Source organism: Sylvia atricapilla, chromosome 2, assembly GCF_009819655.1.
Source record: "Sylvia atricapilla isolate bSylAtr1 chromosome 2, bSylAtr1.pri, whole genome shotgun sequence".
NCBI classification, from domain to species: Eukaryota; Metazoa; Chordata; class Aves; order Passeriformes; family Sylviidae; genus Sylvia; species Sylvia atricapilla.
In genome coordinates this window covers 98,928,317-98,990,250 of record NC_089141.1, presented here as the reverse complement: position 1 = coordinate 98,990,250, position 61,934 = coordinate 98,928,317, and the positions used below count along the sequence as shown (strand labels likewise).

The 61,934-nt window shown below is 40.3% G+C and overlaps 2 protein-coding genes and 1 long non-coding RNA gene across 3 annotated transcripts; 1 reads left to right on the top strand and 2 right to left on the bottom strand.

Annotated features, from left to right (window-relative positions):
- Window positions 1-12,655: 12,655 nt before the first annotated feature.
- On the bottom strand, window positions 12,656-20,447 carry LOC136358084 (uncharacterized). The gene is made up of 3 exons (XR_010743002.1): window positions 20,104-20,447; window positions 14,387-14,570; window positions 12,656-12,782 (listed from the first exon to the last, which is right to left on the bottom strand). It is a non-coding gene; the product is annotated as an uncharacterized lncRNA (long non-coding RNA).
- A 20-nt stretch (window positions 20,448-20,467) lies between these two features.
- Window positions 20,468-29,735, top strand: RBBP7 (RB binding protein 7, chromatin remodeling factor). Its single transcript, XM_066313922.1, is given in 11 exon segments — window positions 20,468-20,658; window positions 21,640-22,609; window positions 23,049-23,227; window positions 23,529-24,333; window positions 25,176-25,302; window positions 25,392-25,469; window positions 26,045-26,118; window positions 27,019-27,076; window positions 27,587-27,620; window positions 27,623-27,687; window positions 29,202-29,735. Coding segments are annotated over 8 exon segments (690 nt in total). The 5' UTR covers window positions 20,468-20,658; window positions 21,640-22,609; window positions 23,049-23,227; window positions 23,529-24,148; the 3' UTR covers window positions 29,271-29,735.
- Window positions 29,736-35,973: 6,238 nt separating this feature from the next.
- On the bottom strand, window positions 35,974-60,755 carry TXLNG (taxilin gamma). Its single transcript, XM_066313921.1, is given in 11 exon segments — window positions 35,974-39,250; window positions 40,231-40,326; window positions 40,838-40,930; window positions 43,468-43,542; window positions 44,540-44,659; window positions 46,068-46,262; window positions 47,008-47,178; window positions 50,409-50,500; window positions 51,178-51,484; window positions 60,125-60,345; window positions 60,348-60,755. Coding segments are annotated over 11 exon segments (1,857 nt in total). The 5' UTR covers window positions 60,514-60,755; the 3' UTR covers window positions 35,974-38,929.
- Window positions 60,756-61,934: the final 1,179 nt, after the last annotated feature.

Here is a 61,934-nt window from a genome sequence, read left to right as displayed (position 1 = left end):
TCTGAGCATTAGCATGAAGAGCTCAGGTTTGCAAGCATAGATCTGCCTGGACGTATCCTGTGTCTCCCCTTGCCTGCATGGATCCTCCTGGACATATCCTGTGACTCCCCTTGTCACACAGCACTGCAGGACAAAGCAATAGATGCAGCCTTTCCTGTTTACTACTCTGGGTGTGGTACACCAACTGCTCCCAGCCCTAATATTAGAAAAACAATTGGAATGGGACCTCAGGATGTGTAGCTACTCTCTCGTGCCTGATCAGTTGATGTTTACAAATATTTCCTACAATACCATTCCAATTCTGCTTATAACTAACAGTTCAATCGCTTCTGTTCAGGTGCAGAACACTGCACTGAAACTCAGCATTAGCTCTGTCCTGAAAAAGCACAGCTAGAAACAAAAGGTTTTACAGAAGATTGCCATTCTACATTAAAACTTCCAGGGATGTCTGATGGTTTTTCTTTTGCATATCAAGCTATTAAACGTGTCCATGCCTTGTAGCCTTGTGGAAACCTCAAAGGGATCTATCTGCTGAAGCCACAGATGAAGCAATTCAAACTAGGAGGGCTCAAAAGCAAAGCCCTTGCTCCTGGAATCTGTGAGTTTGTAGTGAATGTGTACCCTCTTTCCCAGCAAGCAGGCAAGCATTTTTGAACAGCTGTATTTCTGAACACTGTTGTACTTTGCACTTAGTTTAAATCATAAACATTTGACAAGACTTGCCTTCTTTAAAACTGTGCATATTTTAAGGGAGAAATATTTCTAACATGTCAGTTATAATTTAATGAACATGCAGTGTAGTTAATTTGAAGGAGTAAGAATTGTTCACATATCCTGCTCTGGGTTTTCTTGATTTTGTTTTTTGTGGGGGTTGTTTTTTCAGTTGGTTGGTTTTTCAGTGGGAGGGTTGTTGGGCTTTTTTTTTTATAAGTTTTTGGCTTGTTTTTTTTCTTTCAAAGTAAATAAGATACAGTTTTATGAAACTGTGTGTTCTAATGTTTGTTCTAATATAGTTACAGAAGAGTTTAATGTATGTTCTAATATATGCTCTAATATAGTTATCTATATTCTAATACAGTTACAGAAGAATCTACTTATTTCTAGAAAAGAGTAGCTGTCAGTGTTGTATTTATGCTGTCAGTATTGTATTTATTAACTAGCAATATTGGAATAAATTAAAATGAATCATTTTATAAAGTATGAATATCTAGAGTCAAAACCAGAGTATGGGTTGGGGTCTTGCAGGGGTAGAGAAATTTTACTGTGCTTTGAGTGTTTCTTGTGCTAACTCTTGGTACTTAAACACAGCCAGGTAATCCTGTACCCTGAGGACAAGATCTTTAATACTAGCTTACCTTTAGAATCCATGAAAGAATACTGAATTTACACAGGGCTACACACAGCTGCTAAGTTAAGTGTGTACTGGTAAATGGTCTAAAAATTTACTATAAGATAGATAGCACTGTAATAGATTTGTAATAAATGACCATCCCAGATGAGGCCTGATCTCAGTATGATTTTCTATTTTAGTGAATTGTCATTGAGGCTTTCATGGAACAGTGCATCTTGAGCAGCCATCCAAATGAAATCTCATCATCTAAAAAGTCAAACAACTTTTCCAGTAATAAGAAACACCATGGAAAAACATTAAATACAAACAAAAGGGAAAGCTAAAAAGAATAGCTAAGCAGGATGACTGGGTATGAGTTCTGCAAAATCCTTCAATATTTAAAAAATGTGTAGGAATTAAGAAAACATATAGGCCATTATCAGCTTTCAGACAAGTATATTTCTTCTAAGATATCCACATTAAACACATTTCAGCAAGGAGAGAAAAGATGATGGTGTTGCAGGGTAACATCAGAGATGCTTAAAATTCGTAATAGAAAACCAGTCCTTCTGGGACATTCAGTGAACAGATGTTCAAAGAGTCTGCTGCTTGGAGTAGTTACAAATCAAAACCATGGGAGAAATATTATAGATGCTGAAATCTGCAAGAAGGACAGATTCTCCTTTCTGGATTTTTTTTAATTTCACCTCTAGTAATCTTTGATCATAGAGATTCAGAAAAATCAAATTATCTTATCCTGAGAAAACTCAGCAGAGATATGAAAATGGAAAGTAATTTAGTTATCAGCATTCCTAATGTAAAAAAAAAAAAAAAAAAAAATCAAACCAAACCTACCAACCCCCCAAAAATCCAAGAATTTTGAGAAGAAAAATTTCTCAACTGTGACTTTCCCACATTTCTCTCTTTCCCGGATACTTGGGTGCCCCCAGACTTTCCCTGGTAGGAGCACTAATTTTGGTCTGTCTCTCCCTTCACAACATTGACAGAAAGCTTTAGTCAAAAAGGTTCTTCTTTTCTGAAGGCTTGAAGATGTCAGCATTAGTTTTTATTTGCAATCTCATAACATAATTGAAATATTTTCTTCTTTGTAGAACTTTCAGGGTTTTTTTCCTTGCTTTCTACAGTTCAGTCATTACTGATAAAAAAAAAATCAACTTGTTGATCCCTCTTTCATTTCCTGAAGTTCTGTCCTGGGCAGATGTGTATTGCTCAAATTCAAAAAGCACTTGCTTGTAGCTTCTCTGGATCATCTGTGAAATTCAGCATTCTATGCTACAAGGAGACAAAGCACTATAGCTGCCACAGCAGCTATTAGCCAAACCCTCTATTATCAGTTAAATTAATGCTGAGAAAAATCTTCATGCTCAGGAGGAAGAGAATGGCATGCAGTTGGCAAGGCAGCTATATTAAACCAGATACCAATCTCAGCAGAACCAGAATTAATTAGGAGTAATTGAAATCTACTTCTGCACTGAAGAGAGTAATTTTTTTTATGAATATGTATTTTCTTATCTTTATGTTCAAACCTTTAAGATTATGATCACATTTTTAAATGTTACTTTGGTTTGATAACTGAAAATTATATCTGATGATTGATGTCATAGTATTAGGATTGTTCTAGATAACATCTTCCAAAAAAAGATTTTTGTGTTTAGTAAGTAAAGTGCCCCACAATTAGGAAGTATCACAAGCAAGAAGCCTACACAATGTTATTTCTAGCCTTTTATGGGCACAGAGACTGAAAAGTGAAAGGTGAAATAAGTTCCTTAATTTTCAGCCATATTTCCTAAATAGTGATGGCATTTACCAGATTATCTGCAATGTGGTAGATGTCGCCTTACCCTGTACAAATATGCATAGGCACAGACATATGCAGTCTGGTCTGACTTCATATTTCTCAATACAACTTGCTTCTACTTCCACAGTACTAAAATATCACCAAGAAAAAAAAAATCTTTTCTTTTGCAACACTTTTACACATCTGTGCAAACTTAAGTAACTCTGTAGCCAATGCGACAAGAATAAGGCCCCTGGTTGCTGGAGGGAATTGAACTCTGTAATTGAATCAGCCCATGTGGATCTCAGCTCTCTAATCAGATGAAATGCAGACTGTTGTGTTTACGTATGGCCGTGCTGACTGTAATGGTTTCCTCACGAGTAAAGATAGCTATCAACGTACACTAATGACAGGGCTGGTCTGTAACAAAACTCCTCACAGTAAGGAACAGTCATATGTTAAGGGCAAAGCGAATACAGACAGGAGAAAAAAGCTCAGCTGCTTTTTTTTTTTTTTTTTTTTTTCTTTTTCCCCCAATACTGCTCAAGATATTAATTGCAGAACATGAAGCACCTAAAAATATCTGAATATTGATTTCCTCAGAGTGCTGGTGTTATCAGTTGTGCTTGTTTCTCTCCAGCGTATCTATTTGCTCAATTCTGTTGGTCTTTTACTTCTGCTACTTAACAGCAAAAGCTGAGGATGTTACTGCCTCCCAGTAATAGTTGGTAAACAGATGCTTTTCAAAGCAACAGCTGCACTTTCACAAAAAACTTCAATTTTCTTTTACAATTTTACAATGAAATGAAGCAGCTGGAATGCTTTGGAGACAAAGGAGCTCATGAATAATTCACTTGACACGAATAGGTGAAGTATGAGTGTCTTCTGAAGTATGGGTGTCTTCACTAAATAAAGTTGCCTCCTGTCAAGGGCAGCAAGAGGGTTTTGGGAGGAAGGCAATGTCGTTTCCATTTGAGACCCCAGAGAATGATGACAAGGTGGAATTTACTGTCAGTATAATTTTTTTAACTGTTTGCTTATTATTCCCCTTTAAATAATTTCAATATAAAAATCACTTGAGTTCAGTATTCTGGAAAATAATGCAAAGGAAAAAATTCAGCAGGTATATAGATTACAAATGCTTGTGGCCAGTGAAAAAGAACATATGCCTGTTTACACATGTGGCCAAAATTGCATACTGCAGCAATAAAAAACAAGGTGTTTTATCCATATTTTAGTATGATGTGGTGCTGGACACCTTCCTGAGAGTTCCTGAGGGATGACTGGGATTCTCCCCAGAGCTAGCTCAGCAGTGCCAGTGTCCTGGGGTGGTTCTGTGGGTTATAAGCACCTGCTGAAGCACAGTTTTGTTGGGATCCAGTCAAATCCTTGGCATTCTTCCCCCCCATATACACACCCGAGGCAGAGCATAAACTGCAGGCACTTAACATCCTTGTGCTGTCTCACTGGCAGCATCATAAGAGATGCCACTTTGGTTAATTGCTGCAGAGCAGGAGTGCCAATTTGGCTCTAGCTAGTGAAGGATGTGGATGGAAGCATGGAGCCTTTCTCTGTTGATAGAGAAGGCTACAGGGATCTGAAGCAAGGTTAGAGCCTGCAGCTCTCCTCCAAAATACCTGTCTGCTCAGGTAACATCTCAGCTTTCAAGCAAGCCCCTAAAGCTCAGACAGCTTGTAAACGTTACTGTTGGTGGGTATAAGGGAGCAGGCGAATGTCTTAAGGTAGTAAACATTGCATTTAATAAATTGCATAGACAGAAAAACTGGGACAGGGCTTACAGAAAAGAAGATCCTGAATTACCAGCAGAAGAGGCACAGACCTTCAGTCAGGGTCTCTCAAGAGGGGACTGTGTGGAGGAAGCCATATCAAAGTATTCTAAACGTTTTGGGGAGCTGTTCTAGAAAAAACAGTGAACTACCTCCTTCTAACCAGGGAACCTGCAAGACTGGAATAAAACAGAGTGAGAATTTGCAGGCTAGCTCTTCAGAGGGATTCCTTGTGTGCACAACTACTACTTAGTGTGTTACTCACTAGAAAAGTTGAATATACTAATGCAGGAAAAGGCACTCTTACTCCACACATCATTTCAGAATAATCTTGTGTCAGTACAGTCCCCTGGGCAAAGGATGTAAAATCCATGTTAACAAATACTTTCTGTTTTCCAGTCACCCCTATATAGAGAGCCTGACCACTAAAAGTACTGAGGATGTGTCCATACTGCAATCAGTGTGTGACTGCAGCCTGCAGAGACACTCCAGAGGGAACTTATGGGCAGGTGGTTTGGAGAAAGATGTTGTAGCATCTTGGGGTGGCCAGCACACTGAATGTTTGTCTCAATTTTTATATGGGCTTTATTGACCCATGTGTATTATCTCCTATAGTCCTTTCAGCTAGTCTCAAGCTACTCTCAGTACATCTATTTAGGTTATACCTCTGTCTTTGCCTTAGGGAAGAGATGCCATAAGATCTGTGACCCGACCATGATCTCACAGCTGGTGAAGGAAAGGTGAATACTCTGACTATAGCATCACCAAAAATCTCCCACTAAGTATTTTTTAATATTTCCACCCTCATGTATTGTATGTATTTGTGAATATTGAAAATAGCTGCAGCCTTCTACACAAAACTACTGTATTAAAAAGATAAATTTACTGTCTAGCCCAGCTAGATACAAGAAGTAAAGCTGATCCCACTGGGAAGCTTTTGGCCAGCTTTAATGAGAGCTCTTCTACTTGCAGGTACTTTTTGATGACAGTGCATCACTGTTATTTTGAGTCAGCTTGAGTTTGGTGCACTGTGAAGAATTTTGCTCACAGTGATTCAGCTGCAGTGCTGTTAGCAGCATTAACATGGACAGTGCTGCCAGCAGAAACCTCAGGAGCAAGGATAACTGGCATGATACCGAGAGCAATACAAAGCTGTTGACAAATACAGCTCTTAGTACCACTGACTGTGCTAAGCAAGGATGGAAAGCCTCCTGCAGTTTGCTTGGTACAAGCACAAGTGCAAAGTCATTCCTTGGGCTTTCAGATTGTCTGGCTGAACCAAGGAACACTATGGGAGGCTGCTGAGTGATGCTGTCTGGCTATGATCCTGTGCTAAAAATACAGTGGGAGAGAACTGCTAGTCTTTTCAGAGTTTTCCTCCTCAGTTTTCTGTGGCTTTTATGCTGTGCATATACGGTGCTGAATAGGAAACAGAGCACCTCATTTTTTTTTCACTGAACCTCAAAGCTTCTTTGGTCTATTTGGTACCTATTTTGCTTCTAGCTGCATTTCTGTGAAGATGTTTCATGGCTGTAGAATGCCAGAAATTACAATTTATTACATCCTAGGAAGAACTTTACACATTCTTTTACCTCTCATTGAGACAACTGACAATTTATGGGACAAAAACGTAACACCTGTTAAATTGTAGAATCAGTGAACTTCCAGCCTTTCATTCTTCATGCAGATTCTCTAATTCAGTATTTTGAAAGCTGCATTTCAAGGCAAAAAATCAAATAGTATCTACTTTTTCAAATGGTGGAAAAGAGAAACTTTTCCCTACACTATCTCCTGAGTGACTAATGGCCATACTTCTGGAATGGATGTAAGTGAGTATCTTATCTATTCTGAACACTCTTATCACCATTTCCAAGGGGTTTGTAAAGGATGACAAAAAGCTGTGGTGCAGAAATTACTGTGATGGCAGATTAGAATTCCAAGGCTTGTGTGTTTTTTTATTTCAGAAACAGTTGCAGCTATTTAAGATGCTGCCAATCCTTACTCTCCTCACTGCCCAGATTTGGTTACATTTTCCAAATCACAAGTAACATTTATGTGATTCTAAGTCAATATCATATGAAATCTAGCATCTCAGGATCCACTGCATCTCACAGTAATTTGGGTTCTGTTACTAAACTAATAGATTTCACAGTAAAGTGGCTGAAGGACCATTTTGCTCTACTGATTCCAAAAGGGAGGACATTGAAAATGTGATTGTGTTCACCTTTGGCAGGAGGACAACAAAGAGTTGGTCAATAACAATTTACATTGTTGCAGCTACTGAATGTGTTTCCAAGACCTAAGCTACAATTTTGCAAAACCAAAGGGAATAAATGCAGAGTTAAACTCGGCAGCTGATCACCAAGTTAGTTACTGCACAAACATTTTTCAAGCGCTGTGTAATTTTAGTGACTACTAATTTCTTGCAAGCCACTTAAATAAATCTAATCAAATAAACTAAACCTTTCTAAGAATCATAAAGGAAAAACTATTCACTTTGGCTCCACAGTCCTCATTACTTGGCTAAATGCATCTGTTGAGACAGAGCTCCACTAGACTGATTCAAGCCAGGATAACAAATCCTATATTCCAGATGATAAAACATTTTCCATCAGGCTATCTTTCAGAGGTCAATCTCTTATATTGGAAATTCCTGTCTTGTGACAAAAAAATATTGCAATTTGAACTGAATACTCTTTATTTTCAGAGACAATAAATGACAGTTTGAAATGCAAAAACTGAAAAAGTGTCAAACCCTAGTGTGCCTAATCTTAGGAGAAAATAATGAAGCATAGATTTTAAAAGGTCTTTATCAAAATTTCTTCATGTGCACTAAAAATGGAGGACTTGGAAAAATGTATGAAAGGCTCCATTTTATTCTGCAGCTGACCTGACACAGCACATCTGCATCCCTGAATATATGCAGCAAGAAGAAATGCTTGAAATATGTATTTGCAAGGCTTACATTAGTTATCATTAAAATGTTTTTGTACCCTGAGTGGCCTGCTGAAAGAACTGAGTTTGAATGCTTGGTTTGAGGGGAGGAGTAGTTTCAGTTTTGACAATAAAAAGTGTTATTTCTTCATATGAGCTTTGTATTTTCATATAAGCTATGAGACATTCACTCACCTTCCTCTTTGGGATATTAGGGGGAATACTGGTTAGGAAACAGGAGCAGTAGCCTCGGGTCAAAGGCAGGTATCCAGGCATGTAAAAAGATGTTCAGCTGACTTCACTGCAGAGTGATAATTAATTACACTCAAATGATGTCCCTTGAAGTAATGCACTTGAAAGTAAATCTGGCATGCAGCTCAAAGTTTTCTGGGGCCATAGCCTCGGATCCTCAGGCAAGTGTGCTCAGAGGTATTGCAAGTTTCTTTACACCAAAAGGTGGGAAAACGTTTTTTTGCCATTACAGTGTTTAAAGCTAAGTAACAGAAATACTAGAATTGGTCTGGGGGTAAATACACAACAGCACTGGCAGAAACAACAGAGCAAAGCAGCAAAGCCATGGCACTGTGGAAGAGCCATTCCCCTCCCTGTTATCTCAGCACTGTGACAGACCACAGTCATAAAGATATGTGAAATGAAGAAACAAACAGAACAGGCAGCAATCTTATTGAATATTTATGGAGGATAAAATAAACAAGGTTGTTGTTCTGGGTTGAGCTGCCTCCTATCCCGTATATCCATCCCATATCTTGGATATGTTGTTATGTCTCGCAGCTGAACCCCGCCCTCTTGGGCAGGAGCCTGCAGTTCCTTCTCTCTTTTTTCTTGCTCGGCTGTTTTCAGCTCTTGCTTCAGCTAGCTCGGCTGCTTTTGCCTTCTTCGCTTCGCTTTGCTCTCCGGCTGCCCCTGCCGCCGTTTTTCTCCCCCCCCCCCCCCTCGCTGCTTCTGTTTGGGTTTTTTTTTTCTTTCCCTCCTTCCTCCCCCCCCCCCAAGGTTTGAACCGGCTCCAGACCTGACCTGACCTGAGAAGTTGGAGAAGTCCCGGGGCTCGCAACAGACGCGTCAGCACCCTCCTCATCACAGTAACCCGTCTTTTCCCACTATTCAGTGTTGGGGAGTGTTTTTTTGTCAATAAACCGGTTTTTCCACTTTCCTCCGAGGTATTTTCCTTCCCGAACCCAGGGCTGGGGGGAGGAAGGGATGGTGGAGGTTTGGTTTAGGGGACTCCTTTTGGAGGTTCTTCCCTAATTTACTCCAAACCAGGACAGTTGTTCAGCAAAAATATTGTCCCATAATAACAGTTGATGCCTAGAGAGTTTAAAAACCTGTCCAAACCCATTTGTTCCTCTCCCACAGAGAGGAGCCCCAGAGATGTAGCAAGGACCTGAAAGCTGTTTGCTGCTGCTTTCTGTGGCATACAAGTGATCTTGGCAAAACTGGTCAGGTGTGCATGTCAGTGCTTGCAAGTATGTGGGCATGAGAATGTGAATGGGTAAAATAACTTACTTAGGGAATTGTAAATTAAAATCATGTTCTGTCTGCCTATGGTTTTGTACTGTCTTTTGTTGCACTAACAACCTATGAGGACTCCAGTATCTCCAGTTGTGTAATACTTGGCTGTGGACTTGCTGTTGTCTTGAGCTGAATGGATGAGAAATTCTGATTCTGTTCTCACAATGCTTCCTTCAGAAATTTCAGGTTTGGTAATTGTGGACAAATAGAGTTTTCCAATATATACAGCAATGGTTTCCAATATATACAACAACCTAGTTGATGGTTTTGAAAGTGAAATTGGACAAGTTTGTGTGCAAATATATGGCATGATTGCTAATGCAGAGAAAGAGCTGGCTCTGGTAACTCAGTTAAACTCTTGCAAATCAATATCCTGAATTGCTGTGGTCAGTGCAGATGCTGTTACAATACAGCTGTGTAGAGCAAAATGGCCCAGAAATTATCTCACAGTTCACCCTTCAGCAAACAAACAGGACATCACAGGAAATAGCATGTGTCAGCTATAAGAGATGTCTTTTTCAGCATTCTTCTGCTTGTTCTTGCTATATCTACTTCATTTTGGGGAAAAAAAGGACAATTTTGGTGGAAAGCAATGTGCACATGCACAAAACCCCAGGTATTTCTTGTCTTAAAAAAAATCTAGAAATAGCCAATAGCCCACTTGCACAGAACTCCACAGCACATGCTGGTGTAAAGCTTAGACATGGCTTCACTCAGCTGATGGCACAGATATATAGTGCTTCTAGCCCTCAATTTCCCATGAGAAAATTAGTTCATAGAATGCTGTAAGTCCTCTGCGTATTTCAGCATTTCTCTATGCAATAAGCCAAATGTTAGTTGCTACACAGTATATTCATTAATTTTCATGGAATGTCTTATTTTGCTTTTCTCTTTGCTTGGCAGCAACACCTGTGGGGAAAAGAAAAAAAAAAAAAAAAGGGTTTGTTTTTTGTTCTCTTTTAACACAAGTTCTTTCTGCTTGTATGAATTTCTGAAGTGGGCAAACATGACCCTTTTAACAGAAAGGGTCAAAACCCATTGGTCATCTGTGTCTTATGCTGAAAGATCACCTAGTAGGCATTATCAAGGTCCTGATGCATTCTAAACACAAAGAAATGAGACTCCTGAATAAAACTGACCTCCTGTATGGTACCAACTCCCAAACCAGCTCTGTTGCTCAACACTTGCAAGATTTCAGTGGCAGCAGCTGATGCCTCACTTTCCTCTGAGACAGCAACTACTCTTGCACTTCTTCAGACTTCTGGTAAGCTGCTGTTATTCCAGAAAAAAGAGGGGCAAGCTAATGTCTGAAAAACACCCAGGCATTATGGCATATTATTACATGCTGCCTTACCCCACTCAGAACAGATCTTTACACAGACTTTTGTGAATTTTGCATTGTTATGTGAACAGCACATAAATACCATTATCAGTTACTTAGAAAAATGCTACTTAAATACAATGTATTTCAAGGATTCTATTATATTAAAATAGCATTATTGTCTTCATGGCACACTTTTGAGTCATAAGAATGAATTACAAGTGTGACCTGACTCCTTTAACATGGGGCTTAGTATTCTTTTATCCTTCTTAGGAGGTGGGTTCTGTGCTTTCAATTTTGGTACTATTTCCCCCCCTCCTTGCTACTAAATCTACTAAATGTCCATGTTGCTACTTATTTGTATTATATTACAAAAGCTTTGTTAAATAAATGTGCCTGGGATTTGTGGTGAAAGGGGGGGAAATTTATTATCCTTAATTCTTGTAGCAGTTCAGTCCCAATGAAACTGGGATTCCTCTGTGACCACCCTCTCTGACCACCATCTCTTACACACAGAAGCCTTAAGAGACATAAATGCCTCACTACAGGAGAGGCTGTGGGTAGCTCTACCAGTCCAAGGAAAAGTCTGAGGGAAGAACCAGGTTTCACTTCTCTGGGGCCCTCCTTTACCCTGTGGTTGATTGCGAGAATGTGTTACATTACTCCTTAATAACCTGTGGGAAATTCTTCTCTTCCCTTTCTCTAAGTGTATGGAGACTGGGGAGTGTTTCCACATTTCAGCCCACCTCAACTTCTTCTTATATTTCTCTTCTGAATATTTCTCTTCTGAACTCTTCTGTGGGATCTGAAAACATGCTAGGCCTTAATAAAACACATACAAGATCAACAGTATACTGCCCCTAGATATTTCCACTGCTGAGCCAAGTAAGTGGAGAGAAGAGACTGATGAATGACTCCATGGCCACACATGGGAAAGAGGGAAAAGTGTTTCCAAATGTTCTGTTAAAACCTGTAACTTTTTTTTTTTTTTTTTTTTTTAATCTCACATTTCAAGTCAAAATCCTCTGAGATAGAATTTCTGACCTTCATTATCTTTAACTGTGTGTCTCCATATGTGCCACTGCCAAAATGCTGAGTAGGTATTTGAGATTTACCTTTAGTACATCATTTTAGCTTAAAAGATGCTTACTGTGAATCCAGAAACTTTGTTCTGAAATTGCTGCAATTTCACTGCAAATACTAAGCAGAGCACATAATGCTACCTAAGCAAATGCCACTGAGGCATTACAGATAATCAGAAACCAGCACAATTAAGAAATATATGCAAAGAGCACTTGAAAGTCTACCAAAAAGCTATATGTCTTTCAACAAAAAATATCAAAGAAACAAGGTACTCTATGTCTAACACTAGCAAATAGTACCATGGAATAGAAGTAGATCTGTAGGGTAAAACAATTGTTTTTGAGGACCTTGACTTCATGCTAAATATATTTGAGGAGGGTGTTACTAATTTTAGATTCTCTTTTGTCTGGTTCTATATATCTGACACCCTCAGATGGATGGCAGGTGGAACATATTTTTGATTTCGTTTCTCTCACGAAGGATTCAGTGACCAGTCTGCAGGGTAAACCAAAGTGCACTAAATAGGGGCAAACATAAGGTTTGCTTCAAAGTTCACTCCTGGTCCAAACTGGGGTTAAGGTTAAACCCACAAGACTTGAAGTTAGGGTTCTGAAACAACTTCTTTGAAAGGCAACCAAATTAAAAACAACAACAAAAAAGCCAACTCAGACTTATCTTAAAAGTTAGCCATTCCTTTTTCTTACTTGCTTGTTTCATCCAGGCACAGCTCTCCCATATGAATTCACAAAGCAGAATACCGTGTCTCTTTCAAATTGAAATTTCAATTCTCTTTCTATATTTTCTTTGCTTCCAGGGAGGTTGCAGTCATGAGAGCTGCTTATTCAGCACGCCAATAATTGCCACCTTGCACTGCCCCATCTTCCTGTATCCAACTGTCTTGTTCTCAGAATCCAAGAGAAAGACAGACCTTCAGGTCAGTAACTGGCATCTCCTTTCAGTGTCTGCAGAGCGCTGACAGAATGAGGTGCTGCCCCATGCCTGTGGCACCGAGATGTTACAGCAACACATAACAATAACAGAGCCATTCTTACATCCAACCTACGGCATCTGCGTCACTCCTCCAAACGAGAAATGAGGTTATTCACGCCCTCCTTAACCTCCCATGTGCAATGGTTTTTAAAGTAAGAAAGAGCCAAAAATTACTTTTCACAGAGAAATATGTTATCATGTAGTCTATACTTGTCTCCCTAAGCTTCAGCAAAACACAGGTCCCTCCTAAGAAACAGGGCAGAGGTGTTATGTTAACAGTTATCACTGCTCTACTCTACCCCCAGCGCACCTCACAGCAGAGAATCATAGAAAAATAAAACCATAAAGCCAAATTTTAGCATTCTGGGCATGGGGCTAGAAACCTGAGCTAGTATTAGCAGTCAGCAGTTCTGATTTCCTATATTACTTTGGCCAAGTTGCTTAGGCCCTGTTTACATTAGATTTCCAGCTGTATGGAGAATATAGTTCAAATATGAAAGCTTAGATTTTTCTAAAGCCCCTAGTGCTAGGGATTTCCTCAGTTGATGGATGCTTAGTCTCAGATACCTTTTAAAGAGGGTCTCTGCAGTATCTCAAATCACAAGATGCTTTTAAAATTCAGGTTTTATTTAATTTGATCCAGTTGTGCTGCCTCTCAGCAAAGCAGCAATTTTGTTAGACCCTTTTCCTTTAAAAAACCTCTTTGAAGAATATTTTAAATGCATGTCAAATAAGGTCTCACCAGTGTCCCATGACAATGTGAGTTCCTGTACTTGTATTTAGCTCAGTTGTCTCCCACTAAAGTCTTAATTATATCCTGCTTCTACCAGTAACTAAGAAGGAATTTTAAAGCTTTCCTCCCATGTCAGCAAATGAAAGCATGTGAATGGATTTTTCACCTTCTTTCTCATGTTCTCTAACTGCAGAAGACAGACAAGTGCCAGAGAGACAATACTTCTGGCTGGGTGGTTCACAGAACTGAGCACTCCAGACCTGGCAGTGAACCAGCAGTAGAGGGTTACAACTATTGACTTGCATGGCCCATGGTGCAGTCTCACAACTGGTGCAAACTAATCTGAAACCAGAACCTGAATGAACCATCCCTGCTCTTGCCCATGGCCATGTCCTCCCCTTGGCGCTAGGTTTAGAACCAGGAAGACATGCAATGAGTATGCTCAGCCTGACCATCTGGCTGAGAATCAACTCTGCAAAAAAACCCAAAAGTCAGCTAACCCTGGGGATCTGCTTCAGCTCCCCACTGCCCTCGTGAATGTTAGCACTGGGCAGAGCAGAAGAGGGGTGAGCAAGAGGGGAGACCAGCTAATATTATTATGGTCTTAGACTAGCTTAAGCTGTTCAAAAAAATATCCTCTGAAATGTTGAGCAAAATGGCATTAGCAGCATTGAACTGGTGCACAGGGAATATAAGAATGTTAAGTACTGGCACGACAGGGCAATGCCACTATCCCTTTTTCTCCCATTCCTGAACATGTGGCTATACCACTTCAGCTGAGTCACCACTGGGAGTAACCAGCAGAAAAAGCAGCAAAATTTATTTGCTTGGGTACCCACCAATTCTAGAACTGACTGCAGAAATGTAAATGGGGACCAACCTGGTCTCAGCAGATCTGTCTGCCTGTTCCCTTCTTCCCTTACATGATGTCCACACTGTGAATCCATAGTTCCTCTGGCTCCATCCTCTGCCTCCCAAAATAAAAAGCTGCACAGATACCTGACATTACACCTGTCCATTAATGCACACTCTGTGCAGGACTGTGGTTCTTGGTATTTCAAACCCTTGGAAAGAAGACAATATAAAAATCAAGATCTCTAGAGCTTCCAAAGGCTGAATGTGAGTGTGTTCTGCCATAATGACGGAGTGAAGCAAACAGCATAAACAAAAATCTTCATTACAACAGAAACAGGATCAGTGAGCTGAAACAGTTTGGCATGGCTCCTGTCTCAGTGGATTCACCTCTGAGATATCCCGAACCTTGAAGATAATGCAGTTATTAATTGCTTCAAATCTCAAAACAGTAAGAGTGTATAATACAGACAGAAACCATCTGGTGACCTCAGAGAAGTCTCTGAAAAAGAAGGCCAGGGAGCTCAGGTGGGGAGAGAAATTCCCGAAGATTAGAAGGCAAGAGCAGAGATCACTTTCTTTCACTGAATACTTGCAGAGGCTTTTAAGCCCTAGAGTGGAAGTTGAAGAGGAAATGGATTATAATAAACAACTCCCTTTCACCTTCTTTGGCATGAAAGGCTGAGACTTTTCTGTGCTTCAGCACATCATTGAGAGCAGCAGTTTGCCTCGACTCCTTTCCATATAACTGAAAACAGCAGTGTCTGGATTACAGTCTCCTCTGATTCCTGTGACCCAGACACAGACTTGGAACTACCCAATTCATCCTTCCCAAGTTCCTCCAAGATCACAAAGAGGGAGGCCAAGGCAACAAGCAACAAGGAACTCCATAAAGCCAAGTGCCAGAAGCTTCAGAAGTCAGAATTCTCTTTCCATTTAATTGAAAATCTCCCTGTTGGCATTAATTTAAGCATTTGTATTTCTAGGAAAATAGATTGTTTGTTGCAAAAATTTGCATATCTGCTACATGTATCAAAAAGCCAAAGTATTTTCTGCTGAGTAAAAGATTCTCTGCCATTTCTTTTAATACCCTTACAGGTCTGCAAGTCCACATATCAGCAATAACCTATCCAGGCCAGAGGCTGCAGAGCTACAGCAGACTATACAATGAAAACACATATTGGAAATATATAGCATACAAAACAGCACATATTGCAGCACTATTTCATAAGATGACCTGTTAAAAACTACTCATGTATTCCCCTGCTCTTAGGTAATTTAACCAGTTTCAGTACTCTGTGCAAAATTAATAAAAGTGTACCAAGCCAGTTACATAAACATTGATACCTATTTCTCAAATAATCTACCTGCTATTCTACATGGAATTATTAAAAAAAAAAAGCATAGAAAGTGCTAAATAAATATGACAGAGCACAGAAATAGCCCAGCAAGACCAGTTGTTGAGGGAATATTGGCATGTTCATGCAAGCAACAAAAAAAAGCCTTCAAGAGGGTTGGATTAGTCTTAGCTAAGTGCAGTGCTACTTTGGGAGAAGGAGAGACTTGTTATAAGAGAACAAGCTTAGTTTGTACTTTATAGAATAAACATATTCCACTTCAAAGGTAAAACACTTTATATTCCTGAACACTGAAGGAATCCAAAAGGCCGTTATAGGATTTCCTTTCATTTGCAGCTTGAAATCCAATACAATCTGCAGCAGTTTGAAAGTGTGATAAACAGTGCCAGTTATCCAAACCCTGCAGCTCACGAATTCCCACTACAGCATCCCAATGGTGGGAACAATGCCACCTAGAAGGTGCAAGAGGAGTATTTGTCCACAACGTTGGATATAATCCATGTGAGTTGGATATAATCCAGTGAGTCATGCTTTCCTCTAAGTACTGGCATTCCCACAAATGCTCTTTATTCAATGCAAAGCACAAGCTGCCATTTGCACGTGGCTCTGCAGCACGTGGATGTTGCACATCAGGATAAAACACAGTCACAGCTATTCAGAAGTGAACTATCAGAGACGTGCTGTCATTAGACAAATTCCAACCTGCATGTTACCGAGAACATGTCCAAGACATGGCTGCAGCTCAAGATTTTTTGTGACAGCAGGATATTGGTTAGGTGTGATTGATACTGGGGAAGATGAAAATTGCTGGGTAAATAAAAAGAAATACTGGATGAGCAGTGGGGAAAATAAATATGGTCAAATTTCAAAAAATTCAGAGTGAATGTTTGCATCAATTAAAATGAAGTGTGATTTTCATATCTACATGTTTTAAGAAAATGATGCTGAGACTACGCAGTGACAGCAAATATATTAGAGTATAATAACTGTTGAGGCCGCTATTTTACTTTTCCAATGGGAAATTTTGAATTTTTGTGCAAACTTGTTTCACCCTACACAATTTTCTGACCGAGATGGTCATTCACAGTAATACCTACACCTACTTGCTGACTTATGCTAAGAACATTCATCACCTCTGCATAATGTATAAGAGACAGAAGCAACAGCAAGCCATCTAATTCTTTGCAGAATAATAAATCAGCATACATGTCTTCAAGCTAAAATTAACAACTGCATATAGTTCTCCATAAATATATCTGCAATTTGAAGCATGATGCAGCACATACAACTGAGGATGCAAGAGATGTGGTTTTTTACTGAAATGAAGATGCAGTATTTGATGCTTAGGTTTGAAAGAAGTATCGCTCAATAAAAATGAAGCATATGATTCAAGTCACTCTTTCACTTCAGAATTAATTTATGGTGCATTTTACACATACTGCAAATGATGAACAACAGCCTTGGGTAATTGCTTTCCTTACAAAGTGTGGGAATCAAAGGATATGTTTTAGATGTGTGGCCACAGACATGATCACGCCAATGAATTGCAAATAACCAACACAAGAGTCGATGATGTGCTGTCTTTGATAGATGTAGTGTTATAAATTGTCTCTTCCATGATAAATCTCAACGGGAGAAGAGCACTTAATAACAGGATTTTTGGTGCACAGATTTAAATTAAAAGAAAATGTGGTTGTGTGCAAGTGTAATTGTTAACAAGGACAAAAGAACTGTGCTGGTCATTTACCAACTGTTTTGACTTCTAGATGTAATAGGTTTTGTTCACCAAAGCTAGTACTAGTTCTGGAACCTATTACAATCCAACTTGATTTCCAGATCTTAAACAGTCAGCAAAAATTTGTGAAGGATTGGGGAGCAATTCTTCACTTACAGTTCAGCCAAACCCTACATGACATCATTGAAGAACAATTTTGTCTATAATTTTTCAAAACTAATTCACATTTCCCCTATCATATTCCAGGTAAGCTGTGGCCACAAATATTGCTGTTTATAGCAAAATCACAAAGAGCATCACAGCCAAATACTTATACGTGCTTCATCTTTCAAGGGGCCACATAATCACCCTTCTGGGATAGCTAACAGGGGTCGCTCAAAGCCAGGGAGCCTGACAGAGATTTCCTTTATCCATTATCTGAAGTTTAAGTGATCAATGCTCTGTAACAACAACAGGCTCTGAACGGCTCAGTCTTTGCTCTGAAAATGTTTTAGGAAGGCCTCAGTACTTTGTAGGAGTAGACATATACTTGGCAGCAAACACCAAAAGCATCGAGTAAGCAGTGCCAAAGGGAAGCTGGTGCCACATCTGGCATGACAAGGTCCTGTGTCTGTGTTAACTCGTACACTCCTATGGAGCTTCCATGCAATTTAACAGGATTCTCATTTTAAATAAGTATGCCATGCATAGGTACAATTCCAATCTGTGTGGGTTAAGGAGAAGATAAATACATACTTATTTAACTTCACCAAAAGATTTCTGTTTTTAACACTCTAGTCAGAAAAGCGATGGTTTATTAGGGAAAGCTTCCAGTTATAGGAGCTGGCTGCCTTCCCCAATCTTATTCTCTGATTCCCATGCTACAACCTTTGGCTGCTGTTACCAGCCTCGGAGTCTCCTAGACACTAGGAGACTTTAGCTAGACACAAACATTTTCCAGAACTGGATTCCTTGTTTGAAAAACTGGTGTCCAGATCCTAGAAGACTCAGTCCATGAAGAATGTCCTCACACAGGGGAAATTAAAATTAAATTCCAGCTATTATTTGGCTGTTTCCCCTCTCTCTCCTGCCACCATCTATAGCTGAGCACAGTGAGCTCCACTTCAGAGTTGATTTCCTTCCCTTCTAGCACTCCAGGCATATGAGCCTTAGTGATACAGGATTAATCTCTGTGAGTTTAACACTGAAGCAAGGATTCATCTTAAGAGCGTAAGTCACAACACGGCAAGAAAACACATGCTATTTGGAGCCAAAAAGTTCCTTTGAATCTTTAAGGGCATTTGGGAGAATCTACCTGATTCTTAACTGCCTCTATTTCCATTGTTGTTCTGGAAACTGTTATAGTAGAAAGATCTACCCTGTTTAAGGCAAGCACTGTTCATTTAAGCTGGATTAAAAGCAGTTAAATTAAATCATAGAATCATAGAACGGTTTGAATTGGAAGGGAGCTTAAAGATCATGTAGTTCCAACGCCCCTGATCAGGGCAGGCACACCTTCCACTAGACCAGGTTGCTCAGAGCTCCATCCAGCTGGCGTTAAAAAATCTTTAGTCTACTGATAGCTGAAAGGAGAGATAGCAGGGCTGGGCAGGTATAGTGGTAAGGCTGTAAGTTTGATTTGGATGGTGGAAAGGCCTTATATTTGGTTTCTACATGGCTGCTCAAACAAAGCCCTGCCACTTGCCAGGGTATGAGACACCCCCACTGACCCCATTAGAGTGATAGAATTTAAAACTCTGGTAACACTGACTGATCTTGTGTGGCTGACAGTTCAGTAATGCAGTTCAGTGCCTTCCATGCCAAAACTGCAAGTGAAAAATAGTTCGAACATACAGATCTTCTAGAAAATTAAGCAATATTCAGCATCATTGCGAAAAAACAGTAGCTATTCAGCTGTGGCTGCTGTAACCCTTTTTACGTATGGATTTACTTACCTGGTCTAGTGGAAGGCATCCCTGCCCAACAGGGTAGTTGGAAAGAGCTGATCTTTAAAGTCCCTTCAACCCAAATCAGTCTACAATTCAATGATTCTATCATTTCTAGTTGTGAAGGGGGATTAATAGCCAAGTTTTTGACGTGATTTTCGGCTTCTTAGGTAAGACACACTTAACAGCAGTGTCCTGGGTGGCGCTGCTTTACCTACAGCCCCACCTCGCGGCCACGGCACAGCCCAGCGCAGCCGCCTCCGCCTTCCCCCGGCCCCGCCTCGGCCCCGCCTCGCCTTCCCCCGGCCCCGCCTCGCCTTCGCCTTTCCCTCGGCCCCGCCTCGCCTTCCCCCGGCCCCGCCTCGGCCCCGCCTCGCCTTTCCCCGGCCCCGCCTCGCCTTTCCCTCTGCCCCGCCTCGCCTTTCCCCCGGCCCCGCCTCGCCTTCCCCCGGCCCCGCCTCGCCTTTCCCCCGGCCCCGCCTCGCCTTTCCCCGGCCCCGCCTCGCCTTTCCCCCGGCCCCGCCTCGCCTTTCCCCGGCCCCGCCTCGCCTTTCCCCCGGCCCCGCCTCGCCTTTCCCCCGGCCCCGCCTCGCCTTCCCCCGGCCCCGCCTCGGCCCCGCCTCGCCTTTCCCTCTGCCCCGCCTCGCCTTTCCCCCGGCCCTGCCTCGCCTTTCCCCGGCCACACCTCGCCTTGCCCAGGCCACACCTCGCCGGCCCCCAGCCTCACCGTAGGCCTGCAGCCTATTCGGGGCCGGGGTCCTCAGAACGAGGGTCTCCCCGCAGCACCGGAGCCCCCTGCTCGCCCTCGTCCCTTGTGCCCCCCGCCGGCCTTTCCCGCCGCCTCGGCTCCGACATGGCGGGCGAGGCCGGTGGGAGCCCCGTGCCGGCCCCTGTCCGCAGCCGGGCGGTGGGGTGTGAGGGTGTCCGGGAATGGCGGAGCGGAGCCGGGGCGCTCGGGCATTCCTCCCCGAGGAGGTTCCGCGGGAGGTGGGAGCGGGGATGGCCGCAGGCAGTTTTGTCCCGCCGGCCGCCCCGAGCGCCCTGCGGGACCCCCGCCGCTGCCCCGTCCCTGCCCCGTCCCGGCCGGGCTGCGCCTTTCACCCGCTCCACCCTCGGGTCACCCCTTCGCTTCCTGCAGTGCTGGAGGACACGGTGGAGGAGCGTGTCGTCAGCGAGGACTACAAGATCTAGAAGAAAAACACCGTCTTCTTGTAGGACCCGGTGATGACACACGCCGTGGATGGCCCAGCCTCACGGTGCGGGGGCCGCCTGACGTGACCAGGTGAGAGACGGAGCGCGGGAAGGTGCCGGGGAGGCGCACGGCTCCTTTTCTCTTAACCCTGGCTGCTCAGTAACTTGAGGATAAAAAACCATGCAAGACGAGAACAATTTGGGTTAGACTTCTCTCTGTTAGCTCGCAGCTCTTTATTTTGCTTACAGCTTTAAAAGCCCTGCGGGTGTGCTGAAGCGTCGAGGAAAAGGTCACGCGTTGATACTTTACCGAAATCTATGTTAGCCTAGCAGAAGGTCTTGTGAGGTGTGAGCACAGAAATATTTCTCAATTTTTTTCTAAATAAGAGATCTAGTGGTCATCTGTAGTTAGATTTCTGATCAATAAATCTGTCTACTAAATTAGCTCATTCTTAAAGACAGTTTTTCCTCATGTGCACTAAATGTACTCTTCTGTCCAAGCTATACTATCTATAGTGTAGTATAAGCTTGATTTCTTTTATGTCTGGACTTATTTAAGAGAATATTCTAAAACTGGTTCTTTGCATCCTGGTTTTCTCCCTGGTTCATTGTTGAATTCACATGTTTAAATTTCCCATTCTTCCACATTCCCCTGAAAAAATTGTGGGCTTAGTTTAATTTCTTAAAGAATCATGAAGATAGAATCTGGGGGATAGAATCTGTTCATGTGCCAACTACTAAAGAACTTAAATTGCTGCAGTAGCAACTCAGGGCTCTGCTGAGGTAGTGGACAAGGACTGGTGTCAGGTAGATTTAGGCAGATTTTAAAATATCTTATGTGTAAGTTTCATGCAGTTATCAGAGGATGGGCTCTTTCTACTGTAAAGTTCCACTTAACATATGGGTTGTTCTACATGTGGGTTAGGGGATCGCTTCATTTGGTGTAGCAGAATGTTTGGGGATGATGTTGAGAGATGTGAGCTAACTAGTCATGGCGTGGAGAAAATGAAAAGGGGATTTGAGGGTGTGGAGCCCTTATGAGGAACACTTCTGCTTGGCTCGTATTTTGCAGACTGACTTAATGTTCAGTTTAAAACCTGGTATTTCCAGTTATCCAAGGTCAAAATATGTAAGCCATTTAAGGCAAGGACTGCCTCTTTGTACGTCATCTGACATGATGGGACACCTGTTCCTTATGCAAGTAAGTGCATGTGCATTATGTTTCTTGTTTGGTTTTGTATTTTTCCCCTTCTGCATTTGGAAATGGTGTATAATACCTGTGGTAATTTATGATTACCCAAATGGTTCTGGATTCAGGCAACATAATTAGCTTGTTGCATTCAAGAATGCAGAGGTTGCTTGGTTTTTACTGCTCAAATTTGTCCTTTCAGAGATTAATGGCACCATCCATCCAACTAAATGTTGCATTCAACCGCCAGAAGAGAAATTTGATTCTAGTTAAGATAACTGGTAAAAGCTCCTAAGAGAAGTAACTAAAATAGATTGCTACTTGTCCCCTCAGGATTTATGGTTTATGGAAAGGAATATTGACTGTTTCCTAAATCAATACTGTGAGACTCTAGGGAAATTAGATCCAAGTAGGTATTGGTGTCACCTTAAACCACTGTGCCAACTGTAACTGTCCCTTGCAAGCCACAGTGGCAATGTTTACTGCCCTGTATTGTCACTCGAGCTTTGCTGGTTGTGTCTTTGGTTTGCTCATGGCAGAGTTCAGTTTGCTTTATTGCACAAATCTTTGCAACAAAGGGGAGGAACTTTTAGGGAGGGTCTCTTTCCTAGCTCCCTAAAGAGGTTTGGATCTTCAGGGTTATTGATGCAAGCTATGGAACTTCTGGGACTGAGCACATAATTTTATTTCAACATTTATTATTCTAAACAAGCTGAAGGAAAGGATTATGCTCTGCGCTGGCTGATTTTGGGAACACACACGTCTGATGAACAGAGCCACCTGGTTGTTGCCAGAGTCCAGATTCCCCACAATGATCAGTTTGATGCTTTGCAGTCTGACAGTGAGAAAGGAGGTGGGCATGCAGCATTCTTAGGTTTTGTTTGAGCAGTACCATTACTGCTTTCAGTTGTTCTGATAATGATATTCTAACTTTATGTTAAATTCAAAAGTGGACATATACTACCATTCTATACAGCTAAAAAGAGGAAACTTTGTTTCAGAAGAGCTTAGGTAACATTGATATGCAATCCCTACTAGAATTTCTACCAGATCTCAGCTGTGGTGAAAATTGTACACATCTACCTCAAATGAAGCCTAAAGCTCTGAAGGAGGATTCCAAATATCTGAAGTGTTAATATTGTTGTGTTACATGGTGTGAGTCTTTCCTAGTCTTTGCTTGTGTTTAATAACTTGCTACCACTATTTCTTGGAGTAGGGAAGATACTGTGAAATGCTGTTTCAGTAGTCTAAAATGATGGACGGGATAAAAATGGATGACATTTTTCTTACAGTGTATAATTTGGTGGCTTTGGATCTGTGACTGGCAAAATTGAGATGGAGATTAAAATTAACCATGAGGGTGAAGTGAAACTTGCCCATTACATGCCACAGAATCCCTGCATCATTGCAACACAAACACCCTCTGCTGATGTGCTGGTGTTTGACTACACTAAATATCCTTCAAAACCAGGTGGGTCACACTTCTTGGAGCTAAGCAAAATGCCTCTTGTCAAAGAAGGGTAAACTTGTGTTTAACTGTGATTGGGAGAGAGTTGCTGGGCTCTGGGACCCAAAGGAGAAGGCCCATATCTTCAATGACTTTAACTGCCTGGTTATGCTCACTTTAATAAAAGAGTCTTGGTAGAAGCAGCACTCTCTGAGGAGGTAAAATATAATTAATGTAATAGAAACAAAGTTCTTGGGTGATCATGATGCTCCTAGGGATTGATGTGCAAGGAGATGCTAAATGAAAGGAATTTTGTGTCTTTCAGACCCAAGTGGAGAGTGTAATCATGACCTTAGATTAAGAGGACACAAGAAGGAAGGTTATGGCTTATCATGGAACTCCGATTTGAGTGGACATCTCAGTGTGTCAGATGAGTATGTAAAAACCACATTTTTCCCCTGTTTAAAAAAGCCCAAGTCCTAATTTATGCTGTAGTAGAAAATCAGAGAAAATCTGTCCTAGTGCAGCTGTGTATTGTTATGTGGGGAAGCTCTCACATTTTGTAATTACATTTCTAAAGGCTGTCAGTTGGCTTTAGGCTGTAATAAACCGTGAGTTCTTTTTAAGGTTCTTGATGTAAGAACAGAATGTTTTTATATTTGTCTGCTAGAAGAAATCCTTTAAACTGGATTGGGTCAAGACCATAAATTAGTAAGACTCTCAAAGATCAGTAACTAATATCTTATAAATTTCTTTGTGGCCTTTAAAAGTGTAAATTGCTTTTGTGACCTTCTAAATAATCCTTGGGCCTTGAACTTGCAGAAAACTGATTGATAAATAAGCTCTCAGTTCTGGCATAATAAGTGTTCCTTTTCAATAGCAAAGAACTGCTTCAGGACTGTTGTCTCCTTATATGTAGAGTGTGATTGATTATTTATTTGAAAGATGATGCAATCAGTCTGCATTTCAATAGTGTGTTTATGGGATGTAAGTGCTGCACCCAAAGAGAGCAAGATTGTTGATGCAAAAGCCATCTTTACCATGCACTCTGCAGTAGTGGAAGATGTGGCATGGCACCTGCTCCATGAGTCTCTGTTTGGATCTGTGGCAGATGATCAGAAGCTTATGATGTAAGTTAGGAGATTTTTGGGTAGGGCTTGCTGTGTCTTGCTGATGCCTTTTTTCAACCTAGAAATTAAACAACACACACTTTTGAGATAATATTACCTCCCAATAATATAATATGGGCGGTAATATAAAAATGGATCTTTATTGGAGGTCTTCAGGGCAGTTATGGAAGAATGTCCACAAAAGCCCACCCCTCACAGGGTGGGCATACACTTTTATAAAATTTAGTAAATTAGCATAATTGACAAAAAAGCAACAATTAGGAGGAGAAATGGTGGTGCAATTACCCCCCAGGTCAAGCCCCTTCTCTGGAGCCCCCCCCCGCCCTTGGTATTGGCTGTACTTTGTTTATGAAAATGTGTCTCAATGAGCTGTTTTCAACCTTGTTAGCCAGGGAGAACCAAGATAGGATAGGGGCCCTTGGAGTATGTTTTGTCTTTCTGCCTGGGGAAAGGGCATGGAAAACTACTAGGAAAACTAGCCACTAATACAATAGGCTACAAATGTATGTGTAAAGAACACAGAGAATATATAAAAGAAAAAAAAAAGTAAAACCCAAACCAGCATACTGCCAGGGGACCTAGTGATGGTGCAGATTCACTGAAATCCACATGCCATTTAATGTGTTCACATCACTTGGAAAGATGTAACTAATATGTATGTCAGCTTCCTGGTGCAAGCTGTTCATGTACAACAGATGCAAAAAGAAGGTTTTGGAGTGAAAACTGTAGCTTCAGAGTTGAGTTTAGTACTAAAAACTGTAGTGACAAAGAACTTCCTATAAAAACTTCAGTTCATTTGCTTTCTGTCTTTCCTCCCTGTCCCAAACCCTTCCCTGCCACAGCTGGGACACAAGATCTAATACCACATCCAAGCCGAGTTACTCAGTAGATGCTCATATAGCTGAGGTCAACTGTCTGTCCTTCAATCATTACAGCGAGTTCATTCTGGCAACTGGCTTTGCTGACAAGGTTTTCACTTGAGTATACTCTACATTCCTAAGTAGTGCAGATGAAAGCCATTATAGTAAAACCAATTTCTTGTTGCTTGTGTCTCCCAGACGGTGACTCTGTGGGATCTTCGAAACTTAAAGCTGAAACTCCATTCTTTTGAGTCTCATAAGGATGAGATTTTTCAGGTGGGTAAACTACTTGCAACCTGTAGAGAAAACCCAAAAAGAGTAGAGTTGGACAAGAACATGTAGATTTGTTTTCTTGCAGTGGAAATAAATCCGTTGAACCAAAATTCACTATGTTGAATTTGACAATTATAGGCAGTACCATGTAGTTTATTTCTGCCTTTCCCCATTTGACTTAGAAGCAAGTAGACAACAACTTACTACTGAAAAGATAGGGGATATTCACAAGTACCTTAAGTACAAGTAGAAGGTTTCTCTAAAATAATGTGGTGTAGAGAGGATTTGGATTCAAACCTAATTTTGTGAAAACTCTGCCTATTCAATTACATGCAAATAAGAGTGATTTTTAGACAAATTTAATGAAATATGGTAAATCTGTAACAGTGAAATAATGTTGTCTGTTCAGATGAGAAATCTTAAGACTAAAGCAGTCTGTTTGAGCTACCGGATATCCTCTGTGCTGGAAGAAACTGATTTACAGAGTATAGTTAAAAATTAGTGGCCAGGGTGCTGATTATTCAGGATATGCTTTAGGATTCAGTAACTGCTCCACTGAAGTTGTTTTCTTCCAATAGGTTCACTGGTCTCCCCATAATGAAACCATTCTTGCTTCAAGTGGTGATAGTCGCCTTAACATATGGGATCTAAGGTGAGGAACAATTCCTGTCTATTAGTATATATGAACAAATGGTTAAAAAAAGGCTGCAGGCCTGCATTGTTTGGCAGGTTTGATTTGTGCTGTTCTCTAGCTTTCCTTGCTTACCTCAGGCTTGGTCTTTTGGGTATAAACAGAAACAGCACAGTACATCTAAAGTTACTTCTCCATCAGGATTTCTTGCTCATAGCATTGTTTTCTGTTGTCCACTTGTTGCCTAGATTCAAAAGACAAAACTTGCAACAGTGTTAACGTGGTAGGATAAAAAGCAGTTCTTTAATGAAAGCTTTCAGGTGCACAAATACAGCTGTGTGTATATGTGTGACAATGGATTTCTGCAATTTTTAAAAGGTTAATTCATTAGTTTATCTAGCAGGTACATCCAATAGGAGATCAATTGGCCCAGTAAAACACCCTTGGGTCTGCCCTTTGGAGTTGGTCCAGGAGTTTCTGTGTCCTGTTTCTTGTTATGTCTCTCAGCTTCTGGTGGAAACAAGATGTCCTTGTCAGAAATTCTGTTCTTAAGAATAACACTAAACAGAATTTCAGGAATGTGTTAGAAAAGGTTAGGTAATTATTCTAAAATGTGAGCAAGGGCAAGAAAAGTACTAGAAATCATACAACTATATATTAAAAATCTACAAAGCTACAAATGTGAAAAAGGCTAAAAATCTTTAGGCATCAGTAAGTGATTTTTGTCTCTACGTGCTTCACAAGTTAAGATTCCATTTCAGTAATGACAGTGCCAAGCAGCTGATGTTTTATACACGGTGCTTGTAGATATTTCACAGTGAGAAACACCAGTTGCAAATATGGGAAACAAAGGCCAGGAACTGTTCAGTTAAGGTGACAGATAATGCAACTGTCATTTTAATAAAAGCTACTTTATTATAGTAAAATTGGAGAAGAGCAGTCTGCAGAGGATGCAGAAGATGGGCCTCCTGAGTTGCTGGTACCTTTTGTTCAGGTTTCAGTGTGCTGACATGCTGTGTGGCTGAGATGTCTTGTCACTGTGCTGCTGAAACTGCAGCTGTTCATAAATGTTTTCACCTCCCTGGCTCCAGTCCATTGCTTCAATTTGCTCTAGGCTTCCTCTCTTCAGTTCTGAAGGTTTCCCCATTTCTTGTGTGACTATGTAAGTGCTCTTAGAGATAATCAGAATGAAAAATGGCTGGATTTCACAGCCCAGCTCTGTGTGAGGAGGGACCATTTTAAGTCTGTTGCTGTAATAATAGGAACTGTTGTCTCAAATGCTGTCTCAGCAACTGCATCTGTGTCCATAAGCAGCGAATGGGAAGCAGTTGAACACACACTTTCCTTAGGTCTGTTTTGACTCTCTAGTAGCAAGTTTTTCTTTGGGTAGTCATTAGCATGACAAACTTAACTTAAGAATTCTGGGTTTAAACAGATTTCTCTAGAGTTAAAATGGCTTACTGAAGCTTGTGGGATTTTTTTGTAACAGTTTATTCATGGAGGACACACTGCCAAATTTTCAGACTACCTAATGAGCCTTGGGTAATCTGCTCTGTATCAGAGGACAACATAATGCAGATATGGCAGATGGTGAGTGTCACAACAGCTCTTGAGTTACTCTGAAGCTTGTTGTATAAAGGAAACTGAAAAGTCTTGTTCTTAGGGCAGCTTGTGCCTTCAAGGACTGAAAGTTGTTTGCCATATACTTCTTGATCTGATAAAAAAGTGTAAGCCTTTAAAAAGAAAACCATGAGTAAAACAACTTGAATAAAAGTAGCTGCTAGTTAATTCTTGATATCAAGTCCTAGGTACTAATTAATATTAAGATTTATTCTTAATAAAGCAGTTGCAAACTTCTATGCATTATTAGCCAAGACTTACTCTTGTCCCCTTCCCTCCCCCATATGTTGGCTGTAAAGCAGGATGCCTTTTAAATTCCCAGTTAGTTCATATTACTTCACATTACAGGAAATGGATCAGCTATCTTAGAAATGTGGAATAAAGTAATTTGGGAATAAATTGAGATAAAAAACTCTAATGGACTTAGATGTGTGTCACAGGTCAGGGGGGTTTTTGTACCTGTCTTGTTTTGGGTGTTTAGACTGCAGTTGAAATAATTCCAAATAAAACATTCATAATAGGGTTAGTGGTTAAATGGCTGCTTTTGCTGTTTGTCTTGGTTTGGAAAAGACAGGTGTCTGCCAGGGAAAGCTGGAGCTTCCTTTGGAATGGAGAATATAAATCCCCTCCCTCCAAATTATTATAATTTTGTAATTAAGGGCCTTCAGGCAAAGATTTGGGAATAAGAATAACAGTTCTTTACTAGGAATATTAAAAAATACAAGCATAGGAAAGCAAACAAACAAACAAAAAGCTAGGAACATTGACAGAATCAGAATATGACCTGGCAACCTGGTCAGGGTATTGGAAACAGTCCAAATCCAAACAAGTCCTCCTGGAGTAACAGATGTGGTTTGTTGAAAATGAGCCTGTAGGAGGGTCCAGTGGTAGCGAGATGGTCTTTACTCTAGGAAATCCAGTGGAAAACAGGCTGTCCTGCTCTGCTGAATTTCAGCTTTTATCTAGGTAGGAATGTTTGGCTCCTCCCACTGGGTGGAGCATCTCACAATGGGATGAGGTAGCGTGTAATGTCATTGGTGAGCCTTAATGGCCCATTATCAGAAGATATTCCCTGGAGGGAAGATGGGTCATGGAAGAGATAAGGAACATTGCTCCACCTGGTTTTAAAAGCTGGCTTATTAATAGAAGGCACCCGTCCCTTCCCTGCTGGAGTTAAAATGAAAAACACCTTCAACTGGTTTCAACAGATTGGGAATAGAATATATGCTTTTGGTTATATATTGCAACCCAAGACACTGTAGAAATGGAGCAATGCAAGAAAGCAGCTGCCAAAATGCAGCCACTGTGTACACATTCCTAAATTTGGCAGCCCTTTAAGAAAGGGCAGGGAGAAAATCCTTTCAAGGAGGGGATGATGGCTGTGCCAACGTGGTGTTATCAATGGGATTTTGTATATGAAGTGTGTAAGATTGTTTAAATACAATTGTGTGTATCGCTTGTAATGTAATGTTTTGTGTCTTGAGGCAGAAAACATTTACCATGATGAAGAACCAGATATAACAGTGGCCAAACTGGAAGCTCAAGGAATGTAACTCCTCTTCTTTAAGGGACTACTGGGAATGACACAGTAATATAATTTGACTACTGTATACATAAAATAAAGCCCTGAAAAACAAAACCAAAACCAAATACCAAACCAAAAGACCCCATAATAACTGGGCAGAAGCATTACATCAAAACAAGAATATTCCTAATCAGATTAAGCAAAAAGCTTGTATAATCAAGTTGTCGTGGGATATCCTTGATTCTGTGGGCACTTTGAGCTGTTGTATACTGTACAGCAATTAGCTTGAGAGAAAATAAGAATGACTTACTAAGTTTATTTAAAAATACAGACATAGGTAAGTGTTCCTGTAAATAAAATGGTCAAATCCTCACTCTTCACATATGGAAAATGTAAAAAAAAAAACCCTTTTTATTTATGTATAAAAAGAGCTTTTCACTTTTACACATCATTTTGATTGGTTTTGCATAAATAAAATCTATTTTTAAAGAAAGTTTGGTGTATTCAGTGTCCACTAGCATCAGTTGAATGCCTTCTTGCATTCAGTAATAGAATAGGATTGAATTGCTGCCTGGTGATAAAGTTAGGCATTTTTTAGTTAATAACTTAGACTACAGTTAAAGGTCTGGGAAGATTATAATTGTCTTCATGCCAAAAAAAAAAAAAGAAATGGAATAGATAACTTGACTTCACAAAGGGAATGGGTTTAGGAGGAGATTTAGGGAATCCATGGGGGACCCAGTTGATCTCCTGTAAAGTTCAAGTATAAATCTTGAGCAGACTGAAGTAACTTTTTGTGTTTGCGTGATTAGCAGTTGGGCAGTTGTCTAAAGTGCATTAGTGTGTGAACAAATAAGAGACAGACACACAGTTTGCTTCTAAACCTCAGACTGACTGAAAAGCTCAAGAATTTTGCCTGTATAGAAGCAAAATTTCTTCGTATTTATCATGGATCTACAGCTGATGGATTACATTGGGAGCTGTCAGACAAAACTAAGTGTCTAAGTGGAGTTTATAGTTCTTAGCTACTTAAGACCTTAATTAAATCAAGTGCTGGCTGTCCTGATCTTTCTGCTCAAGCTGGAAAAATGAAAAAAAGGCAGTGGTGACAAATACTGAAATGAGACCTTGGTCTCCTCTCCACTGGAGCTGTAACAAGTTGTTACTACTGGGCTCAAGCTGCATATCTGAAACTGCCTGTGCTGGCTCTGGCTGGGATGGAGTGCGTGTCCATCTGAGCAGTGGTGTGGTGCTGGGGGCTGTGGTTTGGATTTGTGGCTGGAGTGGAGCTGAAAAAGGCAGCTGTGCTTTGGCTGTTGCTGGGCAGTGCTTGCACACTGTGTAGGCTGGGGAAAGGGGCATGAGCTGGGGAGGAGACACAGCTGGGACAGCTGACCCCAACTGGCCAAAGGGATATTCCTGACTTCAGGCCATGCTCAGCAATAAAATGGGTGGAGGAAGGTGAAGAGAGCCTTTTGTGGAGGCCATTGCTTGGATGGTAGCAGGGCTTTGATCAGTGTCGGGGGGGTGGTGGTGTGGTGGTTTCATTCCCCCCTCACCCGCTTCTGAAACTCCTCCAGCTGTACCCAGGAGATTTTCTTCCTGTTCTCTCCCCCGCCCTGCTGGGGAGGTGCAAGTGACAACACATGATAAGCTTAAACACTGAATTCAGAGGTGGTTTCTGGTCAGGCCCTACATTCTTTTGACAATCATTCTGACACATACAGTTCTTGAAAAGCAGGAAATGAAGATGTCAATGGCCCAGCTTTCTGAAAAAAAGAAATACTTCCCTGAGAGCATGGTGGTGGCTCCTCCTGGTGCAGATAGAGCAGTGCTCTGTGACATGACTCCTCCCTGCTGCTGGTCCTCTTCCGTGCTCACTTCAAGGAGACCTCCTGGCTGCTTGGCACCAACATGTAGAGCACAGCTTATCCCTAGAACTGGTGATTCTAGCTTTGTGTTTGAAATATGGTTGGGGTTTTTCACTACAGTCTTTCTACTGCCTCACTAACTGAATGGGAGAGGGAAAGTGGAGTGTAGTAACTGCACTGCTCTTCTTGCTTTTCTTTTGCTTTTTCTTAATTCCCTGCCTGCTCTTAGCAGGGCCTCCCCTGCTTTGTAGTCATTGGATCACCATGCATGGACTCTCCACACCTTTTTCAGTAACGGTTCCTATTAAAGTAATGCAGGCAGGTACAAATGAGCTTGAATATTCCTCTGGAAGGCTGAGATACTGTTGGAGTTCAGTGACAAGTGGACAGGATGTGCTAAACAGCATGAGAGGTCAAACCTGCCAAAGGACACCTTGGCCACTGCTTGATTGACTGTGCTTTGGCCCTGCTGCTGTTCTGGGTGTACAAACACTAAAATGCCATGGCCTGGAAATGGAAATGAATGCATTCTCTAAATATCAGTTTAGTTTGCCAAGCCCCTTGCCATGGCAGGGACACCTTCCACTAGACCAGGTTGCTCCAAGCCCCATCCAACCTGTTCTTGAACACTTCTAGAGATGGTGCTTCAAGATAAGGCATCCACAGCTTTTCTGGGCAACCTTTTCCAGTACCTCACTGCCCTTACAGTAAAGAATTTCTTCCTAATATCTAATCTAAATCTACCTTTCAGGGTTTAAAGTAATTATCCATTATCACTCCTTGCACTTGCAAAAAGTCCCTCTTTGACACTGACTGAAAAGTTTGTTGCTGTTCTTGATTTTCTTTACTGAAATGCCAAGAGCTCAGATCTTGATTTGTAGGGATCACTGACTGGTGGTACCTTCAATGTCCCACAAAGCCCTACTTTCCTCTAGAGCAGAGGAGCAGCCACCTGGGGCCTAGGGCTGCAGTCAGTGCCTACTCTCTTATAGCTGAAAGGATGAGATAATTAATAAAGGAACAAAATGACAGCACAATTTTATTAACTATACCTTCCAACCTCTGCACTGCTTGCTTTTCCCCAAGTCTGGATTGTCTTTCTTCAAACCTGTGTTCCTTTAGTAGCAGCAACTTCATATCAATCCTTTTTAGGCAGCTCTAAGAAAGCTCAGTCCTGCAGGCTGTATATAATCAGGAGTCTACATCTTACTGGCTGAAAGTGTTTTGTTACAGAGAATACAGTGCTGGGGCCGACATGGTTTTTAATTTGCAAGTAGTTTTTTTAAAAATATTTTTTAATGACTGAGTAGCATGTTTGTGAAACGTTGGAAGATCATCATATTGAAGTCCATTTAGCTGAATGCCGTAAGATTTTGATTTTAAAAGCTGCTGCCTCCCACAAGAACTAGATAACTGCTTATGCACTGCTGTTTGATAGTAGTAAATAGAATGGAAGATGAAATTAAAAAAAGAAAAAGTAGTAGAACAGTCAACCTGAACAATGGCTCCAGCAAGATGTTTATTTATTGCATTAGACAAGAGTTACTTTAGGTGTACGTATGGAGTATATTTAGTTCAGTATCTTATTCCTGCAGGTTCACAGGTGCTAGGGAAAAGAAGCACCATCAGGCTTTCCACCCATTGGTCTTTCTTTTCAAGGGAACTGTGCAAGTTTTGAGACTTAGCTGTTCCCAGGAGACCGCATATAACAAAAACTAGAGAAGGTAATCTAAAGTGAAAAACTGCCAGTTTAGAGTGACTTCCTCTTTCTCAACACTTATGTATTTGATGTAATTTCCCAGTATTTTTTCTCTCCAAGGTTTTCAGCCTACACCAAAAAAATCCTAATTCTTTCCTCTTTGTACCGAAATACAGCATGGATGAGAGTGAAACCATAAACTGTATTTTAAACCAGCTGTTTTATTTCAACAGATTCATTTTCCAGAAGCTCAATGATAAAAATCTTCAGCCAGGCTTTTGTCAGACCACACCAGTACTTCTGGAGAGCCGTAGCACTGTGGCAGAGTCGTCTTTATTGATAATTAAGCCAAGGGCCACTACTAGTGTGCATCACAAATTTTTGCTCCCACTCTTCCCTAAGAATGGGATGGCTTGCATTATCAACTCCTCTGAAGATAAAGTTGACAGAAATATTTGTGAGGAGTTGCAAGGTGTTAAGTGTAACTGATACTGAAATATTTTGGAAAACTGACACCTATACAACAACAAACCTGAGAGTGCATGTAACATTCCTGCATTTTGCTTCAGTGTGGGAAAAAGCAAGTTCAGGGTTTTCCTTTACTGTGTATGAAGAACTGTATTTGCTTTTATTGTAAATTTCAAGACCCTTGAGAATATGAACTCTATGATAGCAGGTAATTCTTGCTACATAGCCACACAGTTTATGCCATTATACCATACTTTATATTCTTCCATGTGTATGTGATGCCTCTTCAGCACTGAAACAGCTGAACAAAGCTGTGCAAACTCTCTACAGGAACAAGTATTTAAGTCAAACACACAGTTTGATCTGTTGCTTTATGGCCAATGAGATAGAACAGCAGCTTCTGTCCTATGAATTTCAAACCCAAAGCTTCCCTCAGTTCAAGCAGAGTCAAACATGGATAACAATGTTTTGAGAGTTCAACTTCCCCTTTAAAAGGCAATGGATCACTCTTTCAAAAAATCAACAGTGCATAAAATCCATATTCTGGAGAAACGGGTTAGGAGAAGAGTCAGTAACCACCCAGCAGGAAACAGCAGATGCACAAAGCCAGCAAAAGCTTTGATGAGCAGCATTTATAAAACAGGCAGCATGACCAAGATCAAATGGTTTTATATGAATACAGGCATAAAGGGTAGAAACCAACCAAACAACTCCAACAAATTACATGGATTAAATACCAGTATCATCACGGACTTGACAGAACTGAGGTAGTTATTTTGACCCTTAAGACCAGGACATAAATCTGGTGGAAGAGATAGTGAATTACATCAGTATGGAGTATCTGTCACATTGCTCTATTCAGATTAAGTTTAAAAATGAGTGACTTTAATTTCCTCAGCTTAAAATATGAGATGTAACCTTTACCTTAAATTTGTAAAGGTTCTAAGAGGTTACTTTCTTGAAGTAGAGCTGCAGGAGCAGTGTTCTTGGCATGCTCTGGAATTACACAAAGGCTGCTTCAAGTGTCCCAGTCCACGAGACAAGCACAGCCCAGATCCCTGTTCGAACAAGAAATCCAAAACGTGCAGCCGCAAAGCTAAAAGATAACAAACACCTTTTTAAAGGAAATTAAAATAAAGTCTTCATGGGCACCAGTGTTCTTCAATTATTTAAAAGTTCAGGCTTGATAGGTGCCAGAAGTCAGCAAGGTCTGTAAAAGCTAGCACAGTTAGATGTGGCTGAGTTAGGCTGTTAAAAAGATATATGACCTTCCTCCAAGAAGAAATGGCCAAACAAAGAAGAAAAAGGAAGAATTATCAAAATTTAAATGCAAAACTTAAAAAAAAAAAAAACAAAAAAAAAAACAAAAACCCAACCAACCAAAACCAAACCAGAAAAGAAAAAAAATATCTGTGAGGAGTAAATTTCTGAAGGCCTAAAACCAAATATCTCTGACTACATCAAACACAGGTGCCTGGAGGGCTCAGAATGCAGCTGGTGAAAGAGGTTCTCCCCTCAGACCTGCTCTTCACTAGACAAGTACAGCTCAAATGTGGGTGTACATGTTTGCATGTGCACTAGCAGGAGAGACATAGCACTTGAATAAAAAAAAAAACAAGAAAAAGCCCAAATCCCCAGCTATTAACTGCAACCAAATTTCCCTCTAGCAAAAGCTTGAAAATCTCACCAGTTTTTGTAAGAAACCTAGGAAGACTGGGAAGATCTAAAGAAATAATAACAAATTTGACCTCTTTATCAGCATGCAGTGGAAGAAATGAGAGGGAGGTGTTTACACAGGAGCAGAGGCAGCACCTTTGAGGAGACAAGTCTGAGATACAAAGGAATACTTTGGAGTACAAGGAGAGCAACTAAGACCAGACAGTGTAGTTGGATTTCAAATACTTGGCACAGCTCTAGAAAAGGCTCAGGGCTAGGACCTCTGTTGCTCACTTTTTATACAACAGACATCTTCAAAAAAACTAACAATATTTTTAAAATTAAAAAATTAATACTATCTTCAAAGAGTGATAGAGCAGTGTATGCTGTTGTAGTTCCAAATGCTACCTAGAAAAAAAAGACACAAAAAATCCCTTGAACTCAAAACCTGTTCCAAAACAAAATCTAGTTTAGGGAAGTTGCCAAATGTTAAGACTACATACCGAAAAAGGCAAATAGAAAACTTTTCAGTATTAGGAAACTGGGAGGGAGCATACATTAGGAACAAATGATCCCACAGAGTATGACAGAATCTGGAGCACCTGATAAACTCACTAGGAAACCTTATTTTTTAGCATAAATCCCCACATTTTTTACAGTTCACCCAACTGAACTATGATGGATAAATTTTTGGAGAGAGAAGGCATGAGCAGGTTTTGAAGCAGGCAGGGGCAGGTTCAGCCAGAGTGCCTGCCCTTCATGGTCCAGTTGACCCTCACCTTAAGACACTCGAGGTGGGGTGAGCAGAGTGCAGCACCTACTGACCCCCTGCCCTAGGCTGCTCCCACCAGGAATGTGCAAGTCACTGTCATGACCCCAGAACAGCCCCCTCCCAGGGCAGCTCACTCCAACAATACACTTGAAATCAAATTCCACATATTTTAATTTTCACTCTTGACTTTTCAAATAAATACAGTTTCAGCAGATTCAGTTAGAAGACATGAGTATGATGTTAAAGAAAAACTCAGAGTCCAATATATTAAGCATACTTATTTACTTAATCTATACAGAATTGAGTAGATAAAATTTCAGATTCACATTAGTGAAAAATCTCTACAAAATGTTTTTGAAAAGCAAAACAAAGACTGCCTGTTCATTTATCACTTTTCCTCATGAAAGCAGACATGGGTTGTAAAAATAAAGCAGTGTGTTTAGCACAAACTAGATTTCTGCATCACTTTTTTCACAGTTATTTCCATCTACAGTCCAAAGAGGTAGATTTTCTGCAACACCTGAGAATTGAACTGTAACATAACCAGGTGTAATGAAAGGAAGGACAAAACAACACAGATACAGCCCTAACTTACGTGTGCACGTATACACGTATTTGGATCTTGAATCACATACAATTTAGCTTTTTGCAGCTTAATCATGGTGAAACTGTCAATCAGGCCCCAGTTTTGACAATTAGACACACTCAGGCTACATCAGTTTACATCCCAAGTTAAATGGTTTGTAGTAGTGGGAGAAAGGCAGTAATACAAGTGTACTTAAAAACCCTACTGGAGCCCCTTTGGCTGCAGCCTGGCAGTGCAATAGCCTGCAGTATGGCAGATGAGTGACAGTGCTGAGCTTATCCCTAACATCAGTTTGTTGGTTTTGTTTTTTTTTTAACAACACTTTAATCAATGCATGAAATTTACTGACTGGTTTCAGGAAGCAAAGTACAGCTTGCCTTGGCCAGATAAGTTGCTATGATAAGGGTATGCTGAGGGTAGAAAATAGAGAAAATATCCCCATTCTAAAAGCCTTTCACTTGGGGCATTCCGCTTCATTTACATATTTAGCCAGTGACAAAGATACTTGTATTGCTGTTCTATACATCTGTTGTGTCTGTAAAAGCCCTTTCATTTATTCTTGCAGCAGGGTCCAAAAACTCACTCTTGCCTCCATGTAAAACAAGCACTACAGAAAGAATTGTTCAGAATACAAATGTCCAAATAATACACTGTAAAAATAGAAAACTGCATGTCCTACCTTGCCAAGGGTATGATGCACCAGAGACAAAGTTTTTTGCTTTTCCTCAGGAAAATTACATACTTAGTGTTAGCTGAAAGCCAGTTGTCACAACACCTGTTTTTTCAAGCTTGATTCTATAAAGCAAGTAATTTGAACAGCAAGTCTGAAATACTTCTTTCCAGTTATTTTTATGCTATACGGTTTGCATGATGAACATTTCAAAGCTCTGAATCTAACCTGACTGACTGCTCAATGCTACTTTCTTCTCATTCCTGCATTATGCTTGGACCACAAACACCAAACCCAAGCAATCTAGGAGAAAGATGGCCAGCTTCCCATTTGCTCCATTTCAGAAACGTAAGTTTTGCACAGTTCCTCATAGTGGTATGAGCTAAAACACATGTATTAGGCCTTACACAACCTTTCTCTCCAAGACAGCTAAGTTATTTCAACGTACATTACTACAGGAAAAGGACTGGGAGCTCAGTGCAGCCTGAACATTCAAGTAATTTAGCCACTGAACTGTCAAGGGCAATGGGGGTGGGAAGCTCATTGAGATGTGCTTGATTGAGAAATCCCCTCCCAAGTAAGTGCAAAAAAATTTAAGTACCAGAAAAGGCTACACATGTTTATATTTCTTAAAATTATAGCAACCGAAACTAGAAAGTAAATGCGTGGCAACTAAAGTTTGGGGTAGCTTGTAGTTGGATCACATTGCCTTTCCAAGAAATAAATGTTGGTCCTAGTTCCTTTCAAGAAAAGAAGTCATACTATCAATATCAAATTTTCTAGGAAAATACAATATAGTTTAAGCTTAACAAGGGGCTTTGCTTGTGGTATGGTAATGTAAGAATGTGAAGTACCATCTTTAGCAGATAGCCTGAAAGGGAAGGCACTCAGCCAACTGGTGCAGCTTTGAGGTTGAACGCGCAGGAAATTCCATGTTGCACTTCAGCAGACATATCTGAATCTTTGTGTTCAGTTATAACCAGTACAGCCTTAACTAACACTTAAACATGTCACATACCCAGCTATTAGAGGATATGCCAGACTCCTGTCTTCCACACCTCCAGCAGGAAGTGTTTTATTTGCCAGCTCTTCAGATAATCCACAGGTTTGCTCAGACATGAATGGATTTCTCTAGTTAGGATAACCATGTGGTGGACACAGTGCAGCCAAGAGGGAAGAATGTGACCAGCACCTGTGCAATAGGCTCCAGAGCTGCAAAATCCCACTCGGTAGCATCACTGTACATTTTCCCACACATTTATAATTAATATGTTCACAGGTAGGGCAAACAGTCCAAACGAACCTTTAAACACAACCCTGAGACATCTGCAAAAAGTTGTACACCCTGTTTCACCAGCTGCAAATAATGTATTTCAAAGCTGTTTTTTCATACCACAAAGTACATAAAACCCTTTAAACATATCCTTTACTATATTCTGGACCTTTACTTTTTCATTCATATATATGAAAACATATATAGGGGGAAAGCTGACTTTTTTACTGGCCATTAGACATCCTTATGTAGATAAATTTACTGGAAAAATTGATAATTGATAATCTTTAGTATACTGAGTGGCAAATCAATGAAGAAAACCAGAGTGCTGTTCTTTAAAACAAAAAGAGTGACCTGCTGTCACCATTTTCCCCAAACGATATTAGATCTGTACACAGTCTTCCATGACAGTGATTTGTGTTGTGGGGAAGAAACGCACATGCATCCTTTTATGGAAAAATATTTTCTTTTAAAAAATGAGGCAGATGTGCAACACAGTTGTGGAAAATTTATAGTTTAAGCTATTTAAAGCTGCTATGCAGCTTCCTGTACCACATAAGTCCAGTAGTTCTAAGAAAATACAGATATGGTAGAAAAAGTAAGAAAATTTTCACCACAAAACCAAATAGTTACCACCAACAGAGAAAGTTATACACAAAATATATCTCTCAATACAGTGTTTACACTTCTTTTTAGTCTACAGATTCAGTGCCAGGAACAGGACTTGTTGAGACAGTCTTTTCTGAGCTATTTCCCGCACGCGGTTCCACATCGGGTTGGATTCCTGGTTCCGTGTCAATGGGAGTTCCCAGCTCCTCATGGGAATTGAGTGTGCAGGATTGCAACACCTGCACAGCCAGATCCACATCTGCTTCTCTAAGAGAAACCTGCTCCTTGAGCACTTCCACCTTCTCATTCAGCTCGTTCCTTTCCGTCTGAAGGGCCCTGCATAGCTTCTCCAAACGCTCCAGTTTTATTTGAAAGCCTTTGTATTCTTTATCTCTTACTGTTTTCTGAAGGACAAAGGAAATAAAAACTCTGTGATACAACCATTTCACTGCCTTAAATTAATGAAAAGAATCACCACTATTTAATCCTGAATATTAAGTCTTAATTACTCCAGTAGGCCAAATTCCAGCTGAACTAGAGCCAATTTCCTCAGAACACTTCACCTAGCCATGAGCTGGAGTGGCAATGGATGCCTTTCAAAACAAGCAATGAGAACTACATAACCACTTAACACTAGCTTAAGTAAGGGCTAGGCATCAACCAGGACCCTAATATGAAATCCCATAACACTGTCAACTACAACCCAAATAACAGCAGCTATAGGGAGGAGAAGGGTATAGAAGTAAGAAATCCACAGTCCACCAGCAGAATCCAGGCCAGAGTCTACCATACTCATGGCTCTCCTCACTAGCTCCTTATAAGAAGGGAGGGAATGATGAAGAGCACTATAGCAGATCCTACTCAACCAAGCACAGTTTGCGAAGGCCAGACCTCACATATCTGAGCCAGGCCCTGGACAGTGCAGGCACAGCTGCACTGTGCAGCTCCTGCCACACTACAAGTAAGGAATGGCATTTTGTGACCTCAAAAGCAGCAGCAATGCAAAAAAGCAATCGATCTTTCACACATCGGTTACTTCCTTCAGTCAGTCTTGTGCATTTCAAACAGATTTAGATCACAGCACTCCTTGAACTTTGCTCAGCATATTGAAATACAGTCAATTCCTTCCGCTTGTATGATTTCATATACATTATCCCACCAATTAAACAGTAAGCAAAGATGAGGCTCAATTTTTTCTGCCATCAGCTTAGATTTACACAGCAGCCTTCCATTTTCCATGCCTGAGGAGGACAATAACTTACATAACAGGAAACATAATGCAGACAATCCAAGAAGAGGCTACAGTGCATTACTTCCAGTTCTCCAAAACTGAAAAAATGTATGAAGTTCTGCTTCTTAAAACTGCTGCTTAAAAGATCATTACCTCTTCAGCCATTTGCAGAAGAGCCTTGTTGTTGTTTTCCCATTTTGTACGCCACACAATCGTTTCCTTTTCCAGTTTCTTAATCTTCTTTGTCATCTACAAAAGAAAAATAAAAGATTTAATTTTGTGGCTTGTGTTGCAACATAGGTAGTTTTACTGAGTAATTAGACTTCTTAGCATTACTTTCCATGTCCAGCTTGAAAAAGTTATTTTGGAAAAGTGCTTCTGCACAGAATCAACCCCACAAATACAGATTCTGGATTCAAAGCAAACAATATTGAGTCTAAAATGTAAAAGGCTATCAACTTTCAAGTACAAGTAATAAAAACCTCCAGGAGAAGTTTTAAAACACAAGCACAGCCAAAGAGAATGAGAACCAATATTTGGTAAAACACTGAAATTACAATTTAGATATTAAATTATGTCAAAATACAGAAAAAAATTTACATTTCTGTAATTCTTATACCCTATCTTATGATTTACATTAAATTGCCAAAATACTCTTTATATTTTCAGAAGGTAAATGCTTATAAAATCTAAAATGCAACCCACTAACAGCACGCATTTCTGTATTACTTTTTATGAAGCTAGGTAATCCTATAAATACCTTCTCCATTTCTTGCCTGAAAGTTGTAAAGAGCTCATTGCTTTTTGCCATGGTGGTCTGGAATTCTTCAAACTTATCCATGTAAAGAGAAAGCTATTGGAAAAGAGGAGGGACATTAATCTGAACAGTGTATACAAGTACAAAAATATGTAGGTACATAGCAAAATGAAACTAGAAATAGTAAAACATGAAATTCCTTATTTTTTTAAACCAAACTACCATTTCCATTTGGGGAACACACAGACCTTGTCTGAAAACATGCTATTCAAATTACATGTGAAGTAGAGTTCTGTGTTTAAAAAACAGCAATATATTCTGAAGTAAAAAGAGTATTATGATTAATAAAATGCTGGACAACATCACAGTTGATCACTACCTCATTTTTACTTCCCCACTGAAAAAAAATAATCCATGGACATACACATATACAAGAAATTCAGCACCTCATTGGTGAAATTAAAACTTAGGAATTACCTACCTTTCCGCTTTAACCAGCCAAAGCTAATAACCAAGGCTGGGACAAAATAAACAGGAATGATTTCAGAAATCAAAATACACAGTCACAACCAACATAATCCGCCTAGTGAACAAAAGTCATGCAAAGTGAATACTGAAAAGAAATTCATGTAACAGTGAAAAGCATTACACTTTAAAAAGTCAAAAGCATTAACATCCAATGACAGAAAATTTTCCGGCTCTGCACCACAAGGTCAATCACCAAGAAAGCTGTAAAGTATGTTTAATAACATAGTTAAAAAAAAAAAAAAAAAAAAATTCCTAATCAGTGTGTGATTTGATGTTCTAATACATGATGATTTCACAGTAACTTCTTACTCCCACTGAAGAGTAGTATGTTCTCTCAATTCTTACACTGGAGGTTGTAGGACAATACAATTCAGAGCATAGAAATATTGTGGTTTGCTCTATTAGTAAAGGGAATTTCATAACAGGAATTAGCCTAGCTTGTCAGTAGTACATAATGACTCTCTGCCATTATTGTCACTGAACTTTCTAGTTCATCTTATTCTACAAAAAAATCTGTTAGCCTCAAGAAACCACTAACTGTACCCATTGCAACTATTAAAAACAACAAGAGAGGCAGATTTTAAATAAAAGGTAACCCTTGGAAAAAATCATAGAAGACTAAGCACGGTTAAAAACCTGTCTGGAAGTATCTGGATATTCTTATGTTCAAGTCCAATGGAGATGTGTGTGATTGCATCTAACTACACACACGCTTCAAACCTAACTTCTGGAAAAGAATTGTCTACAGTGTGTGTGAAAAAAGGGCATGGAATAGCTTTCAAAGACAATGTCATGGTTTAAGCCCAGCTGGCAACTAAGCACTACAGAGATGCTCACTCCTCCCCACAACACACCCCAGTGGGATGGGGAGGAGAATCAGAACTGTAGGTTGAGGTAAGAACAGTTTAGTAATTGAAACAAAATAAAACACAGTAATAATAGATGATGATAATAATAGAAAAGAAAAAACAAGTGATGCACAACAGTTGCTCACTACCTACTGCCCAATGCCAGATCCCATTCCCAGGCCCACATCATCCCCCTTTCCAGGTTTACTCCTCCAATTTAGATACTGGGCATGATGTTCTCTGGTCCCTTTGGCCAGGGTCACCTGTCCCAGCTGTGCTCTCAGTTTGTTGAGTTTTTTGTGTACCTCCTCATTAGTAGAGCATGAGACATAAAACAGCCCTTGACTTCAAGTAATCTCGATTTAGCAACAGCCAAAACATCTGTGTGCTATCAATGTTATAGTGAATCTGAAACACAGAACAGAGACATTTACTCTATTCTAGCTGAAACCAGGACAGAAACTTCATACAAAACCTCAAATGAAGCAGTAACAGACACACAGTGAAGACAACAGCTACTGCTTCCCACTGCTCTGGAACTGGCTGAAACTACCATTTCTCTGTGCCTCGTGCCTGTGCACTCAGTGACTGAAGGTGATCCAGAACCAAATCACAAAAACTGTAGTCCATCTCTCCTTTCTCAGAGGGGATTTTGCTGTAGCATTTACTTGGCAACAAGAAAATAAATTGAAGACAGCAGGGTCTGTGGACAGAGATAGTCAGGTTACTACATCTGAATAACTACAGGGATAAAAGGGATATTGATTGCTTGCTCCCAATCTTCCACAACAGGCGGTGATGGAAACAGTAAGAAACAGATTCTAAAAGCTGCCTGAGTAAAAATCCCCACACAACTCTTTACAGTCACAAGAGAACAATATTTTCAGAGAAGCCATGCTTTCCTAAGCTTTTCTTCTTAAGCTTTCCTATATTCTAGTCTTTTTAGTATTAACACTATTAATTTAGAAGAGCACTAACTCCAGAAATTCAATGTTGAGCACCTTCCAGGAACAGTACTCTCCAGAGGCATTAAACAGCAAGCACAAAACAGGTATTCTTCAAAATTTATGTTTCATGCCTCACTATGGAAGAGTTACCTATTGCAAATAAATTTAAAAAAACCCAAAGTACTCTTCACAAGCATCTGCTGAATATTAAGTTTTTTCAGATGTTGCCTTATATTTACTACAGTCACAAATCTCTTGGTATTTTCTTTTTGGAACTGTTACTGAAGATCTCTTCATTAAAAAAAGATACCTGCTGCTTCAGCTGAGCTTCCTGTTGCTTCATCTGTTCACATTTGTGTCTGGATTCTGTAGCTTCTTTTAGCAGCTAAAAAACAATGCAAAAAGCCATATAATGAAAAAGATACTCCAAAAAATGGCTTAATTCAATCTGTGATTAAAAATGAACAAACATTAACATCACCTAAGGGCTATTCAACCATGTTTTCTCACACAGACTTTTTTATTACTACACTATATTTTCATGTATACAATTTAAAGCATGTGATGGCATGCAGAGTTTTATTGAGCCATTTCTCTGACTGGTAACGTGAGTCAGTGTTTCTATTTCTCTAGCAAGCTTGAACAGCTAAATTATGAATAGTTAATTAGCAAACTGTATGTAATTTCTAACTGGTTTGCAGCCTAATTTATTTTCCTTTTATTTCTCCAGTCACCATATTTTCTTTGCAGACTAGTTCAAACCAATTTTACTTCAACTTGACATAATTTGTAGGTTCATGTTTTAAGATATTTTCACCTGCTTAGGACTCAGAAATTACATTAAAAAAATAGAAGAATCCAACAGTAGATGGTAATTTTAAGATTATACAGAAAAAAAAGGTTTTTTGTTTAGAAATTACAGATTCACTGGAAGACAACTTCTCAAATGACTGCAAGTACATTGCTGATTATTAACGTACAAATAAAATATCATACACAATTCGGGGGGCAAACAGTGCAGAAAAATATATGCTTTATCCTGTTTCTGTTACTTCTTATAGCATAAAAACAGAGCTTACAATTCTTGACCATAGAAACTACCTTTGGTGTTTCATACCATGTTCCCTAGTCTAAGAGAAATTTAAATGATATTCAGCATATTTGCTGAGAAAATGCAAACAAGTAACATTACTTGCCTGTTAGCATGGACACCAATATTAATTTTAGGCATCATATACAAAACTTAAATCTCAGTGTCCTTGTTGAAATCTACCCTAACTTTCAAACTATGGTCCTCTCAGTTTGCTGTATTTGTTTTAAATCAGGCAAAGTCTGGTTTGATGAGTTTTATTTCTCTTAACATATATACAGAATTCACTTACAAACTCCCGTTCTCGCTGATGTTTTTCTTCTGCTTCTTTAATAAGCTGGGTAGTTTGCTGAAGTTTGGCATCCACGAGTTGCTGCTGCAGTTCCTTATGTTTGAACACTTGATCAATATGCTACAGAAAAAAGAAAATCGTAGTAGTCAGATATAGACAGTCTGCTGGTCAATGTAGGCAGGAGTAGTGTTTGGGGACATGCACACTGTTTAAAAGTTTCACGCAAAAAAAAAAAAAAAAGGTAAAAGACTGTTTTACGTGCCTTTTTTTCCCCTTTAAGTCCATATGCTGTAATTACCCTTTTTGTCTTCTATGGAAGCCAGGTGCCTGTTTCATTAAGTTGGTACAATACTGTCAGTCACTTCACACCACATGTTTCAAAGCTCCTGTAATAAGCAGTCTACATCCTCACTTCTAAAATTGGTTTATTTACCTCTAATCCTTATTGTGTAACTTCTAAAAGCTCTAGTCTTCATAATTTAAAAAAGCTCAAAATGAGCAAAGTTTGCAACAACTGTTTATTTAGCTCACAAAATCCCACAAATCATTGCACTTTGCAGTCTTACTTCCATTCATAAAGTAGCACAAGGCAATTTTCTATCTTTTCTCCATATAGTCTCAAGGTAGACACAAATATTCCATGATTGCAAAAGGCAGGGAATTACCTTTCAGAGAGCTTTCTAACTAACTGATCCAGATTAAAAGCAAAACAAAAAAACCAACCTTCCAGAAACAGTTGAGAAATTATACTCCAAACCTCCTGTGCCAACTATGAACCAGCCAACTAATCTTAACTGTAGAACTCCATGCAACTCAGTTCTTTCTTGGACAAGGATTGGCTGTTTTCCATCACTGTAGCTTAGAGCAGCTAGCACACATCCTGGTGCCAATTAAAGACAGCTCAGTAGCCCTAAATAGAGACACGTCCCTGACACCGGGTTGAATATGTTCTTAAAGCATGATAGCTTCAATTCTGTGCCAACAAGAGCAGCTATGTACACAAAGGAGTTTCCTCAAAAGACCCCAACCTTAATGAAATGGAAGGAGCAAGACATAATAACTCTGATATTTCCTCCCATTATAATGTGAAATTATAATTCTGAATAACGTCAACTATTAATATATATTTATGTTGGAAGTAACCTTTGGAGGCCATTGAATCCACTCGAACTAGGGTCAACTTCAAAGCCTGATCAGGGTACTCACACCTTAACCAGCTGAGCTCTGAATACATCTAAAGGCAGAGGTTTGACAATCTCTGGACAACTTATTTCTGTTTGACTACTTTCATTGTGAAAGATTTTCTCCAATGCATCTTGAACTTAAGATTATTCAAAACCAATCAGGAAGTGCAGATAGTGAGCCAAACAGCTACTAAATTTCTCTCAGTAGCGAAGTATATAAAAAAAAAAAAATTTAAAAAATTATGTATCTATAATGACTGTAAAACATAAGGGGTTTTCCTCCCTTCTCAACAATTATCAGTCAAGGAACTAACACAATCCCATTACAAGTGTATTGTAACCACCTCTTCTCGCAGTGCATACTGTTCAATGAGTTTCTTCAGTTTTTCCCCCAGTTCAATGTTTTCCTGACGGAGCTTGGCATTATGTATATCATGCTGTTCCAGTTGAGCCTGAATTTCATTCAGTGTGATCTGGAAGTGTGCAGTTGCTTCTTTCCGTCTTTCCTCCTCTTCACGTGCTTGCTGCATGTTTTCTTCCTTTTAAGTATAAATATTCATAAAATATTAAAAGATAAAATATTAAAAGTGTTGAGGTCAAACCATGCACTTTTTGAGTCAGAAACAATGGCAGTAATTAATTTTTTTACAGTTTCAATTTCTAGAGTGCTAGAACTAACATAAGCCCCAATCATAATATGCCATGTTGACTACCCATGTGAACTGTGTGGAAAAAAGCATCTAAAATTGCAAAACTTTTAGAAATTTTTGTCTTCACCAGTACAAACATTATTTAAAGGCTGGTATTAAGACATCACATAACTACCTTTTTGCAAGTGTCAGCATTATCTAGATGTAAAAAGCAGCATTGATACTATAACGCGTTTTTCTACAGCAATCACGGATTCTTATCTTGGCTCTCTTGCATTTCACTCCCATCAAATATATTCTGACAGAATGAAGTTTTTTGGTTACCCTGCCATTTCATGTTGCTATTAATTCACTTGTGATATTTTTTCCAGCAGTTACCAGCACTGCTCTCAGAAACAAATATGGTAAGATCAAATACTGCAAGTAATATCAATTAGTGTGGGGGGGGAAAGGGGGATCAGCAAATTAACTATCCCGGTATTCCTTACCTTAAAATCAGCTACACTTACACTACTACCACTCATCTACGCATACATGAGCAAAGTGACAAGGAAAAAAGCCGCAGTCCCGATTTTAAATAGTGATCTGTAAGATTTCCATCACCAGCAGCATTAATTTATGTAAATAAACGAACCTTCAAAGTTTTGTTATGACGCTGAAGCTCCCGACAGAGAGATTCCAGTTTGCTACGTGCCAAAATGGCCTTGCTATGCTCACTCTGCAAGTGGACTTTCTCCTTCACAACTTGTGCTTGCTTTTTTTGCAGTATCTTCATCTGCTTTTGAACATTCCGGCTCTCCTCCAACTATAGTCAGAGAGTAAATTTGTTAAATAAACATAGGTGAAACCATCTTTATGCATCTAGATGAGCACACTGAAGAAACTTTTGAACATTTTGGATGAAACCAAGGAAGTAAAATTTCATTAAAACCTCAAGTTGATCTTAAAGAGAAACTGCCATCATCCATCCAGACAATTCTAAATATATAAAGACAGAAAATGAAAATATACAAATTCCAACTTATCATTTGCCTTGGAGAAACAGGCAGCATGTACCAGTTGCTGACTATCAACTATCAGCCTGCTTTCATCTACAGAGCCAAGAGTAGCCCTCTGAAAGGAAGATGTGGTAGATTAAATTAAAAGCCAACTGAGACTGGCTTTTCAACAAGTCACAACTTTTCCCACTCTTATCTTGAAAGTACAGGCAACTGTTTATCCAACAGGTCTCGTTTTTCCTATCAAAAAACTGCACAGAACTGTATAGAGCTCCCTGTCAGCAAGAACTCCTACCAACGCAAGCAGTAATTGATACAAGTTTGTAAAATGCTGTGGTATTCCAGAAAAGAACAGACAAAACTAGCAGCACTGACAAATTAAGACAGTTACTATTACCACTACATTGTCCAGACTTTAAGACATCTGCAGTCTCAATCATTTGAAGCCATTTTTTTGCTCTATTTCCTTTAGGCTGTTTACATGGTAGATGACACAGTTAAACTCCCTATACATATTTAAAAATCTATTCTATGACTATCCAGTGAAGAAAAGTTTCTTGCACTAATATCTCACATAGTATGTTCCATTATACATGATTTTTGGGCTCCCTGAGAAACCACTTTATTTAGAGGCCATCTCTTTGCAAAGAAGGCAACAATGTTAAGTGTTACACTGCTCCTTATTACATAGTGCCTCAGCCTTGGAACACCACAGGAAAAGAGGGCTGGCAAGGAGGAACATCACTGTGACAGAAGAATAATACAATGCTGGTTTTCTGAAAGAGCTCAAAATAGTACTGAAGAACAAAAGAAAGAATAAAGAATAAAGGACCTCCACAACAATAGTAAAATAAATGTGTATTTATTGTAGTTTAAGGAAAAGAAATATTATGGGAGTATTTTCACATTCCAATATAAAAAGCCCTTTTCTTGCATGGCCAGAAAACACCACTTCAAGTGGTTGTGCTGTCTGCACACCTCTGAAACGTCAGGCCTGTAAAAGTGTGCCAGTGTGAGTCGTATCACCGAGGATATAAACCTTCCTGCATCACAGGCTGATCTCCTGATAGATTCCAAATTACGGAAAAAAAATTGTGGAAGATCTTTTGCCAGGAGGGAGACATTCCTACCTTCATTGTACAGTCCTTTTCATGAGACACCACTGAAAAACCTGACAGTGAGCTTTAAAGATGATGAATCTTTAAAAAAAGAAAAAAAGCATTGTAGGTGCACTGTCATAAACAGTTCAAACCTCTGCTGGCATTAAAACTGACACCTATGCCAGTGGTTTTCCACCTCTATCTTGAAGAAAAGAATGCATCTTGAAAGCAACACAAACAGATCCAATCTAAACATTCTAAGTGGAACAGGGGCATCCCTCAAACTCATTTAGCTAACACAGAGCTGTTTTTACACCCAGACAAGCTCCAACCCAGCTCCTCAGCCATTCTGAGCATCATGAGGAAGGCAAGTGGTTTTCTAGGATGGCAAGTGAATGCTTACTCTGCCTACCATCTATTGAGCCTCTCCTGGGAGGGCAAAAACCTTAATGAGGACACATCTCTTATCACTACGAAGGTTCTTGAAGGAGATAACAATTTATTTGGTCTAGCTGCTCCCTACTTGAGATCTTTCCATCAATAATAAAACTGAGAGTGAAATACAGCAGACTCTTTTCTTTCTGCAGAATTGAGGGATTGATACTGGCCTAGCTCCTGATTGCAGGCCCTCATCACCACTGTGAAGTGACTTGGGAGCTGTCAGCTTAAACAGAAAAGGCATCATATGCATGAGCATTTGCTTGTAAGGAACAACTACCTTAATGCATTTTTATCTCACAATACTGAAGCTCATTTTTAGGTGGGTTCCCCATCCTTGACTTACAATTCAGAACTATTATGGTTTCTCATTTAAATCAAAGTGACTTCTTAGAGAAGCTGCTGGTTTTAAAGGAAATGCACTCACATGAACCAAGAGCACATGAGAGCAAGAAAAACAAAGCAAAAATGTAACAGACCTCCATGGAGGACTCAGGATTTCCGTAACAGAACTAATCTAAGTCTGTTCTTAGGTAATCAATATTGCCTCTGTGAATGAAGACCACCTGTTAGATCATCCTCAAAGTTTTGGAGACAGTATGAATATCAAAGGAAAAAAAATTATTTCAGTAGAGTTAAGCCATGTTGTGCAGTCATTATGTAATTTTCAGAAATATTTGCATATGATACACTTAACAGCTACAGAGAGAAAACTTATGCTTTTGTAATCTTTTTAGTTTGCATTCATTTTACAACTATAAATACGGTGGGAAAACATATATACACAAGATTGCCAGTCTTTCCATTCCTGTCCGTCCCTGTCTAAAGAAAAACAAGTCAAGTGTTGTTAGCTCCAAGAACACTCTGGAAATACACTTATGACCCCTCTCCTCTAATCCCCCAATTTTGTGATCAATTATTTTAGAGAATAAATTACCACTTAGCCTACTTGAGATGGGAGTGCACTTTATGAACTGCTTCTTTTTGGTTTATTACTGAAGAAATGCAATCCTTTCTTTCTGTTCCTTTACAAGATCAGAAAGCACAAAGCAATATTAAACCTAGATCTTTCCAACGTCCCACATTTCCCAAAAATTACTAAACAGTTAAATATAACTGAACATTCACACCCCCAAATCTCTGTATGATACCATGTTCTTTCTCTTTATCCTACAATGATAAAACACTAGCATAAATGCATTCTAAAGAATGAGGAAAATTACTACTCCCAAAAGAACTCTTAACTTTTCTGTTAATCTTAGTATTATGCTTCAACACCAAGTTATCAAAACCTGTTTTTTCTTTGGATTTGGGAAGTCATGTAGAAGTGAAATGGCTACAAGAAAGTTTGGCTGAAGCAATACCCAGTCAGCCAGAATGTCTTTTTTACCAACACTGTAAAATACTCAAAGTCATTAACTGTCCTTCAATAGTTGTTCTTGCATTCCACATTAATAGTAACACATTAATAACTTCTGCTATTTTTATAAATTACTTACCAGATCAGCATACTTCTTGCACAAAGCTGCCAGCTTTTCTTCTGGAGTAGAAAGTGTGTTCAAGGCTTGCATTAACAATAACACTTCTTTTCCTATGAAATGGATGATAGATAATGATATTGAGGAAGAAAAAACATATACCAGAAAAGCAGCCTGTCTTTAGAAGTAAAATATAGATCCATGAGAAATTGGACTGATTTAAGTTGTTCCCTGGTTTGACAGCTGCATAATCTTAACAGATGACAAATGGGAAGTCATCACAAGATGTCATCAGCAAGAATAAATTTGTCTAGCCTGATGCGCTATTCGACAACTAGGATAGCAAAAATTATTTTAATATATAACCACAAAAGTATGTTTGTTTTATAATTGCACAGATGAAAAGAAAAATCTGAAAAAATGACATTTAGAAGGTTAAGTATTGGCAGATATGTTCTTAATAAGCATTTTGAATTTAGTTATCAGCCATGCTTTGGCAGCATTGAACACCGCAATCTCAGATTTAAACCAGAAAGTTAAAAAAGTTGATTAGCAATTACCACGTTATTATTATTAAAGTTTGTGTAAAAATAGCATTGCCAGCTGAAAGAGTCTTACATATGCATTAAGAACTGTCTTTCCCAAGTAGAAGTGCACACGGTTTCTCAAAATATCCTGTTACAGGTGACAAGTTTTTGGCTAGAGTAAATTTGAGACAAAGAGCAAATCCATAGCAATTTCACAAAGATACTGATGCCATTTAAAAATCAAAATGCTAAAGAGAACACACCCAAAGTTTTCTCTTTGTGTTTTTCACTCTCTGGATCTTGCTGGCCATCAGGCGGATCAGTACGGGCTTCTTCTCTCCCAGGAGTTTCCTCACGGGACTCTTGGGAACAGCACATGGAGCCCGGGTGCTTTCTGCTCTTTGTGATATACTGGGCTTCTTCCAACGTGCCTGCACCTTCCGGGCTATAACAGTTGGATTGCAACGCTGTATCAGATAACTCACTGCACTTGCTCTTCACCAGCTGATCCTGGTTATTCACTCCCATCTCCCGAGATCTAGCTGCGTCTTCCATGGCACCACCAACCACCTTCAGAATGGAAAGCAGGAAGTGGATGTAAACAGTCAAGGAAATGTGTTTAAAATGACAACTTCCACCCTTCTTTTGTATGGATAGATAACGGTAAAGTGCAAAAAAGAAATCCTGATAAGAGATTTATGAAATCTACATAAATACATTGTTTCGATGGCACAGAGCAAGAGCTTGAAATAATTCAACGGCCAAATACAACTGTCAGCTCTTCACTGCAGAAGACTGTTATAACAAGAACGATAAACAGGACCAGGAGCACTTCTGAAATGGTAAAATTCCAATCAATGCAATTATCCAAAAAAGTGAATATTAACTGGCTTCAGGCTTGGACTCCTACTGCCTATGATCTTTAAGAATATATTCTTTCTGCTCAATTTAACAGGACTTTCTCTAAAGATTTCCTAAAATGCTAAACATTTAATCACTTCACCAAAAAGTTAAACACCACCAGTTGTTTTATAACACTGCTGTGACATGATCCTATTTCAGAGCAGAATACCTGAAGTTCTCTACATAACACTCTACAGTTTATTAAACACCTGCAGACTTCTCTCTCAATCACCTCAACATCATTTTCAATTTCTAGAAACATTTCAGGCTGATGAGAATTGCAAGGGTGTTTGGTTGGGTCTGCTTTTGTTTTGTTCCTTTGGTTGTTATCCTGCAGAGGCTGGGACTCAGGACAATACTTTAAGGTGGTTGAGTGTTTTTCTGCTGTCCATTTGCAATCCCACTATACAACCTGCATGGATAGTAAGAACCATGATAAGCAGAGCTGAACTCACTGCCAAAGTAAAATTCTCGTTGATTTATTTTCAGTGAACTGAAGGTAAATTTCCTTAAAATCATAAGGAATTATAAAAACAGAGCTTATTTATACACAGTTATGCTGTTTAAGCACAAATTAATTTCAGATTACCTTACATTTTCTTATTAAAAAATGTGCTAATTCTTAAAGCCAGGGGTTTGCACTGGGTTTTATATTCTGCACAGAACTGTTTTCCTCTTCAAAAGGAATTAGCCAACATCAAAGGAATACAGCCAACACTAATAATATACTGTGAAATGTATTTCAGCTCCAAATTTGTTCAGCATGCTTGAAAAGGTTATTTAAAAATCATTAAACAAATACATCTTTTTTTTTCAATATTCATGCATAACAGCTTTGTTGTTCTCTATTCTTAAAGCAAGTCCCTTTCTTTAGACCTTATCTCAAGGTAGATTCATTCTTGAGGAGATGGAATTCACATAGTGTCTTTCCCAAAGGACAATAAGCTTTTTAACTGCGAATAATCTCTATAGACATTAAAAAGCAACTTTTGACTTGCCAAGAAAGATTCACATTGCACAGCCCTTTACAAGTGTGGAAATGATGCACATGCTTCATGGACAAATGTAAATGCACTGTAGATTTATTCTTCAACCATGTCAGACAACATACTGATAAATGACTACAAAGGTCACACAGTAATTGAACTGCTGGAACAAAAACCAATTACAAGGTTTTACACCTCTAAAAAGTCATCTGTAAAATGTGCATTTTTTCCCCTTGGTTTGTCTTAAACTGTGGGTCTTCCAGGAAAGGCTCACCCCTCTAGGGTCCGCCAAATAAACACAAAAGAACAAGAAATGTGAAAATAAGACAGGCCATTTCACCTCTCTGTATGTACCAATGGCTGAAACCATGGCACAGATGTTGTCTAAAACCCAGGATACATACAGAAACTGAAGACACTGTGTCACATTAAGCTGACAAGACAAGAAAGGTCAGATTATTCTGACACAACATAATACCAAGAGTACCTGCAGTACCAACAGAACAGCTGAAACTTGCAGTTTTTTTATTTGCATAGAACAAGAACTTCTGATTCAAATACTTGTACCCAAGTAGTCTTGCAAAACATAGTGAAAGTCTGCTTTAAACTCAGAGTTTTGGGTGTGGTGCCCAAAAGCAAAAAGCACTAAGCGCTTCCAAACTTTTTGATATCCACAGACTTAGGAGGTGTTTTTTGAAAGCAGAGCACAGAATTGCCAGTGACTCCAACAAAGAGCTGAGAAGAGCTGACTTGCTGCAGTCACATATTGAACAGCAGCAGTGCCCAAGCTTCTCTGGGTTAGCAATAACATTTATGCAACTTGTTCTAACACAGTTTACAGCCAGATCAGTTCCTCAACCCAGTTCACTGCACAGCAATAGGCAATCCTGCCAACAGAAGTGGAAGCAGGATGACTGGAAAGAAGCCAAAGCACGAGAGCCTCTAAAAAATAAAAGTCAATCTACTGGCAGCCAGAGCACAAGGAACTAAACACACAATACCTTATTCTCACCACAGGTACACACTCAACACTGGCTATTGAAGGACTGGAACGTCAACAAGACCATGTTTGTGAGCCGTCTGTGTGAGTTTGTGACTGCTTCAAAGCTAATCAATTGAAAAATTTTCACTGGTTTTTATCTGAAAATATTCTGTTGTTTCCAGTAAAAAAAAAAACGAGCAACTACTAGCAGGGGCATGCATGTGACCAGTAAGTCATGAAATGCCCATCTCTTTTTGAGCAAACCATCACAGTAACCTAAACGTCAATTCAGAGCTGGCAATTCACATGCATATTCTAAAGCATCTGGAAGTTTCACGAAGTGAACAAGACCTCATTAATTCAGCAGAGCTTTTTGTTGAAGTCAAATTAGGTGTCAATTCAATTTTTTACTGAATAATAATTTCTAAACTCTGAGTATTCTCTATTCTTTGTCAAAAAAGCCACGAGGACTTTTAGAATTTCAGACTCAGTCTCCAAAGTCTAACAGAAAAGGCAGAAATAACCTATCAGAAGAATGAATTGAAGAAAAACATTTGAGTACAAGTGTCCTGTACATCTCCAACACATTTGAAAATAATAAAGATGGTGAAAATATACAGAAATTGTCAACCTTCTTTTGGTTTTCCAGTGAACATGGAACAAATCCAAGCTTACTGACAAGCAAGTTTGCTCCCTGCAAAACCAAAGCTCAGTGTAGCAGTAGACCAGCTTTGTAAAAATATCATTCCCTTATCATAAATAAAATTAGAAATTGTTGACCACAGACTAGAATATTGTGTTCAAAAAAGTGGTTCTATCAGCAACTAAAAAAACCTGACAGCATAAACACAAAAAACCCACCCCAAAACAAAAACCCTTTTCTTGTTAAAACTCTATCAAGTTGTAGCCTGTAAATTCTTGCAAATCTGACAGTAGTGGCATGACATATTAAAATTCTAACTTATTTAACCTAAATTAGAAAATGTTTTCATTTTAAAATCCAGAAGTCTGCTACTGCCTGACAGGGGCCACAAACACAAATATCTACATGATTTCCTGATTATGACTAACAAAGAATTTTCTACATTAGCTGTAACTTTAGATATTAAAAACATTAGCCAGAAGTCTTAACAGCCTTCTTATACTCAATGCTATTCTTAAAACACTTTAACTATAGATAGTTTCAGATTTGGTCTGTATGAAGCTTCAAGCTGGAGTATAGGAATAACTAACAATACGTTGAGCAGGTTATGTGCTAACCCAAATTAAACTGAACTTGCTCCCTCCTTACTGAAGCATCGGTGGGAACAACCCTAACTCTTACCTCTCATCTTTTCAAATACGTGCTCATCAGACTAGTGAACTTCTCAGTTTAACATTCCAGCCAGAACAGAGCACTTCCCACAGCACATTGTATAATAGTGCTGATTCAGTACTGACTGAATAAAACCAAAACAAAACTACCCCAGCAAAGACCTTCTACTGAAATCGCCGCTACCTTTTCTAGCTGTTACCATGCTCTCTCAGCTTCCACCATCTTCAACCACAAGTGGCTCATGATCTGACAACCCAGAGTCAGACTAATACATGCCTCCAAAGATTTACAGAGAGGCAAAAAGGGTATGTTACACGGGTAATGTGCAAATTCATAAGATCACAAATTTATCAAAACTCTAAGATCTATGTGACCTATCTAGCTGTGAAACCAGCTATTACAGGATGCTGACATTTCTGAATAAACATGACATCTTCAAGCTACTTAGCAGTTACAGGACACACCGCTTGAAAATGACTGTAGGAAAATTACTGGCGACACTGCTCCTGCTCACCCTGAAGTTTTCATTCAGTCTTCTGCTCTGTTCCTTCAACTTATATCCTAATCAAAAAAGATGCCCATCAAGAAAACTCTACCTTATTTCATACCTAAAAGATCAGCATACAAGACAGATATCGCATACTGATCGTAAAAACGGCTACAATCACAAGAGCCTAAGCCAGCTCTCCTTCAAACAGTACAGCCTCAGGAACATGCACTGCACATAAAGACAGAACAGACACTTGTCCTACAGAACCTGTCCCACCACCACACCAAAACTTATCACAAACCCCACTTTTTTTTTTTTTTTTTTGTTCTATTACCTACACAAGCCTACAGCACATGCTACGTAAAATATACTGTGCTTATTATCAGTACCATGTTTACCTGTATTCCATACTCCTGCGCATACACATACACAATCTTTCCCTAAACCACCTGAAAATACTTCTCTGTGCCTTTTAATAAAAAAACCCCATAATTAGTAGCTGCACCAGAATCCATTTTCTCCTGTATGTTCGCTAATTGTCCTAAAAAACATAAGCACTAGCATTAATCTATGAAAACAACTCCTACATACCCCATAGTAGCAGTTAAGACTGTGCTGTGAAGACTCTTCCAACCCTTAGGCTTTGGAATTGCTAATACTTTCAAGAAATATCCTGGAAGCTTTGGAACAAACATATGTACATAAACCAGATTTTCACAACTGTAAAGACAACCTAACTATATAAGTAAATATATAATCAATTCCTCAACATCAGACTCCAAAAGAGGTAATTTGAGTATCAGCTGACTACATTTTCAAAGTTACTTCACATGCAGCTGGTCATAAAAGCCTTATACCTCTTATCCTGACCCACTGCAGTAAAAAAATACTGTGGCAAAAAAAGGTAAGTCATATTTATCACAAATGTGTATGGTTCATAACAAATATTAAGCTTCTGGCATCCCAGGAATTTACTTTTTCCTGCTAACACAGAAAAGCTTATTTTGAAAACACATATATAATACACTTTTTTTCAAATCTACTTTTTCAACAAACAGTTATGTTAAATAAAGTCATCATTTTTGGTAATAATTTTATTTACAACTTCTGCATGAAAACCACCATTTTAGGATGTCACAAAATTTGGGTTTGAATTTTATAGCCGGTGCACCTTCATCCACTGGCCACAATTATTCAGATGCTTCTGACCACAAGATTAGCTTATTAAGGTTATTTCTCCATGCAATACTTCTCTATACTGTGCTCACTGACCTGAATGATCACACAGTCTAATTATACCTTTCTCAAACCTAATGGCCTCTGAGGTGACTTCCCCACTGAACAAGGATCTTAGCTGTGAGATCTGAAAGTCACTTCAAACAAACATTCCACCATGTTCTGTCATTACATTAAAAGCAATGTTCTATGCACTCATTTATCTACTTTCAAAATACCAGACTGAGGAACCTGCAGTATTGCTCATCACTAGTTTCAAAGCACTGCAAGGTTAGAAGTTCCAACACAGCAGCACAACTATTAAGAAACAACTACTTCCTAAATTTGTATTTTACCTTCATAAAAGTCAAGACAAGACTCTTTGTCAGCAAAATTCCACCATTAAGTTTCCTGGCCTTAAAATTCAGGACCTGGACTTCAATATTGGTTCAGAAACACTCTCACATGACCCTGCTTATAGTTTTTACTTTTTCCTGTCACCCCTAACCACGCTGGGTTTTTCTGCTCTTTCAGTGGCCTCATGACACATACAACATACCTGCTTTTAAGAAAAGCTTTTAAACTTGCCTCAAACACAAATGGAAAAAAAGCCACAAAAACTCATCTCTTCCCTCATTTAGGTTAAGACATTGAGACAGTGGTGGCGCATCTCTCACACCCCCCACCCCAGGCCATAGCACAATCTCAAGGCTTACTCATTAGACACTGGCATTGACCTTGGCAAACAGCACCCAGGAACGAGCTCATCTGGTGCTTATTAGAAACACTGCCTGCTCCCAGGAAACAGAGATGTCTAACAAGCTAATGGCTTTTAACAAACACCCTTAATTTTTTTTTTTTAACATGAATAACAACCTAAGTGGAACAATATTTTTGTTACGGGACTTTCAAGGGAAGTTACCAACCCAAACTGGAGCCAGGATGAAAAATTATTATGACTAAAGCCCTCTCTCCTGCGACCCTATAAACAGCGGTGTTAAGTGAGATCCCTGGAGCTCCCCTGGCCGCAGCAGCGCCAGCATCCCCCTCTGCAGGGCAGCTCTCAGACCCAGCAAACTCCCAGGTTTGCTATTCCTGGAGGACCACTGCCCAATGCTGGTGATGGAGCCTGGGCTGATACCCCTCCTCGAGGCTCAACTCTTTGCCCCTGGAGAAGATGGAAAAACATCCACCGTGAGTATACTTCCCTGGATGTGAGAGGAATTTTTTCACAGATACATACCTGGTACATACTCTTCAAGTCTGTATCTGTGTAGAATAAATATGCTATAGCAAACTACTGCGAATGCTGCTCTCTGAGATTCTTAAATGCTTTAAGTTTGTGAGCGAGGCCTGTAAGTACTGATAGTAAATTCTACAGAATCTTTTGTTAAATTGGTTAACTGGGGGGCATCGATTAAGTGCTGTTAAGTTCAAGTGCTTTTGTGCCTAAACTATCAGTCAAGCCTTGGGGCTAAGTTTGCCAGGGGAGATTCACTCTGAACCCTGTGACTCAACAGGAGGGTCCCCCTTATTTCTTTTCATCCTTACCCTTTCCTATCCTTACCCGGCCTCCACGCTGCTCATTTTAGTTGATTTTAGCTTTAGACCGACTGATTTTATTGCATTTTTTTCTCTGCATGCTTTAACCACACAGTTAAGTAGCAGAGTGAACCTTGCCAAGCAACTCTGCCATGCTTTTGCTTTTATACAAAATCTGCTTTTGCCAGTGATTCTTTAAACAACCTAAAAAATTCATGACAAACACCTACTGTAATTCCAGCAAAAAATTCACTGCAGGAACCTGAAGCTTACATGGAAGCTTTCAGGGCATTTACCCACAGGACAAAGTGCTGCACATCTAACAAGACCTTTTTTATTACAAGCATCTGAGACAGGTGCTAATTAAGAAAACATTTAATAAAGCATGAATCACTTCCACCAATGAGGTTGCACTTCCTCTTTACTATAAACTTAATAGTTTTGTAGTCACCCACAGTATGATTCTGGAAAAAGCAGGGTAGACAAGTTCTGAATTCCCAACGCAAACAGGTCACAAGGAACCTAAAAATAATATCGGGGGAGGGAAAACTACAAGAGCATGCTGAACGATTTTTAATTCACAAAAAAAGTTCAAAGTAGAATTTGCTTAACATTGCCTGCCATATTTCATCTCTTTAAAATAATTAAATTCCTTTTGACTGTATTTGAAATAATATGGAATGCAGGGTTGGGATTTTTTTTAACATCGCGATCATCTGCTTTCATAATAGAAACTGAAGTTACTTTCAAGTAACTTCTTAGTAAAAAAACCTAAAAAAAACCCACACTGCAGAGGACGTTTTTCAGTGAAGAAAACTAGCTCTATAGCTTCCTAGACCTTTTTAACAGCCAAATTAAACCATCACCACCAAGTTATTATTTCTGAGATGTTACCCTTTGTACCACGGAAAAAAGTTACCACTAGAAAGCCACTTGAATTTATGTAAGGGCACAGGATGAGATACTTTAGAAGCGCATGAGATTAGTAAGGTAGTTCTGTCACATAAAACACCGAGCTGGTGATGTTACATACACCAGCTGAATTACAGCATATTTTAAATCGTTGCCGTTGGGTGACCAAGCACAGGTATTTTAAGCTCTTCCTACACGTGTCTGCAACCAGAAATTATTGTAAAATCACCGGGAACAGACCTGCTTTCAGTGTGGTTTCAGCAGAAAATGGAAGAAAGAAAAAAAGAAAAGAAAAGGGAAAAAAAAAAAAAAAAAAAGGCCTTTTGGTATTTTTTTTACTATTTCGGAGTTAAAAGAAAACCGCTCCCGCCACCCCCGCGGGCAGAGGCACCGTCCGCTGCCGCCGCGCACCCCGGCCGTGCCGAGAGGCTCCGGGGGGCGGCCGGCGGGACCCCGGGAGGCGGCAAGCTCCCCTCGGCCGCAGCTCCCGCCCCCCGCGCACCGGGCCCGCCACGTGCTGCCGCCCCCGGCGGCCCGCGCTCCGCAGGGACCGCCCCGCGACCCCCGGGCAGCGCGGAGGGGCCGCTCCCGACCCCGCGGGGCGACCGCGGCTCCCCGGGGGCCGCGCCGGGACCTCCCCGACACGCGCCCGCGGGTGGCTCCGCGGGTCCGGCCTCGAGGACAGCCCGAGATTCCGGCTACCGGGAGCGGCGGAGGCGGCGCGGGCACTGTCCGCCCCTGCCCCGTGCGCCCGGGCCAGGCGGCCGCGTGGGGACGGGGCAGGCGGGGAACGCGGCGCCGCCAGCCGGCGGGGCGAGGAAGGTGGAGCTCCCTCCCGCCGGGCCCGACCGGGCCGCTGCCTCACCTCGGAGCTGCCCCTCAGGGCCGCCGCCGCCTCGTCCCCGCCGCCGCTGAGGCTCGGGCTCCGCCGGGTCGGTCCCGCCGCGCCGCCGCCCCCGCGCGTCGCCATGATGTGACGGCAGCATCCAAACAAGTGCCGAGCGCGGGGCACCGGAAGTGCTCCCCGGGGGCCCGCCTCCCTCCCGGTCGCAGCCAATCGCCGCGCAGTCCTGAGGGTCACGTGGGAGGCCCGAGCCCTCCCTGCCGCGGGGTGTGCCGGGAGTTGTAGTCCTGCCGTCGAGGAGCGGGGACACGGCGTGGCCTCGGGCGGGCAGCGTTAGTGACGGCCGGTCCCCTCCCTGCCCGCGGCGCACCGCACCCCGCCTCCCTCGCCTCTGTTGCTGTCTTGATCATGGCTTTGAAGACGGGGCCAGCTCAGCGGCGAGTCCGTGAGGGGGCGGGACGGCCAGGGTCAGCAAAATCAAAGAGTGCGTCGGGTTGGAGGAGACCACAGTGGGGCACCTGGTCCAACCTGCTCGAGCAGGGCTGTCCCAGAGCACAGGGTGGCGTCCACGCGGCTCTGGAATATCTCCAGTCTGGGAGGCTCACTGGAGATACTCAGTAATACTCGGCTGCTACGTCTGCAGGAAAACTGGGGCGTGCGTGCGGGGAGAGCGAGTTGCGCAAGAAGTTGTGCCGGAATTGCTTTGCGGGGACAGCCGGGGCCGGGGCCGCCCGCAGCGCTTCCCCTGCCGATGGCCGTGTGAACCATCGCCGCCCCGGCACCGGGCTGCTGCTCGGGGCCGCCGCATGTGGAAACGGGGATTCAGCGTACGGAGCGGGGAATGAAGCTGCCGAGGCACACCTGCGCTGCCCTGAATCACCGCCCCTGCCGTGGGCACGCTTGGGCGTCGGGGGACTGCAGGGAGATAACTTAAAACTGGTGGAGCAAACATCCTAGAAATATGTATGTGTACATACGTTCCTGCTTTCCGGGCAAAGAAACTTACCCACTCCATCTATGACAGGAACTTTGGGGTTACTGAATAAAGTAACTCTAAACGTCCCTAAGACTTACCACTTCAGAACAGTGTCAAATGTCAGTGTTGAATAAAGTAGCGTCAGTGGGGCAGTAATTGCTTAAAACACCTTGTCCTTACGTCTAAAATCTATACTTACGGGAAGTATTCAACTGTTAGTTTCAAGATGAAAAATAATTTTACATTTTTTGGTATCATCCTCATCTTTACATGGAAGTTTCGTCCCCCTGAAATACTTGTTCTTTTACAAACATGCATAATACTGGTAAAAATTCCTGGAAAAAGAAGGAAGGCCCACTCCTCTTCTTCAGCAGAATGTTGTTGGTTTAGTATTTTCTCCATGCATCCCTGCCATTTGAGAGTGGCAAGAAATCCATTCATTGAACGTGCTTTGTTTGATCCCTGGATAGCTCATGCAATCCTTAAACAGGGCTTTAAGGTTACTTTTAATTTCTCCCAAGCATTATATGAAAAAAAAATATATATATATATATATTAAACATAAATTACTTTTGCACCATCCCCCTCTCAGACACTTTTTGAATGGAAGGAAGATGAATTACAAATTTGAGCTACTTGGAGAGAACAGAATATAGAACCACAGAGCTCTTGCTGTCTGTAATAAAATTAATTGTGAGCCCTGTTTTGGTGAATTTGGGTGCCAGGGAGGTTAGCATACATTGGTACAACAGAAGCAGGCACAAGGCTGCTCTGTCAACAGGAACAAGATTTTCTTCAAAAATCATCAGATGTTAAGAGAATATATTTCCAGCAAAAATGCTTTTCTCACATGAA